Source organism: Rutidosis leptorrhynchoides, chromosome 3, assembly GCF_046630445.1.
Source record: "Rutidosis leptorrhynchoides isolate AG116_Rl617_1_P2 chromosome 3, CSIRO_AGI_Rlap_v1, whole genome shotgun sequence".
NCBI lineage: Eukaryota > Viridiplantae > Streptophyta > Magnoliopsida > Asterales > Asteraceae > Rutidosis > Rutidosis leptorrhynchoides.
Window position 1 is genome coordinate 618,782,281 of NC_092335.1, and position 72,089 is coordinate 618,854,369.

The window sequence follows — 72,089 nt, forward strand, 5'->3', positions numbered from 1 at the left end:
ATCAACAATTCTACTCGTATGCACTCATATTCGTACTCGTACAATACACAGCTTTTAGATGTATGTACTATTGGTATATACACTCCAATGATCAGCTCTTAGCAGCTCATGTGAGTCACCTAACACATGTGGGAACCATCATTTGGCAACTAGCATAAAATATCTCATAAAATTACAAAAATATGAGTAATCATTCATGACTTATTTACATGAAAAAAAAATTAAATATCCTTTATATCTAATCCATACACCAACGACCAAAAACACCTACAAACACTTTCATTCTTCAATTTTCTTCATCTAATTGATCTCTCTCAAGTTCTATCTTCAAGTTCTAAGTGTTCTTCATAAATTCCAAAAGTTCTAGTTTCATAAAATCAAGAATACTTCCAAGATTGCAAGTTTACTTCCAAGTTTTCTAAATCCATTCCAAGTAATCATCCAAGATTAAGAAACCTTTGTTACTTATAGTAGGTTATCTTTCTAATACAAGGTAATAATCATATTCAAACTTTAATTCAATTTCTATAACTATAACAATCTTATTTCGAGTGGAAATCTTACTTGAAATTGTTTTCGTGTCATGATTCTGCTTCAAGAACTTTCAAGCCATCCAAGGATCCTTTGAAGCTAGATCCATTTTTTTCATTTCCAGTAGGTTTATCCAAGGAACTTGAGGTAGTAATGATGTTTATAACATCATTTGATTCATACATAAAAAGCTGTCTTATTCAACGTTATAAACTTGTAATCACTAGAACATAGTTTAGTTAATTCTAAACTTGTTCACAAATAAAGTTAATCCTTCTAACTAGACTTTTAAAATCAACTAAACACATGTTCTATATCTATATGATATGCTAACTTAATGATTTAAAACCCGGAAACACGATAAACACCATAAAACTGGATATACGCCGTCGTAGTAAAACCGGGGGCTATTTTGGTTGGGATAATTAAAAGCTAAGAAGAACTTTGATTTAAAAGCTATACTTCTGGAAAAATGATTTTTCTTATGAACATGAAACTATATCCAAAAATCATGGTTAAACTCAAAGTGAAAGTATGTTTTTCAAAATGGTCATCAAGATGTCGTTCTTTCGACGAAAATGACTACCTCTTTCAAAAACGACTTGTAACTTATATTTCCGACTATAAACTTATATTTTTTCTATTTAGATTCATAAAGTTAAGTTCAATACGAAACCGTGGCCACTGGAATCACTCAAAACGGATTAGAAACGAAGAAATGGCGAGTAAAACAAGATTGATAAAAACTACTCATTTAACTTACGTGAAAGTTAGTAATAAATCTATTCCAACCATAACCTAATCAACTTATATTGTATATTATGTAATCTTGAGATACCATAGACACGTATACAATGTTTCGACCTATCATGTCGACCCATCTATATATATATATATATTGCGGAACAACCATAGACACTCTATATGTGAATGTTGGAGTTAGCTATACAGGGTTGAGGTTGATTCCAAAATATATATATAGTTTGAGTTGTGATCAATACTGTGATACGTATACACTGGGTCGTGGATTGATTCAAGATAATATTTATCGATTTATTTCTGTACATCTAACTGTGGACAACTAGTTGTAGGTTACTAACGAGGACAGCTGACTTAATAAACTTAAAACATCAAAATGTATTAAAAGTATTGTAAATATATTTTGAACATACTTTGATATATATGTATATATTGTTATAGGTTTGTGAATCAACCAGCGGCCAAGTATTACTTCCCGACGAAGTAAAAATCTGTGAAAGTGAGTTATAGTCCCACTTTTAAAATCTAATATTTTTGGGATGAGAATACATGCAGGTTTTATAAATGATTTACAAATTAGACACAAGTACGTGAAACTACATTCTATGGTTGAATTATCGAAATCGAATATACCCCTTTTTATTAAGTCTGGTAATCTAAGAATTAGGGAACAGACACCCTAATTGACGCGAATCCTAAAGATAGATCTATTGGGCCTAACAAACCCCATCCAAAGTACCGGATGCTTTAGTACTTCAAAATTTATATCATATCCGAAGGGTGTCCCGGAATGATGGGGATATTCTTATATATGCGTCTTGTTAATGTCGGTTGCCAGGTGTTCACCATATGAATGATTTTTATCTCTATGTAGGGGATGTGTATTGAAATATGAAATCTTGTGGTCTATTGTTACGATTTGATATATATAGGTTAAACCTATAACTCACCAACATTTTTGTTGACGTTTAAAGCATGTTTATTCTCAGGTGAATACTAAGAGCTTCCGCTGTTGCATACTAAAATAAGGACAAGATTTGGAGTCCATATTTGTATGATATTGTGTAAAAACTGCATTCAAGAAACTAATTTCGATGTAACATATTTGTATTGTAAACCATTATGTAATGGTCGTGTGTAAACAGGATATTTTAGATTATCATTATTTCATAATCTACGTAAAGCTTTTTAAACCTTTATTTATGAAATAAAGGTTATGGTTTGTTTTAAAATGAATGCAGTCTTTGAAAAACGTCTCATATAGAGGTCAAAACCTCGCAACGAAATCAATTAATATGGAACGTTTTTAATCAATAAGAACGGGACATTTCAGTTGGTATCCGAGCGTTGGTTTTAGAGAACCAGAAAATCTGCATTAGTGTGTCTTATCGAGTTTGTTAGGATGCATTAGTGAGTCTGGACTTCGACCGTGTTTTCTTTAAAAATGATTGCTTAACATTTTTGTTGGAAACTATATATTATTAACATGTATATATTATGTGATATATTAATCTCTTAACATGTTTGATATTGTGTGATAGATGTCTACCTCTAGCACAAATCCCATTGACTCACCTAATAATAACGAAGAGTCGAATATATATTGGACTGATTCACAAGTTCCCGAAGAGGAACCGGAAGAAGAATCAGAACCGGAAGAAGAATCAGAACCGGAAGAGGAGGAACCGGAGGAGGAAATAGAACCGGTGGGGAAAATAATAAAACGGTTAAGTAAAAGAAAATCCTCAACCAACCGACCAAGGTTAATTATGGTCAATGGTGTTTCCGCCAAGGAAGCAAAATATTGAGAGGATTACCAATTCTCCGATGAATCGGATTCTGACGAGAATTCCGATGATGTTATAGAAATTACCCCAACTGAATTTAAAAAGGCAAAAGAAAATAATAAGGGAAAGGGCATAAAAATAGAGAAATCTAATTCCAACCCCGATGAACTTTATATGTATCGTCAACCCCCGAAGTCCTTAAGTTGTAACAATGATCCGGGAACCTCTAAACCACCAGGTTTTTCTAAACCGTTATGGAAAACGACAGCTAGTATTAGGGGAACATCATATATCCCTAGAAACTTGGCAAAACGAACCAAAACCGAAGAAGAAAAAAGGAGCGAGTCGGAATAAGATAGTTGTATTCGTATGGTGTAATATATGTAATATAGTGTGCTTATGCTTTATGATATATGTAAAAATTGCTTGTATTAATAAGTATTTTTTTATGAATCTAACTCTTGTCTATTTTACAGTATAAAAACACAAAATGGGTAGACAACCCAATATTTTAAGAGACCTACCCGGAGACATGATTGATGAAATCTTGTCTAGAGTCGATCAGAATTCTTCAGCACAATTATTTACGGTGAAATCAGTTCGTAAGACATTCGAAGAACGTTCCAAGAATGCCTTGGTTTATAAGAGACTTTCGTTTGAAAGATGGGGGATATCACATTGAGAAACTCATAAGTTACGATGTGTTTACTTTAACGCATATATTGCGGGGAACCCAAGTGCTATTTTACGCAACGGGTTAAGAAATTATTTTGACTCGATGTATCCGAACATAGGACTTCATGATTTAGAAAAAGCAGCTAACATGCAACATAAAGAAGCATGTTATGCTTACGGGTTAGTAATGTTCGCTTCTCACCAAAGTGAGAATAAGAACATCGGGCTACAACTATTAAACAAAACATTTCCACAAGTAACGAACTCAGTAGTTGGGGTGAGAAACAAGGTTTTTAGATTGTTACGGGACTGTTAGACATTACGTAACCCTCGTCCCTTTGACGACGTTACAACATGCTGTCTTATCAACGGCCATAACGGTTATGTTCCACAAGACCAAGGATGGGAAGTAGTCCTAGTAAAACCAGAATGCATGACTTGTTTCTGGACGTATGAATTACATGTCTTTATTGCCTTTGCTGAACGACTTGTGTACTAGCTAGAATTATCTTCACAACTATCTTGTATCAAAGTTATTGTGTGCTATATTTCATGCTTTATGTAAAATAATCGGTATTGTAAGTTTGTAAAATATTGTATAAAAGTTTGAACGCGAAATATTATTATAATCAGTTTTTCATATAAAATTGTAGTAGTTGAATTGTATATTAGCTACTAAGTATGAACTTAACGGGTAGGTACTACCCGAATTTAAACTTATAAAACGCTAATATGAAGAAAAAGCTTTTATAAATGAGTTCATATTATGCTACGAAATACTATTAACTGTTCTTAATATTCTGTATGATTAACTTGTTCCATTTGACTATTTTGAAGGAAATGGCACCGACTACTCGACACACCGTGAATATGAATGAAGAGGAATTCCATACTTTTCTAGCTTCAAACATAGCTGCAGTACAGGCTGCGCTACATACCAACAATAACCTTGGATCTAGCAGTACAGGAAATCGTGTAGGATGCACCTACAAAGAATTCACTGCCTGCAAACCTTTGAAATTTGATGGAACTGAAGGACCGATCGGATTGAAACGGTGGACCGAGAAGGTCGAATCGGTGTTTGCCATAAGTAAGTGTACTGAAGAGGACAAAGTGAAGTATGCTACGCAGACCTTCACAGGTTCTGCGTTAACATGGTAGAATACCTATCTAGAACAAGTGGGACAAGATGATGCTTACGCACTACCGTGGTCAGCATTCAAGCACTTGATGAACGAGAAGTACCGTCCCAGAACCGAGGTCAATAAGCTCAAGATAGAACTTAGAGGGTTACGAACCCAAGGATTTGATATTACCACGTACGAAAGACGATTCACAGAATTATGCCTATTGTGTCCGGGAGCGTTCGAAGATGAGGAAGAGAAGATCGACGCGTTTGTGAAAGGATTACCGAAAAGAATCCAAGAAGATATAAGTTCACACGAGCCCGCCTCCATACAACAGGCATGTAGAATGGCTCACAAACTAGTGAACCAGATTGAAGAAAGAATTAAAGAACAGACTGCTGAATAGGCCAATGTGAAGCAAGCCAAAAGAAAGTGGGAGGAAAATGGTGATAAGAATCACCAATACAACAACAACAACAATTACAACAATAATCGCAACAATTATCCCAACAATCGCAACATCAATCGCAACTACAACAAATGGCCCAACAACAACAACAACAACAACAACAACAACAACAACAATAACAACAGCAACTACAACAATCATCCCAACAACAATAATAACCGCAACAACAACAACAACAATCAGAAGCAGCTATGCCAAAGGTGTGAAAAGTATCACTCGGGTTTCTGCACCAAATTTTACAACAAGTGTAAAAGAAATGGTCATAGCGCGGCAAAGTGTGAGGTCTACGGACCAGGGGTTAACAGAATGAAAGGAACAAATGGTGTCGGAATGAGTAATGGCGGAGCAAGTAGTGTCGGCGCAAGTTATGCCAATGTAGTTTGTTATAAATGTGGAAAACTGGGCCACATTATTAGAAATTTCCCGAACTAGGAGAACACGAATGGACAAGGCCGTGGAAGAGTTTTCAATATTAATGCGGTAGAGGCACAGGAAGACCCGGAGCTTGTTACGGGTACGTTTCTTATTGACAATAAATCTGCTTACGTTTTATTTGATTCGGGTGCGGATAGAAGCTATATGAGTAGAGATTTTTGTGCTAAATTAAGTTGTCCATTGATGCCGTTGGATAGTAAATTTTTACTCGAATTAGCAAACGGTAAATTAATTTCAGCAGATTATATATGCCGGAATCGAGAAATTAAATTGGGTAGCGAAATATTTAAGATTGATTTGATACCCGTAGAGTTAGGGAGTTTTGATATAATAGTTGGCATGGACTGGCTGAAGAAGGTGAAAGCAGAGATCGTATGTTATAAAAATGCAATTCGTATTGTACGAGAATAAGGAGAACCCTTAATGGTGTACGGAGAAAAGGGCAACACGAAGCTACATCTTATTAGTAATTTGAAGGCACAAAAGCTAATAAGAAAAGGTTGCTATGCTATTCTAGCACACGTCGAGAAAGTACAAACTGAAGAAAAGAGCATCAATGATGTTCCCGTCGCAAAAGAATTTCCCGATGTATTTTCGAAAGAATTACCGGGATTACCCCCACATCGATCCGTTGAATTTCAAATAGATCTTGTACCAGGAGCTGCACCAATAGCTCGTGCTCCTTACAGACTCGCACCCAGCTAGATGAAAGAACTGCAAAGCCAATTACAAGAACTTTTAGAGCTTGGTTTCATTCGACCAAGCACATCCCCGTGGGGAGCTCCTGTTTTGTTTGTCAAGAAGAAAGATGGTACATTCAGGTTGTGTATCGACTACCGAGAGTTGAACAAACTTACCATTAAGAACCGCTACCCACTACCGAGAATTGACGACTTATTTGATCAACTACAAGGCTCGTCTGTTTATTCAAAGATTGACTTACGTTACGGGTATCATCAAATGCGGGTGAAAGAAGATGATATTCCAAAGACTGCTTTCAGAACACGTTACGGTCATTACGAGTTTATGGTCATGCCGTTTGGTTTAACTAATGCACCAGCTGTGTTCATGGACCTTATGAACTGAGTGTGTGGACCATACCTTGACAAGTTTGTCATTGTTTTCATTGATGACATACTTATTTACTCAAAGAATGACCAAGAACACGGTGAACATTTGAGAAAGGTGTTAGAAGTATTGAGGAAGGAAGAATTGTATGCTAAATTTTCAAAGTGTGCATTTTGGTTGAAAGAAGTTCAATTCCTCGGTCACATAGTGAACAAAGAAGGTATTAAGGTGGATCCGGCAAAGATAGAAACTGTTGAAAAGTGGGAAACCCCGAAAACTCCGAAACACATACGCCAGTTTTTAGGACTAGCTGGTTACTACAGAAGGTTCATCCAAGACTTTTCCAGAATAGCAAAACCCTTAACTGCATTAACGCATAAAGGGAAGAAATTTGAATGGAAGGATGAACAAGAGAAAGCGTTTCAGTTATTGAAGAAAAAGCTAACTACGGCACCTATATTGTCATTGCCTTAAGGGAATGATGATTTTGTGATTTATTGTGACGCATCAAAGCAAGGTCTCGGTTGTGTATTAATGCAATGAACGAAGGTGATTGCTTATGCGTCTAGACAATTGAAGATTCACGAACAAAATTATACGACGCATGATTTGGAATTAGGCGCAGTTGTTTTTGCATTAAAGACTTGGAGGCACTACTTATATGGGGTCAAAAGTATTATATATACCGACCACAAAAGTCTTCAGTACATATTTAATCAGAAACAACTGAATATGAGGCAGCGTAGGTGGATTGAATTGTTGAATGATTACGACTTTGAGATTCGTTACCACCCGGGGAAGGCAAATGTGGTAGCCGACGCCTTGAGCAGGAAGGACAGAGAACCCATTCGAGTAAAATCTATGAATATAATGATTCACAATAACCTTACTACTCAAATAAAGGAGGCACAACAAGGAGTTTTAAAAGAGGGAAATTTAAAGGATGAAATACCCAAAGGATCGGAGAAGCATCTTAATATTCGGGAAGACGGAACCCGGTATAGGGCTGAAAGGATTTGGGTACCAAAATTTGGAGATATGAGAGAAATGGTACTTAGAGAAGCTCATAAAACCAGATACTCAATACATCCTGGAACGGGGAAGATGTACAAGGATCTCAAGAAACATTTTTGGTGGCCAGGTATGAAAGCCGATGTTGCTAAATACGTAGGAGAATGTTTGACGTGTTCTAAGGTCAAAGCTGAGCATCAGAAACCATCAGGTCTACTTCAACAACCTGAAATCCCGGAATGGAAATGGGAAAACATTACCATGGATTTCATCACTAAATTGCCAAGGACTGCAAGTGGTTTTGATACTATTTGGGTAATAGTTGATCGTCTCACCAAATCAGCACATTTCCTGCCAATAAGAGAAGATGACAAGATGGAGAAGTTAGCACGACTGTATTTGAAGGAAGTCGTCTCCAGACATGGAATACCAATCTCTATTATCTCTGATAGGGATGGCAGATTTATTTCAAGATTCTGGCAGACATTACAGCAAGCATTAGGAACTCGTCTAGACATGAGTACTGCCTATCATCCACAAACTGATGGGCAGAGTGAAAGGACGATCCAAATGCTTGAAGACATGCTACGAGCATGTGTTATTGATTTTGGAAATAGTTGGGATCGACATCTACCGTTAGCAGAATTTTCCTGCAACAACAGCTACCATTCAAGCATTGAGATGGCGCCGTTTGAAGCACTTTATGGTAGAAAGTGCAGGTCTCTGATTTGTTGGAGTGAAGTGGGGGATAGACAGATTACGGGTCCAGAGATAATACAAGAAACTACCGAGAAGATCATCCAAATTCAACAACGGTTGAAAACCGCCCAAAGTTGACAAAAGAGCTACACTGACATTAAAAGAAAAGATATAGAATTTGAAATTGGAGAGATGGTCATGCTTAAAGTTGCACCTTGGAAATGTGTTGTTCGATTTGGTAAACGAGGGAAATTAAATCAAAGGTATATTGGACCATTCAAGATTATTGATCGTGTCGGACCAGTAGCTTACCGACTTGAATTACCTCAACAACTCGCGGCTGTACATAACACTTTTCAAGTCTCGAATTTGAAGAAATGTTTTGCTAAAGAAGATCTCACTATTCCATTAGATGAAATCCAAATCAACGAAAAACTTCAATTCATCCAAGAACCCGTCGAAATAATGGATCGTGAGCTTAAAAGACTTAAGCAAAACAAGATACCAATTGTTAAGGTTCGATGGAATGCTCGTAGAGGACCCGAGTTCACCGGGGAACGAGAAGATCAGATGAAGAAGAAATACCCGCATTTATTTCCAGAAGATACGTCAACACCTCCAATTGCTTAAAATTTCGGGACGAAATTTATTTAACGGGTAGGTACTGTAGTGACCCGAACTTTTCCATGTTTATATATATATATATATATATATATATATATATATATATATATATATATATATATATATATATATATATTAAATGAAATTGTTATTTACATGATTAAGTGTTTCCAACATGTTAAGCAATCAAACTTGTTAAGACTTGATTAATTGAAATAGGTTTCATATAGACAATTGACCACCCAAGTTGACCGGTGATTCACGAACGTTAAAACTTGTAAAAACTATATGATGACATATATATGGATATATATATAGTTAACATGATATTATGATAAGTAAACATATCATTAAGTATATTAACAATGAACTACATATGTAAAAACAAGACTACTAACTTAATGATTTTGAAACGAGACATATATGTAACGATTATCGTTGTAACGACATTTAATGTATATATATCATATTAATAGATATTTATATATCATAATATCATGATAATATAATAATTTAAAATCTCATTTGATATTATAAACATTGGGTTAACAACACTTAACAAGATCGTTAACCTAAAGGTTTCAATACAACACTTACATGTAACGACTCAGTTAAAATGTATATACATGTAGTGTTTTAATATGTATTCATACACTTTTGAAAGACTTCAAGACACTTATCAAAATACTTCTACTTAACAAAAATGCTTACAATTACATCCTCGTTCAGTTTCATCAACAATTCTACTCGTATGCACCCGTATTCGTACTCGTACAATACACAGCTTTTAGATGTATGTACTATTAGTATATACACTCCAATGATCAGCTCTTAGCAGCCCATGTGAGTCACCTAACACATGTGGGAACCATCATTTGACAACTAGCATGAAATATCTCATAAAATTACAAAAATATGAGTAATCATTCATGACTTATTTACATGAAAATAAAATTACATATCCTTTATATCTAATCCATACACCAACGACCAAAAATACCTACAAACACTTTCATTCTTCAATTTTCTTCATCTAATTGATCTCTCTCAAGTTCTATCTTCAAGTTCTAAGTGTTCTTCATAAATTCTAAAAGTTCTAGTTTCATAAAATCAAGAATACTTCCAAGATTGCAAGTTTACTTCAAAGTTTTCTAAATCCATTCCAAGTAATCATCCAAGATCAAGAAACCTTTGTTACTTACAGTAGGTTATTTTTATAATACAAGGTAACAATCATATTCAAACTTTAATTCAATTTCTATAACTATAACAATCTTATTTCGAGTGGAAATCTTACTTGAAATTGTTTTCGTGTCATGATTCTGCTTCAAGAACTTTCAAGCCATCCAAGGATCCTTTGAAGCTAGATCCATTTTTATCATTTCCAGTAGGTTTATCCAAGGAACTTGAGGTAGTAATGATGTTCATAACATCATTCAATTCATACATAAAAAGCTGTCTTATTCAACGTTATAAACTTGTAATCACTAGAACATAGTTTAGTTAATTCTAAACTTGTTCGCAAATAAAGTTAATCATTCTAACTAGACTTTTAAAATCAACTAAACACATGTTCTATATCTATATGATATGCTAACTTAATGATTTAAAACCCGGAAACACGATAAACACCATAAAACTGGATATACGCCGTCGTAGTAAAACCGGGGGCTGTTTTGGTTGGGATAATTAAAAGCTAAGAAGAACTTTGATTTAAAAGCTATACTTCTGGAAAAATGATTTTTCTTATGAACATGAAACTATATCCAAAAATTATGGTTAAACTCAAAGTGAAAGTATGTTTTTCAAAATGGTCATCAAGATGTCGTTCTTTCGACGAAAATGACTACCTCTTCCAAAAACGACTTGTAACTTGTATTTCCGACTATAAACTTATATTTTTTATATTTAGATTCATAAAGTTAAGTTCAATACGAAACCGTGGCCACAGGAATCACTCAAAACGGATTAGAAAAGAAGAAATGGCGAGCAAAACAAGATTGATAAAAACTACTCATTTTACCTACGTGAAAGTTAGTAATAAATCTATTCCAACCATAACCTAATCAACTTATATTGTATATTATGTAATCTTGAGATACCATAGACACGTATACAATGTTTTGACCTATCATGTCGACCCATCTATATATATATTGCGGAACAACCATAGACACTCTATATGTGAATGTTGGAGTTAGCTATACAGGGTTGAGGTTGATTCCAAAATATATATATAGTTTGAGTTGTGATCAATACTGAGATACGTATACACTGGGTCGTGAATTGATTCAAGATAATATTTATCGATTTATTTCTGTACATCTAACTGTGGACAATAGTTGTAGGTTACTAACGAGGACAGCTGACTTAATAAACTTAAAATATCAAAATGTATTAAAAGTATTGTAAATATATTTTGAACATACTTTGATATATATGTATATATTGTTATAGGTTCGTGAATCAACCAGTGGCCAAGTATTACTTCCCGACGAAGTAAAAATCTGTGAAAGTGAGTTATAGTCCCACTTTTAAAATCTAATATTTTTGGGATGGGAATACATGCAGGTTTTATAAATGATTTACAAAATAGACACAAGTACGTGAAACTACATTCTATGGTTGAATTATCGAAATCGAATATGCCCCTTTTTATTAAGTCTGGTAATCTAAGAATTAGGGAACAGACACCCTAATTGACGCGAATCCTAAAGATAGATCTATTGGGCCTAACAAACCCCATCCAAAGTACCGGATGCTTTAGTACTTTGAAATTTATATCATATTCGAAGGGTGTCCCGGAATGATGGGGATATTCTTATATATGCATCTTGTTAATGTCGGTTACCAGGTGTTCACCATATGAATGATTTTTATCTCTATGTATGGGATGTGTATTGAAATATGAAATCTTGTGGTCTATTGTTACGATTTGATATATATAGGTTAAACCTATAACTCAACAACATTTTTGTTGACGTTTAAAGCATGTTTATTCTCAGGTGAATACTAAGAGCTTTCGCTGTTGCATACTAAAATAAGGACAAGATTTGGAGTCCATGTTTGTATGATATTGTGTAAAAACTGCATTCAAGAAACTGATTTCGATGTAACATATTTGTATTGTAAACCATTATGTAATGGTCGTGTGTAAACAGGATATTTTAGATTATCATTATTTGATAATCTACGTAAAGCTTTTTAAACCTTTATTTATGAAATAAAGGTTATGGTTTGTTTTAAAAATGAATGCAGTCTTTGAAAAACGTCTCATATAGAGGTCAAAACTTCGCAACGAAATCAATTAATATGGAACGTTTTTAATCAATAAGAACGAGACATTTCAACTGTCTTGAAAAGTGACCTAATTCTCCACAGTTGTAACAAGTAACAGTATTCATATCAAAACCCAGTTTTGTATCTTTGGTCAGACTGATCGGTTTTCCAGTTCGCTCTTCGTAATCTCTAGCTCGTCTCACAAGATTTGCCATACCCCACATAATATCCATCTTTTCTGCTTCATCTTTATCAAGTTGATGATAATCTTCTGTTGTTAAATGAATGTTACCCACACGACCATCAAGATAACTATCATAAGAATTAACAAGGCTTGACAGCAAAGCTATATCTTCACTAATCTTTTCTTTCCCAGCTTTTCTCAAGTTTTCAATCTTAAGTGCAGAAAGAACATCTGATGCAGTCAGTGTAGATGACTCTGTAGTATTGGAAGTAGGCTGTGATTGAGTATTGAGAGAACATGGTGAAACTTGTTGTGGATACGAAGGTTGTTGAAAAGGTGCACTGCTAACATTCAAACCATACATATTCTGATTGTTCGTAACAAAAGCTGTTTGAAATGGTGCATGAGCTGACTTAGGCGGTGTGTAACCATTTAGACAATACATTTTCGTGTCTTGAACTTGTTTAGACTTCTTAACTTTGTTTAACAACTCTAGTTCTTCTTCCTGAAGTCTTGCAATAAACGAGTTCACTGTAGCAGTAGCTAGTTCTCCACTGGTTTTCATAGTTAATACGAAACCATTCCATTCTAAAGGTAATGCTCCAGCTAGACATGTTACTTTGTCTTTTTTAGCAATGGTCATATCATGCTTGTGTAGTTCAGCTAGCAAATGACGATATCTTTCAACCAATTCTGTAATAGACTCTCCAACTTGCCAGTGAAAACGATCAAACTCAGCTTTCAATTCTAAACCTTTTCTAGTTCTGTAAGATGTATTTCCTTCGTTAAAAGTACGAAGTTCCCATATCTTGAATGAGTTATCATGACACATAAATTGATGGAAAATCGGACCATCAAGAGCACTTGTCAAGTTACACTACATCTTCTTTTCCAAGTTATACTCTTCACATTCTTCCGAAGGCATGTTATGTAACGTATACAATTCACTTGTAACAGGTGAACGTGGCCATTGAAATTCGGTTTCAATGTACTTCCAACGCTTCGTGTCCTGACCATCAGACCAAATCTTAAATCTCGACTTCCAAGTAGAATAGTTATCCATATTCATTAACCTCGGACATTTCGTACCACTTCCTGATTCACTCTCAGCAAGGAGTAATCGTTAAGTCATGTTCGTAATGCTCTGAACTAACGGTGCAGCCAACGCGTAATCGTTTGAATTAAACATTTTGAAAATTTTACCAAAGGTAAACCGTGCGGTTCAGGATATCAACCGTACGAGTGATAGTATCAACCGTACGTGTAACAACATCAAGCGTACGTGTCACTACTTAAGCGTACGTGTGATAAATCAAGCAAAAGAACCAAACACTAAGTCTCAGACATGCGAGTGATGATCACCCGTGTGATTACTCGTACGTGTCAGAGTCAACCGCTTGATCACTCGAGTGATCAGACTAGTCACTTAACCTCAAAAGGTTATGCTCACCCGTGCGTATGAGTTCACGAGTGACAGTCAACCGTCTGGTCAACCGTGCGTGTGATCAAAATTTTTGACCCACTCGTGTGAGTTGCTGTTCAGCTAAAATCACCCAAAAACCCTAGAAATTGATGCTAAACCTCAATTTCTTCATCCACAAGCTGGATTAGCACTAAACTAACATAAACACACTCTCTAATTACAATTACACACGTAAAAATGATTCCTTTTTGATCAAAATCACTTTTAACTCAAAAACCCAAAATAATAAACTCATTAATCACCAAAAATCACTAGATGATGTTGAAATCACAACCAATGCTCTGATACCAATGATGAAACATGACTAAGAACTTCGAAATCAACAGGTTTAATTCACACAAAGGCGGAATTAGTGAATCAAACCATAACTAGTGAATATTAGGAGCTTTTTAGGATTAAATTAGTCAAACCACAACAAGGATTGTGTGATTAGATTAATGCCTAGAGCTATTATTCACTACTGGAGTGATTTGGGTTGAGAGAGAATCGGATTAGGGTTACCAGATCTGAGTGATGTGTGTGTGTGAGAGGCTTAACCTAAAATGAAGAACATAACACATTATATACCTCTGCTGATGCATCAACCGCGCGTGCCAGCTATCACTCGTACGAGTGATCAGCCTTAGCCGTACGGGTGATCACTCACTCATGTATGTTTAGTCAGATTAGATTTATGACTCAGCTCAGCTCAACCGTGCGTATGAGCTTGTCACCCGTACGAGTGAGACTTCACTCGTACGTGTGACAGAGTCTAGAAATGTCAGCTTATCCTTTTCGTGTTCCTGCAGTACCTGTAACCACATATAAACATATATAGGATAATAACGAGCGATCACGGTGGCCCATAAACTGAAGTACTAATCACAAACGTAGGATAGATGTCTAGGGACTTACAGAAAATGCATCAACAGTTTAGAGTTTAAGTAGTATTAGAGTTTTGATTAATAAATGTTTATGTATATGTATATGTCGTGTATATATATATATATATATATATATATATATATATATATATATATATATATATATATATATATATATATATAGCCGTATCTGTATATGTTCATATATTTTTTTTATATGTATATGTATATGTGGTATATGCATATATATATTTTGTTACCATTTTAAACATTAACAAAATCTTGGTTAATCATTAGGGTTTCTAAGATCTAAACATTTTTTTAAAACCGTATGTATGTGTATGTATATGTATATTATATTTTTTTTTTACATGAACAAGTATGTATATGATCAAGAATGAATATGAATCAAAACAAGAATTGAATGAACAAGTTTAGGTTTATAGTCTTATACCTTGAAGATGGATGAAGATTAACAAAAAGAAAAGAAGAACACTTGAAGATGAAGATCCAAGCACTAGAAAACTCAAGAACACTTTGAAGATCACTTGAAGATTACCTGGAATCAAAAAGCAAATAACCAAAACTTCAAAAGATGGTGGTGGGGTTTCGGTTTTGTTGAAAATCGAATGGTGGTGGTGTGGTGGTGAGGGTGGCCGAAATCCACAAAGGAGAGGGAGAGGAGATTGTGATTTTGAGAGAGGATTATAAGAATATTTTGGTACAAGAAAAGCATTAGCCTAGGTCTCTATTTATAGGTGAGGTTAGAAGGATCTAGAATTAGGGTTTATTTAGGAGTGCTTAGGAAACAAGTTAGGGTTTAAGGAGGTGGTGATGGTGGCCGATTTTTAGAGGGGCAAAAAGGTTATTTCATCCTTTTTTTAAAAAAAATTCGGCTAGGGCAACAAGGATGGGTTTGGAACTTTTTCATTTTAGTCCTTGTACTTTTGCTTGGTTAAAATGGTTCCTTATAAGTTAAAGTTTAAATGTTTAAAGGCTACAAGTTTTAGAGTTTTACATTTTGTTCATGGAAGTTAATTAGCTTATTATTTTCATCTTTTATTAACTTGTCAATTATTGCACAAAGTTAATTAGTGTGTTTTATAACTTTTAAAGTTTGTCAGTTATGGATCAAAGTTATTTATTTCACTTAAATCATTTATTCGGGCCTTAATTAAGAGGAAGAAAATATAGATGGAAAAATGAGGGTCGTTATATCATATAGTCATTTATTAGAATTATCAAGAGCCTTATAACATTTTCGGTGTTGGTTCTTCCGGTTTGTTTGTGAGCAAGAATGTTTTGGGGTCCCTGATGAGGTTTGTGAGGTTGAGCATGATCGAAATATTGATTTTTTTTATGGTCTTGAGAGGAATGTGCGCTCCCTCCTTCCGTATCGAGTATTAGGATTGGTAGCTCTTCGACAAAGGGTGTCATCTTATGCGATTGAAAATCGGGCGAAGAAGAAACTTATTCGGTTGAAGGTTGATGCAGCAGTTAAGCCGGTCATAAAAACTCAAATAGGTAAAACAGTTGTTGGGTAAGTTGTGATCAATTTGTTAGTTTTTTAGTGTTGTTTGTCGTGGTTTATTTATATGGTTTGTTTACTGCTATCGAGCCTCGCAGTGTTCTTGATTTGTCTGTATATTTGTTCGTCTTTTCATCTATTGATGTAAAAACTTTGTTTTAATGTTATTGTTATTTAAGAAAATAAAAATAGAATTATAACTTTTCAATCTATCTTAAATTTTTTCCTTTTATGATTTCGCCCAAGAATTATATAGAGTACTACGTATTTTTTAATTTGAAATCAATATTATCATTAAACTCAAACAACAACAACAAAACACAATCTCGCATATGCGAAGTATAAGAGAGAGGTGAGATGTAGACAATCATTCATCTATCCTAGAATAAAGACAAGTTATTAAACACTCACAAAAGCAGAAAAATCCATTCATCTCAATATTCTATGAATAGATAGATTAGATTGATTCTATTCCAAAATACCTTCTATTATAAGTAGAAAATTTTTTTAAAAACCAAAATAAAAAGTAAAAGTGACACGTCATGAAAAACAAACTTTTACTCGATTTATGCTCTAAGCTCGTTAAACTCAAACTCCTCGTTAAAATCTTTTACTCGATTCTGGTCGAGTCCGTGAGTCGATCGTACAGCTAGCCGTATATATTGACGAAAAACAAACTTTAGTTAAAGTATTGGGTGGGTATAAAAAGGTGAGAGAGATCAGATCTTCAGTTTCTTTCTTTCTTTTACTTGTTCTTCAAACATTCAACAAAAACACAGTAACAAGATTGACCTAATAAATTACTGAATGACTGACAACAAGTGGGCGGTTGTGGTTTACATATGTTGTTGGTGTGCAATCAATTTTATAACAACAGCAGAATGTATATGGTTAGATTTACCTACATCAGGAACAAAGTGTGTTTCTGAAGATATTCATAACAACGTTGTTGTTCTTGCTGATTACTCTTTAATCAACAATAAACCAGACTCACATCTTCATCCCACTCCCACTATTTCTGTTAAGGTAATCCCACTTACTAACTCTTTACTCTTTATATTTATTTATTTATTTATTTATTTATTAATTAATTGATTTGGGTCTTTTGTTATTATTTTTATTGTTATTATTTGATGTAGTTGTAGTTTAACTGTTTAAGTAACTAGTTATATCCCAGATCTTGATTTTTGTTTTTAATTTTACTAATTACTTTTCATATCAGGATTAAGTATATTTACATCCCAGAGCTAAAGATAAGCTTAAAAGTTCAAGTTAACAACTGCCTTTAGAATAAGAACACGATAATGTTAAGGAAGAACAGACTTTGTTAAAGATAAGCATGTCTCTGGAAAATATAAGTGATGTTATAATATTCACCCACCAACATTTAATTTTTGAAAGAACAAAGACAGGTTAAGTAAGTTGTAAAATGATTGAGAATTTTAGTTTTGGTTATATCAGTAGGATCCGGATTGTTCAATTTGAAACCAGGGTGAACATGTCAAATGATGATACTACTCTACAAAAACTAAGTACATATTGACTTTGAATATCAAATGGGGGCATGTAGTGTTGCCAATTGAACAATGTTTGTAAATTAGTACCAAATTATCTCATTTTTCATGTTTGACAGCACTATATTTGATCGATGTTAATTTAAAATATAGGCTGTACCCAAGGGGTTGATTGCAAAACAAAGCAAGTTTCACATTTACAGAACATTGTAAAACCCGTCTTCTTTGTAGCTAGAGATTTTAACTTCACACGTTATTTATGTTTGTTCTAGGTTATGGAGTTCATTATGTTTTATGTTTGTGGTTCCTAAGCTCTAGTACATAATAGTCTATTAGTTTTTGTTAAATGAATACATCTTATGGAAGATTAGGTTATATTAGTTTATTGTTAAGCCTAAAAAAAACTATATTAAGTATGATTTTTATACATTTTCTCGTATTGATTTCTTGGAATTCTAGCTCTTTTTTCACACTGCAAAAGTTTTAGCTTCTTCCCAAAAACAGAGAATACTTTTTTGCTTCTCGGGAGCACAGAACGTCCCATTATCCCCAAAATGAAATGTTATGACAACATCAATATAAACCTAGTGTTACAATATAGTGTGTTTGAATTTGTAACAAGTGAAGTGTAAGTATGCTATATAGCAGTCTTTTAATAAGTACTAAAGAAGATATGGAGTATATAAAATTTGAAGTAGGATTTAATTTTGGTCATAAAGTGTAATCAATTTACATATAGATAGCCTTAGAGTTAAAGTGGACATATAGTAGGTTCATAATTAGTAGATTGAATCAAGATCTTATTTTTGTGTCGTATATGAAAGATGAAAACTTGAATTTGTTACATCCACGGAATTGGATTTAAAATTGAACAATCTTTTTTTTTTTAATAAAAATAAATCCAGATAGTGAAATAAAGTAAATGTTATACATTCAGGTGACCTCGCCATATGGAAACGTTCTCCATCACAAAGAGAACATGACTCATGGTCAATTTGCATTTACGAGTACGGAATCGGGTAATTACGAGGCATGTTTTTGGGTAGACGGGAATCATCCAGATACTGCGTTATCAGTTAGTCTCGATTGGCGAATTGGTATTGCTGCTAAAGATTGGGAGTCTGTTGCAAAGAAAGAAAAAATTGAGGTAAAATATTATCTGCTGCAATGTTTATTATACAGATACTTTGATTTGGAGGTCGCCAATTGGGTGGGTCGGTCAACGGGTCGGTTTAAGCAGGTTACTTTTTCGTTGCCGGTCAAAAGGTTGGATACCTTTGGGTTCATTGACAAACACTTATTTGTCCATTAATATTTTTTTATTTATTTAAATGATATGTTAAAGTGTTCGATTATATAGGTTGTGAATACTATATTATCTCAATCACAATCTGAATTTTGGGATAAATAGATTTCAAAGGTTTTATGCATTAAAAAAATTTTGGATGAAATTTTAAGCACACTTTTTTGTTATTTTACCAATTTAACCCGTTATAGTTTAAACAGAACACAACCCCAATAGACCATTTCATTAGTAAATGGATCGAAATTGCCACCTCCAGTTTTCTGTGTTTGTTTACCTGTAATTCTTTTTTTAGGGTGTTGAATTCGAATTGCGAAAACTTGAAGGTGCAGTTGAAGCCATCCATGAAAATTTGATCTTTTTGAAGAACAGGTACACATCTTTGTATTTCTTAAATAACTTATTATCTTATTTTCAAGTAATCATTTGGTTTATTCCAAAAAAAACTCATGTTTTCCTTTTGCATTTGATATAAAATATACTATAAATAAACTCATATAAGATCAAACTATAAACTTGTTGAAACGACAGAGAATCAGAGATGAGAGAAGTGAGTGAGAAGACAAATGCTCGGGTCGCGTGGTTTAGCATCGTGTCTCTTGGTGTTTGTATCGGTGCTGCTATTTTGCAGGTGTGGTACTTGCAACGTTTTTTCCGCAAGAAGAAACTTATTTAAAATAAAAACTATAAGTTGTATAATTACAGGCTAGAAAAAGGAAAGATTATAAGATGTGAAAGAAGACTTGTAGAAAATTATATAAACTGTATTTGTCATCATGTACTATATTAGCTTCATAAGTAATTCAACCAGGTTGCTTTTCAGTTACATTTATGTTTCTTTTGTTGATGGTTTCATTGCAATATTTTTAATCAGTTTTTTACATATTTTTTTTTTTTTTTTTTTTTTTTTTTTCCACATCAGGATTTGTAGTACCCATTTGGGTCCTATATTATCTCCGGTGAATAAAACGGGTTACAAAGGTCTTTTTGCTCAACCTTTGACTCTTATGTACTTAGCCCATGATATTTGCTTAATGGTTCAAACCTGAAACGTCGTATAAGGAAATTAAAACGTCTTACCGATAAGGCTGTAAAACACAACTTAAAAGAAACGAGTCAAATATCGCCCAAATGCCCGATATATTCATTCAATTATGATGTTATTCAACTATCCAAACAAAAGGAGATTGATAGCTAATAATTGTATAACTGAAAATGAGTATATTGTTTAAGTCAATTATGGACATAAACATAACAAAAAGTGAAATATACATATACAAAACTTGTAGTAGTAGACTTGTAATGTAACATATTTGTATTTGTAGATTGTAGATATATATAAAAACGGGATCAACGTTCTCCTCTTTGTTCTGGTGTCAAGCCTCCCTTACCACAGGCGGGGCAACTCTTTAACCCAAAACCTTGGCAATCATAACATCTGTATTTTATTCAATATATTAAATCATGTCATATTAATAATTACGGAGTAATAAATAAATACTTATAAATAAAATTTATTAAAAATAGAAGAATAAGCTAACTCACTTCCAACGCTCAAAGATATTTCCATTCTTCTTGTTTTTTCCAGTTCCCTATATCAAGAAAATACAGCACAAATATTTTTAAAGTGATGCCTAATTATTACAAAATTCATATTTCAGTTTAATTCAAGTACTATTAGCACTAACACTAACAGATGTAATAGTTATCATTTTAAACTTAGAGATTAATACATATTTTATTATAAAAAAAAAAGGAATCAATTAAAACCTTGCATCCTGCACAGTCAATGGCACCTTGGCCTCCACAGGTTTCACATTTCTTGAAAATCTGCATTAAAAAGTTATATTATAGAGTATTATTTTTAATGTTACTATTAAAATCTTTTGTGTGAGAGATAATTGTCCCTTAATACGAGTAGTTAATACACATGAAACACTCTGTTCCAAAGAATGCACATGAAACACTACTACAATTCATCTAATGCATATTTAACTACTAAATATCTGATTGTTAAGGTGTCATAGTTATCAGATGTTATAGATTTCTTTATTTTATTTTTTTTCACCCTTTTTGTTTTGTGAATCCCTGGAAAGGACCAACTTTGCTACACAATGTTTGTTGAGTACTGACCATGTCAACTTTGCTACACAATACCTTTTTAAAGAACCAGTAATTAAATTCGATCTAAAGGTGATGGACAACTTACAGAAGTAAGTGGAAAACCACTTGATTTTGAAGCACGAGTTGTTATAACACTTCCTCTTTGTAAAGAGATGGAAATGGAATTGGACCGGGGATACATTTGTGAGCAATGAAAAGGGAGGATATGAGAACCCATTTTTTTTATTCAATTTATTTTTTTGATAAAAAAGTTCAAGAAGATGTTGGTTTTTGAATGATCTTATGATATTGTGGGATCTACCATTGGCATTGAAAGTGGATAATGAACTCATGGCTCAAATCACACCCCTTCCACACCCATACAAATTTTTTTATTAATCGGATATATAACGTTCAAATTAAACATAGCAATGATATGTCCACTCATGTTTTTGACACATCTACCGTTTATCATGCATATTACTTAATGCACCATAAACGGTACGGTAGATGTATCAAATACATTAGTGTATATATCACTAGCCATATGAACATAAAAATATCCATGGATTTTACTAATTTTTTTTTGTATCGGCTTTTACTAGAGCACCAAAATAGAAAAATAGATTACCTAGCATTACACTTGCTCTCACTTGTGCATGTATATATAGCATAATATAACACAAAAAACAGAGACATCACAAAGAAAGAAAAAAAAAACGTATTTCGACTAGTTGATCATCTTCCAAGCTTAAAAAGTGGGAAGCATGTTAAATAACTGAAATTCAATATACAAATCATGAGATTATGTCATGCTTTTAACTCTACAGATAGGTCAGGAGTAATTTCTCACTTTGTTAACCTTGACTTCCCCAATCATCCACCTGGTCAAGTGGCTCGGATCAGTGCCTAAATTGCTAAACGTCTTTGGGACGATCCCAAGCTCAGACCCAATTAGTTTGTATTCCATCAGTGCAGCTTCCATATCTGTTTCTACGGTTGCATTATCCACGCACCCAACTGCTACTGAACGAACAACCTCCGCATAATGCTTCTCTTTATCGGCGTCGTTCTGGAAATGTTCCATTACGGGGTTCTGCTAGAGAATAATGTAAAGAGGTTTGATTAAAACTATGTTGGTCAACTGTACCCAATCAGACTCATTTCAACTTGTTACCTAACCACCTGACCCGGGCCGAAAGGTGAACTTTACCTGACAGAACTGAGCATAATGTCTATAAACCTCGCTGGTTTCATCTTGTTCAGCGAGCAATGTACCACCATACCATCCATTAGCTTCATCGATTGAAGTCATTTGAAGATATCTACAAATAGAAGCAGAGCATGTTAAGTTTAAAAAGCTCTATTATAATTTGAATGTGAGAGTAAAAATGGATCTGCTAACATTACATGCGATAGTGAATAAAATGACGGTAAATTTCTTACCAAGACAAATACTTTCTGTATTTGTAGTTCCAACATTCAAATTCGTTTAAAATTACATTTAACTTATCAAGATAATAATCTTTTAGAGACAAAAAATACAAAGAGAAGCCCCTAAATATAACATAGTAAGTATATAATTTCATTGTTACTTTGTTTCGAGCATACAAAATACACACACAGGGGTCTTTGTTTTGATTTCATAGAAGTGACCAGTATCAGCTATTTAGTTTGGGGTTTATGCGTAGACAAAATATATATAAGATGAAATCGATTTGGGACACATAAGTCATCAAACAATAAGAAACCGAAATATTGCAAAACTAATACCTTCGGAATACATCCTCTTCATTAGTGTCGCTAGCCGAAGAAATCCAATTGGGGTCACATAAATCATTGAATTTCTTCTCATCTTCTTGCCGTCTCAGGGCTAAATCATCTGATGGAACTTTAACGGTACTTTCTTGAACCTTTTTGTGACCAAAGAGCCAGTTCGGGCTTTTAAGTTGTATCTCACTGCAATCAGCAACTATGGTTCAGTAATATGAAATTCTAGAAGTGAAAACAAGAGTGGTTCTAGCAGAATTGCAAAAAGTGTAGATCGGCAAAAGACACCTAAACCCTGTTTTTCCTATGGAAACACACCTCCTATGGAAACACACCAAACCCACACCGTATAAGTCAGATGCCTATGAAATACCTCCACTGAATACTCCCTATGTGACAAGGAGACTAATCCTATTGCGGCGAAAGGTCAAACCCGCGCCCCACATTTGTAAGGAGCCCTGACTTCTAAGACAACGGGTACCCTTCACGCTTCCGAAGCGCATTGGTGGGTGATAAAGGGTTAAAGCATCTTTTGGTTGAACAAGTCCACTTTGGAATACAGAATAACCGGTGTTAGACTGAGTTGAACCAGAATCAATATCATGTCCTTTTTTGCCCCTTTGCTATGAATAACTAATGTAGAAATCACATCTAGAGAAACATAACGATGATAATCTAAATTTCAAAAAATAACTTAAGATATTCTATGCATACTTAAAGTGACTTTCAACCCATTTGACCCATTCACATTTTAGCTAAATACACGTTAAAGAAAAAATGCAACCCAATTCGGTATACTTAAATAGGTCAAAACTTCCAAGACTACAACGTGCCACGGCGGGTAGCAACACTAGCTGTATAGAGGAATTGACTTGGTAATGTAATTATCACTAGGATGTTAATAAGTTAATGGAAATTAAGGCAAGCTTGAAGAAGAAAAAGACTAACACTGCATCAGGGGCCATTCCGGAATTTCCAGGTTTGTGATCAGGTTCACCAGCAAGCCTTACATTCTTTATTGCACCACTAGTTCGGTCTATCAATTTGGAAAATGATGTCAATTTCATCTTTGAAAAGTCTTCTTTGCATGCAGGAATGGGTGTCAAAGAACGCCTTATGCCTACAGGTTCAGCATCACGTGGTGAACTGTAATTACAGCCTCATGGTTATTTTGTATGCATATAACTTGAGAGAATCTCACATATATAACCAACTTAAGTTCAAACACAGATGGGTTGGAAACAGCCAGGGAGTAATCCTGCTGGGCTGCGTACATCAGAGTATGGGGTCAGATTACTCGCCCTCCCGGGTAGCCCGAACAGGGAAAACCTTCTACCTTTTACCTTAAGTTCAAACACGGGACAAATTAATGAGATTACCTCCACTAAAACACCTGTACAAATCAATAACTTTTGACAGATAATGAGTGGTGCTCATCGTTCAAAGGTGTATTTGTTATTATAAAGGTATATCTATCTATTTCCATTTAGCCCCTAACTTCTATACTTCTAGTTACAGGACCCTTATTTCAATTTAAAATTGCCACCAACTTGATTTAATTTGGAGCAGTAACCTATAATAGGCGTGCAGTTAATACATATACAACAAGACTTTTATCTTAGATGTTACACTTGCAAGAAAAGATTTAGGGTGCGTTTGTTTGCCTCTTAATAGAATGGTTCAGCGCTGAACCATTCAGCATTCAGTACGTTTTTTTCTGAAATCTGAATGACATATGGTACAGAATGTTTCAGAATTCAGTGCTAAACCATTCAGAACTGAACAGTCTCTTAACCATTAAGCACTAAATTTTATGTGATAACCTTCTCAAATCATATCGAGAACACTTAAACAAGTATATTGGATTTTGTACTCATGTAACACGTTATTAAGGTAATTTACTCAAATCATATCGTTCATTCAAAATGATTATCAAACAACTTATTTCATTCAGAACAAACTTTATTGAGAGGCTTTGAATCATTCAAATTCTGAACCATTCAGCGCTAAATGATTCAAATTTATCAAACGCACCCTTAGACAGTGATTCCAGTTTTAAAAACCAATCACGGTTTTTGAAATCGGTTAATTCGAAACTTACCAGACTTCTGGAACGAGGTCATCTCCAATCCCAGATACGTGAAGATAATAATCAGAATCAAGTTCCCAAAGTGCTGGTTTTCCATCCTGAGGCTGGAAGTAGCCCAAAAATCTGGCAAACGGAATAAATAGATACACTAAGAACATGTTTGAACGTTAAAAAATACGAAAACATGTAAAACTTATCAATACCATAGTCACAGCTATCGTGAGATTGATGTGACGATAATTTAGGAAACTAGACTAAGATAAAACGTACAAATTAATCGCGTCTTGTTTTTCACCATCTGTATACGTATTGCTGTAATAGCGTCTGATCGATTTCATAAACTCTTTAGATTGTGTAGTAGCTTTCCACTTCCCCTGCCTCTCCGGAAATACCTGCAATTCATGATGAACAGAATTTTAAGTAAACACTTGTCTTGTAACAATTTCCATAAACAGTTCGACGGGTTATAATTAATAGCTAACTAGATCAAATTAAAATTTACCGAACAAGGATGATATCACATGGGTTGAAAGCCTCCCAAACTGTATTACGTTGCTTAGTGTAAACCTTTAAATTCACTAAATTACATACTCATAATTTAGACTTGGAAAAAGCTTATGATTGTGTCTGTGTCCCGCGTGAGCTGATTTGGAAGACGCTTAATGTTAGGGGTGTCCCAAGTAGATATATAAGATCTATTAGAGATATGTACGAGGGGGCGAAGACTCGTGTACGCACTACGGTAGGAAACACAGAGTTTTTCCCTGTTGAGGTAGGTCTACATCAAGGATCCGCCCTTAGCCCTTATCTTTTTGCTTTGATCCTAGACGAGTTGACTCATAGGATACAAGACAACATCCCATGGTGCCTGATTTTCGCCGACGATATTGTATTAGTTTCGGAGTCCCAGGATGAGCTTAACAGAAGGCTTGATCAATGGAGGATCGCCTTAGAATCAAATGGCCTACGGATTAGCAGACTTAAATCGGAGTACCTTAGATGTGATTTCAAGAAGAGTGAAGAGGAACACGACGATATAGTGGATATCCGAATTGGGGATCAGATTTTACCCCCGCAAGGGTCCTTTAGATATTTAGGCTCGATGCTTCACAATTCGGGAAGGATAGATGAGGACGTGACGCATCGTATACGTGTAGGATGGTTGAAGTGGAGGGCTGCGAAAGGAGTGTTGTGCGAGCTGAAAGGGAAATTCTTCAAGGTGGCAATCAGACCAGCCATGTTGTACGGATCAGAGTGTTGGCCAATGACGAAGGCCCAAGAGAGGAGAATGGAGGTGGCAGAAATGAGGATGCTTAGATGGACGTGTGGTAAGACCATGCTAGATATGATACCAAATGGAGTTTTTAGGGAGAAATTGGAAGTTGGGAACATCATCAACAAACTTAGGGAAGGACGACTTAGATGGTTTGGGCATGTCAGGAGGCGCCCAATTTTAGCCCCGGTTAGGAGAGTCGAGACCCTCGCCGTTGGCGGCGTAAGGAGAAGGGGTAGACCTAGACGTAGGATGGAGGATAGATTGAAGCTGGACATGAAAGAGCTTATACTGACGGAGGACATGACTTTTGATAGGAGCCTGTGGAGGAGTAGAATTAGGATAATTGAGTAAGTTGTTGTTTTTTTTTTTTTTTTCCAATGTTTTTATTACATTTATTGTACAACTACATACATAACTATAACTAGTTATTCTATAGTTACACTATATATACCCCTCCACATAGTATATATGCACCTGTATCTATTTATATGTATTTAGGCTATATGCATGTACCGTTGCATATGTGTATATCTATATATGTATCTATGTATCTAAGTAACATGTATTGGTGTATGTATGATTGTCTGTCTTGTTTCTGTACCTAGGTATACATATCTACGAATTTATCTATATGTATATATGTTTAAGCATGGGTTTTTATCCATGCTTATGTGTGGTGCGTGTATATATATATATATATATATATATATATATATATATATATATATATATATATATATATATATATGTATATATATATATATATATGTATATATATATGTATGTATGTATATATATATGTATGTATATATATATGTATGTATGTATATATATATGTATTTATTTTGTTTGTCTGTATGTCTACTTGATTTTAAATGGTTTTGTGCTCTATATGATTCATGCTATTTGCCCTACTGTTGTGCAATACTGCTATTTGTGTTCCCTTTTTGGTTACTGTGTTGGGTTGCATCTTGCTAGGCGCACATAACCCTTTCAGGTACGTATCTTTTGCCCTATCTATTTCGTTTTTATGAGCACTTCTGGCCGGAGGTCCTTTTTGGAAGCAATCTCTTTTGCTCTAGAGTAGAGGGAGGGACGACCTTATCTAGGCGCGGGTTCTATACTCGCGGGTGGAGTAGCGACTTCCTTCTAATCTAGGGTACGAGGAATGATTGTCTACACCCACCTCTCCCATACCCCACTTTTGTGGGATTGGGTATTGTTGTTGTTGTTGTTGTACATACTCATAATATTTTTTATAACATAGAATTTTTTGGGCTTCTAGCATACATTAAAATTTAACCAACTACAACCAACAACCTCTAGGCCATAAACACGTCAATCTTTCAATAGGAATGGCTTGATGTAACCAAAATCAAATATAAGGAAAAAAAACTAAATATTCAAAGGTAACCTTATCGGGTTACTCAGTCAATTTGATGACACGTCGGTAATTTGACCATGTTGACTTTTTTCTGGATTTTGAAATTGGTTAGATTTATTAATCCCCTTATATAGAATTCTAGCCTAATATAAAAACTTGGCCCAAGTTACGCAATACTGTCTTTTTATATCATATCAAACCACACACAGCCCATACTAAAATTAAAATTTTCAACCAATCCCAGTTTAACCCGTTTCCCAACCTGCCCAACCCACTCATTTCCTAACCTGCCCAACCCGCTGATTTCACTAGCTCTACAAACAAGTACACATACAGTGTTGTGAGCTGCAGATCCACCGTATTGTTGTGCAAGAGCATCACCCATGTGTTGGTACAAATCCATTAGAGCTGCAGCAATACTACTATCAGCGTCCACTTTGGGATCATCTGTTAATCCCAAGGCGTGGAGTTGGCGACCTAAGGCTGTTAAACCATATGCATATTGAGCAACATTTGTACGATCTAAGCAATCAATGCAGTTAGTTCTTAAAACTCCACTTTGGAACGTTGGATCTTTGTTGCTGTTATTGTATTTCTTAGTCGTCTGACTATGATTCAGATCTTTGTCTTCTTTCATCAAGTGATTTATAATATCAGTGTTACTTGTGGCCGTTGACAGATCCCCTGAAACCGTTATCAGATCTTTGAGAGATGTATCCCTGCAAATAGTTACAGAGGCTACAAGATTTAATACTAATCTTTGTGATGAAAAATGTATGTTAATTTAATTTCATACCCTGTTACCATGACCATCTATATCCATGTTAAATCCATCTATATCCATGTTAAATCTTTGAGAAATATATTTTAAATGCTATCTCTAGCATATAAAAAACAAAATAGCATAACAGTTACTAGTTAGTAGTTACACACATAAGGTATTACAATCTAGTAAGATAAACTTCAGTCACGCTCGTCATAATAGAAGTAAAGTGAAATGAAAAGACATGAGAAACAAAATCACAGGTAAACATGAAAAGCTGAAAGGCAGTAAACATCTTGCAAATTTTGTAACTTTTATCTGATGTTGCTCAAAAGTTTTGATGGCTTAGTCAGCAAAACTTAGATTGTTCATAATCATGTATGTTCTATGCATGTTTCCATTAAAACAAATAATATATATATATATATATATATGTGTGTGTGTGTGTGTGTGTGTGCGCGCATATATATATGTGTGCATATATATAGGGGCAGGATCAATGGGGAAGTAACCAATCGGGGGGAAGAAAAAAAAAAAAAAAATCGTGTTTTGAAAAAACTTTGTTCACGAACATTATAGATTGGATGAAAATATGAACATTTAGAAAAGACACTTCGTGATGAATGTGATTATTTTGGCGGGAAAACGATCGACAAAAATAACATTCAAGATAATATTGTTCGTGAAGAATGTTAACGTTTTTTTTCTTCATGTTTTGTGAAGTAAAATTTAGCCCAATTTAGAGTTTAGGGTTTAGGGTTTGGTGTTTTGGGTTTATTCCATAAACCCAAAACACCAAACCCTAAACCGTTCGTGTTAAAAACTCAATCTAAATCCTAAATCTAAACCCTAAATCTAAACCCTAAACCCTAAATTTCTAAACCCTAATATCTAAACCCTATAAACCCTAATATTTAAACCCTAATATTCAAACCCTAATATCTAAAACCTCAAAATACGCTCGAAAAACACGATAATTGTTATATATTACTTCTTCGAGCGTTTTCCCGCCAAAATAAAAACATTTATCACAAACTGTCTTTATTAAATGTTCATATTTTCATCCAATCTATAATATTCGTGAACAAAGTTTTTTCAAAAAACGAAAAAAAAAAAAAAAAATTACTTCCCCCCGCTTCCCCCCGAATGGTTACTTCCCTCTTGATCCTACCACTATATATATATATATATATATATATATATATATATATATATATATATATATATATATATGCGTGTGTGTGCGTGCCCGCGCGTGTGTATATATATACAAGGGAGGGGGGGATTAAGCACCTCTTTTGGGGATAAGAAGATAAAATTTTGAAGATTTAACATAAACATGTATCACAGATACAAATAGTTTTAATTTATGAGGAGCAATCAAAGACAGACTTACGAGAACCAAAAACCAAAGGATCGTATATTATAGAACATAATATACACATATATGACATACATACAGAGTAAGAATCATGTGGAACACAGATACATAGATTCAGATATCTCATACAAGTAAAGTTTCTAGATGTCCCCATGAATTGATAGACTGACAAAGAAATCAAAAAATATGATTTTGTTGACATTAATGCTTCAAAACGTTATTAAACGTTTCAATAGAGATATAATAGTTCAAACTACGCTAGAGCAATAAAAAGATAAGATGCACAAAAAGCATTTGTGTGAACCAACCCTTCTCTAACTAAAAATGACATCTTACTAAACCTGTTTTCACAGGTTATGCAACCCGCCTATATTGCCAACTCTAGAATAAAGTTTAAGTATCATACCTTGCAGTGCTTGTACGACTTAGCTGAACGAATTTTTTCTTAACAACAGCTGCCTTTCCACTATAATAAAACCCCGTCAAATCCAGTGTTTCACTAGCAACACCACCCAAAACTCCCAAGACGTTGGCAGACTTACTTTAGGAATTAGAGAAAGAAAAAACAAAAGTTAATGGCAGAAGACAATAATAACCACAAAGATTAGCATGGTGGTTGAAGCTTGAGAATCTCCACTGAGACCCAAGTTCAATCCTCATAGGCTACAACTTTGGGGCCTTGCTTTTATAAAATTAAAAATAATGACAGAAATCAAGTATTACTTTTAGTTTGACAAACGGAATACAACTACCTCTTTGCAAACTTGTGAAAATCCCAGTGGATAAAATGGATCAACTTTTCTTCTGGAAGTATCTGGTTTAAATACCCAACTGCATTCGCGAACTCACGTCGTAACATCATTTCTCGTGGCCTTTTCTCCACAGTCTGTAATAATAAATGTTAATCGATCTCTAAGCATTGCACTTTAGTATTGCTATGCTAATCGCTTATATATGAAAATCTCAGACCATTATATAAGCCGATCGATCTAGATTTTAGACTGTTATATCTTTATTCTTTTTTAGGCATAATGGGTTAAGCTGCGATGCTAGAGGGGGACAGATCAAATGGGCCGGGTAAGTCAAACGTTTGAAAGTAAACTAAAATTCAGATACATGAAAAACCTTCTATAGTCACTTTGTATATACTATTGTGATCATATAGTTTTACTACCATATATATAACACAATGATTATTTATAGAACTCGAGAAAAAGAAATATAGAAGTGTTTGCTAGTAAATGCAACCATGCTTATAAACAGGTACTGACTTTTGACCGATTACCAAGATATAGATACTGGTTTATAGTTTGAGGTGAGAAGGTCATATGAAACCCAAAACATATGTACATGTATATTTGATAAAACATTAACATGATATCAAAGTGCTAGATAGATAGAGAGACTACGTAAATTCTATATGACCATGATAAATGGTAAAAACAAACCTTGATGAGGTTAAGAACAATTATTGGATTGCCATATCTCTTTACCAGATCTTCAAAGTGAAGTTTGGTTGCTTCATAGGTGGGATCATATCTTTGCACTAGAACCGAAGGCAAACGATAATTAGAAACCTAATTAATCGGAATATTTATCGAGTAAAAAGTAATTGGTGATTCTTACATATAATATCAGGTTTTGGACTGAATCTAGAAGCTTCTTGTGACCAGAAAAGAGGAATTGAACCCCTCATTTGTACTACAGAACTCATTTTCCCTTTGCATGAGCCAGCATCTTCATCTAGAACAATTTGCTCTATTTCAACATCATTTGCAACCCTACCCCGATCATTTACTCCTCTTTTCAAGTAACTGTACCCATAAAAAGTGATACATAACCAGGTATATGTGGAAAACTCACATCCTCTATATTCTTTCAAATATCCAAGAATGTTCTTTTATCAAAACATTAAGATTCTTATTTAGATAACTTTTACAGTCTTTTTAAGAAAAAAAAGATACAATACAATTTTATTTAATCTTTATTCCAACTTTTTTGTCGTTTTGAATATCCATGCTAATTAAAATAGAGCAAGATAAAGATAATCATGTGATTATACAATCGTATTATGTGATTCAAGTGTTTAAGTTACTCGCAAAAGAGTACTTGATAATCACATGTGATGATTTAACTTATAAAATGTGATTATCCTAAGAAAATTATCAGTGTTGCAAAAGTCGTCCGTCTCGCCTGACTAGTAGTTTTGGTGACTAATCCATCCCATTTCGCCCACTTCTAAAAAGTTGGTCAACAACAAAAAGTCTGGTCAACATTGGTCAAAGTCAATCAAATTCGTTTGAGCTGGTCAAAGTCAATGTTGGTCGAAGTTAAGTTGAAATTTTAATATTTTTTAAATATTTATGTTTGATGAATTACTAAAAGTTAACGTCAGTCAAAATTAGATTTCGTGTTATATTTATGTTCTAACTATATATATGTGTTTAATATATTTATTACTATCAGCGTCCAACTAGTCCCGACTCGACCGACGTTCCATGGCCCCGATCGACACGTCTCCGTCTTGCTACTTTCCAACCGTGAAAAATTTTATAAATAGAAAAAATAAAGATTCGATTACAGCAATTAATTGGCTATTAATAGCCGATATACATTTTAAAATAACATGTATACATACATTTTATTTTATTATCATACATAATATTAAATATTAATAATAATATTTTTAGAACGGTATACATTCGCTTATCCTAAAACACCTATAATAAACACACATTATTTATACAATTTTGTCTCGGTTGAAACAAACCCACATACTCTAGGTGAAAGCTCCCCAAATGCTGTGAGGTCAAAGACTATATGGTACAATGTATCGTGTATATGTATATATAAGTATATAAGAACATATGAACAAGAAGCTCACTGAATTAACACCTATTTCCAACATCATGAAGAGCATACCGTGTCCCAGCAAAGTGACGGGATCGCTTGGATACGAGTGCCACACTAAAGTCTTTCCCAAAGACTGATAGTCGTACCTGCACTCACGAATAAAAAAAATAGTACATCCATATTTCCATATTTAGAATTTACACACAAAGGCATATACAAGCGAGAGAAAAACAAGCAACCTGCTTAAAACTTCCATGAACCATAGCAATTGTCCAGATAGTGTTACGGCATCTTGATCGAATTGGTTGTGTTAAAAAAGCATTCCACACAAATATGTCCTCATATGGCATCCCTTCATCGCCATTTGATAACACATTTTTCTGTAAACTTTGCATTATTGGATATGTGTAGCTATAGTAAAAATCTGTTGTCAAATCCACACTCGATAACAGCTTCTTATACCTACATCAACAACAACAACAAAATAAAATTATTGAGCATTTCGGGGGACGCTTAAGTGACCTGTAACACTATCAATTACCAATTCTAATAAAGCTATAATTATAGTATCACTGTAGCACAATAAAAAGCATTTCTAGTCACATTTAGGCCGAATGATATTTTCTAAAAAACAAAGATCAATACCTAAGCTCGGTTTTGGAGTGAGCAACATCAGTTTGAACCGAAGCGTGCGGAATCGTAAGCATTTGACTCTCTTCAATGCTGTAAATTGCATGTCCACATATACTCCCAATTTGCTTACGCTTAGTAACCAGTATCAAATAATAACACTCCAAAAACTTAATAACACCTGAAATCAACATAATACACATAAAATTACAACAAACTTAAATAAACCTAATGCAAGCAATTGTTTAATCATTTGAATACTAACCAGCGATGCCGTACACTTTGTTGACGAACGAACAACCGCCAGTAGCACGATTGCCTTCAGCAATACGTTGAAGTAAGCTTTTAACTTCTTGAGGTGGATATACAACAGGATCTTCGCTTATATTTAGATCGGATGTTTCCATACGATCAATTTTAAGTACTCGAAAGAATCGTTTTTTTCGATCACTGCCGATTAGATAATATCTAGCCCTAGTTTCATACAGTTTGAATTTCTCCAACGAGTATGAATTTATTCCGTCGTCATTTGTTGGTGTTGTTGGATGAATTTTCGTCGATTTCGCCATTTGCGCCCGATTGAAATCGATCGTCGATCAATTGATTGATGAAATGATGTGTTCTTTTGGTTCTCCCTGAATTAGTGAATTTCAGTTCTCCGATTACATATTTCTATTTTTGGTCCCTTGAATTTATACTTTGAACGATTTTGGTCCTTATATGTTTACAGTTGTACATTTCTGAACCGTTGTGTCGTGAAGTCTAATCATAACGAGCGGTTTTAAATTTTTGGTGACTTCCAATCTGAAAGAGTTGGGTTGCTTTTACCAAGTTGTAATGTCGACAAAGCTAACCATCAAAGTACGCGAACAAGTGTTTTTTAATTTTATTTTTCCAAACACTTTTAATAGGGCATTTATCAAAACGTAATAATCAAATAATCACTCTCAAACGCAAAACCAAACACCCTATAAGATTATTTGTTAAACTAGTAAAAGCTTGAGTTTCATGGGATGTTCCAAATTCGAATTTTGATTGTGTAAATCGGTCCTAGGTTTTCTGATGCTCTTGACGCGTTTTTACAAAATGTCATTTTAAACATATATAAGACACTTTTTAGTAGTTAGAACATAGTAAACATAAACGCTTCATTTCCGTGCTAATTATAATTCTATTTTTCTTTTTAGAACGACAGTTTTGGCATCACTCATAGGGGAATTAACCATCTTCGTGATCATATGTCACCCACTCACACGATAGAAGGAAACTCCTCACACGCCATCGAGCAATGCGTACCTGGTATGCTTTGGGTTAAACCGAGTGACTTACGGCATGCACCTTGTCACCACAATAGAACTCTGGAGAACCCCCTCCCCAAGGATTCGAACCTACACCGATTCTTTTACAAATACAGGCACGCAAACAAACATGAGCTTTTTACCACTCATTATAAGCAGGAGATTAAAAATTTAAAATATACTCTCTACAATATAAAAGATAATTTGTGAATTAAAATTTTATGTATCAACTAAAAAGATGTTTGTGTTCATTTATCATCAATTACTTTATCACATCCAACATTTACTAAAAAAAATTTCAATACTTATAATTATTCATTATTTCTTTTCATATTTTGATCACTTGATGGTTATGAACAAGGTAATACAATCAGTGGCGGATTCAGGAAATTTTTTCACCGGTGCGAAATTTTTTTCTAAAATGTAGAGATTTTTTTTTTTTCAAATTTGAGCAAAATTTAGAGATTTTTGGGCAAAATACGAAGGTTTTGGGGGAAAATATGGAAGTTTTGGGACAAAATTAGAAGTGTTTGGGGCAAAAAAATTTACACGGGGGCAAAATCGAAAAACCGAAAAAATGTACAATAAAAATTGCAAATCCACTGGGGGCGGGCGACTCACCCTGACCCTTCATAGGTCCGCCCCTGAATACAATTATTTTTAAGATAACTAAATCTTTTTAAATCAATGAATAGAAATTATATATATATATATATATATATATATATATATATATATATATATATATATATATATATATATATATATATATATATATATATATGGGCAGGTTCAAACGAGAACCACAAAAATGGCTAGAACTGCGAGAACTTTTTAATTTTATGATTTTTATGCATATACATGCAACAAATTACATCCAAATATTAATTAATGATCATATTATCAACAAACATATGTTCATTAACACAAATTACATGTTAAATTGTTAATTATATGAAACTGTTCACATGTTCAGAAATAAATATGTACATGTGAACGAGAAACTATATATTTGATTATATAGGTAAAATATAAGTTTTTTCAAACTATTTTATGTTTATTTTTACCCTCCATCAACATTTATGGGTAATTCAATCTTGTTACTTGCGAAAATCTTTATAAATCGTCAGTTCTCGCAGTTCTCGCCTTTTTTGTGGTTTTCGTTTGAACTTTTGACTATATATATATATATATATATATATATATATATATATATATATATATATATATATAAGTGATTTGGTTGACTTTATATTAACGTCGCTTGAAATAGGTTAAAATATGATTAAAGAAATAGGGACATTTTTGAAATATGAAAAACAAAAACAAAAATGTTGTATGAAGATCGTTTATGATTTATTATTTTTTTTCTTTTGAAAATTTACACACTAGCTCGTCGCCTCATCTATCTTATTTATGCACATGAATGATATTAGGAATATTGGTTTGAAATGGCCAATAAATGAAAAATATATATTTGGCTGACCACCGTGAATGGTTGGACTACTATTTTTTATGGTTGGAAATTTTAGCTTCTGGACAGGCGGTGGAAACTACCAAGTTCGAGTACGGTAGGGGTAGAGGGAATTTCCGGTGGAGCGGTGAAATGTGTAGAGATCGGAGAGAGCACCAACGGCGAAAGAACTCTGCTGGGCCGACACTGACACTGAGAGACGAAAGCTAGGGGAGCGAATGGGATTAGATACCCCATTAGTTCTAGCCGTAAACGATGGTTGCTAGGCGTTCTGCGTATCACCCCGTGCATTGCTGTAATTAACGCGTTAAGTATCCCGCAAGGGGAGTACGTTCGCAAGAATGAAGCTCAAAGGAATTGACGAGGGCATGCACAAGCTATGAAGCATGTGGTTTGATTCGATGCATAACTTAAACATAACGACAACTTTTATTACAAAAGGCTCGTGAAGTCGTGATTTGGTATGCATTGCGAAATATATAACAAGCCCATGAGACTTTGTTGCCCCCATACACTTAATGCCCTGGGCCACATCCCATGTGATCTATGGGCATGGCCGAGCCTAGTGTAGATACACTCAAATGCCCCTCCAAACTTTATAAAATATTTTTTATTACTAAACAAATCAAAATGAATAAACTAAGAAAACTAAAAATCAAACCAATAAACATCGCTACTTAAAGCTATAGACTTTACACTTATGGTCACTTTTTGAATTAACAAACTTAATAGTTTTTTTTTTTTTTTTTGAAATAAAATATACTCCTTATTTACTTATATCCAAACACTCTTGAAAAAGAGCACCTACTTGATGATGTAGGATTTTTAATCAGGTTTTGTATGTTGACTCGACGTGCAAGTTACCCTAAACCCTAATTTCCTATTTATAAAATATGAGGTAAGAACCTACATATCCTCCACCTCTTATACGGCTTTCCAACTTACACTTCTTTCATGGCGCACTATCGTTTACACGAACGGATCATCATTTACACGAGGGGAATACTCTAGTGAAGATTTTTACCTACGGTCTTGTAGGTTTTTTCCATGATGCTGATCGGTCACGTTGATTGGTCGGTGGACAAGCCACTAACCACCCGTTAGGGTTGGTTATTCATGGTAACTTGACTGTAGTGTTATTCGCAATGAACGATGTATTTCCCTAGAAAAATATATGTTTAAACAATTGGCTCTTTCATTGAGAGATGCAACATAATGTCACATACTCCTGCAGTCACACGTCCGGGTATTGAAGGTTTGCTTTTATATTGAACTATTAATTATTTATATGCGGTTCAAGTACATAATATATTTTGCACACGCTCGGTCGCGCCGCTATTCAAGAAATCCCTCGCGCTCCTTTGCGCAACTTTTTGCGCGCTCTTTAGCGCAGTTGTTTGCACGATTTTAGGCTCATCTGACCGCGGTTTACGTGGAGTTCTTTGTGCCGTTTCTCTTTGGTTTTACGCACAACTATTTGTGCAACATTATGTGAACTTGTTTTTCTGCAACATAATGAGGAGTTCAATATGATACTTGACAAAGTTATCGTACCTAACTCGTGAAGACTTAATGATGTAGGATTTTTTAATTAATGTTGGTACGTTGACTTGGCCCGCTAGTTACCCTAAACCGTAATTTCCCATCTATAAATATAGGGTAAAAACCTACCGTACATCTTCTCCCTCGAGGTCACCCACCCACTTCTTTCATGCATCACGATCGGTTACATAATCAGATCATCATATATACGAGAGGACTACTCTCGAATGAGGGTTTTTACCTAGTGTCTTGCAGGGTTCTCTCAATTCCCTTGCACGCGATCGGTCCCATTGATCGACCTACGAGGAAGCCTATAACCACCCTCTCGATATCTTCATCTCTGTTAGCGTTATTCCCTGTAACTGGACCGGAATGTTAATGTAGTTAATATTGAAACCTCCACTTCACTTGCAATCAAGGGTGTATTTTCCCTCGAAAAATATATGTTTGATCATTAACCGATATAGTATACAATGCAAGAGAAATTTTAACTTAAATACATCTTTTAAAAAAACTTACAAAATGATATCATATTATAGTTTAACCAATCATAATATATTTTGTCTATCTCATTATATATATATATATATATATATATATATATATATATATATATATATATATATATATATATATAATGAGATAGACAAAATATATTATGATTGGTTAAACTATATATATATATATATATATATATATATATATATATATATATATATATATATATATTTTATGTAATAACATTTTCATCACACCCTTCTTCATATTAACACAGTGTCACATCAACATCACATCACCATTTTTTTCTCATTTCCTTTCTATCACTAACCAATCACATATCACTCTCAACCATCACACCCTTCATCAACCATTAAACATTAATTAGTTATATCATGGTACATATTTAAGAGAAATTTGTACAGATAAATAAAGACATATGGTATGTGATGATATATGCTTCAATTTCACAAAATGAATGGATAAAAGGAATTGGCAAAAGATTAACAACATACTCCCCATGGGTGTTTGAGATTTTCATAGGATTGGCATATGGAAGACACTCCCGTTGGGAGCGCTCTAAGAGAAAAAAAAATATATCTCGTTTCATATTCACACACTGCCACATTAGCGTCACACAACAATTTCCTTTTTATTTTCTTCTCATCACTAAGCCATCATAATTCACTCCCAACCATCACACTTTTTCACAACCACTAAGATTTTTTTAATTTAATCATGGTACAACTCTAAAAGCGAAATGTACAAATGTTTAAAACAATTACTTTAGTGGTGAATTATGCTTCATTTTCACAAAATGGTTGACTAAAAAGTATTGGCTAAAAAAATGATAATAAACTCCTAAATGATGCCAATATATTGGCAATAGATTGACATGTACATTGGCTAAGACCACTGTTAACTAGTTTCAAACTGCTTCCGGTAACCACGTGTCACCATCTAACGCCACCTGACGCCATTAACACAGTGTCAGGGCTGACGCGTTGGGGGCGTCAGTCACGAAATCGACAAAAAAAACGAACGCATCAGGGAGACGTGGCTTCTTTTGATTGGTTGAGATTTTTGACCTTCCTTGCTAAATTGTTTATACTTGATTTGAGATTTTTTTTTTTTTTTTTTTTTTTTTTTTTGTCTTAATGGAGGCTGCAAGATATTGAAGATGAGAAGAGGAAGATGATGGAGGCTAGGTTACTTAAAATGCACGTATACTTAATTATTTATTTTTGTGTTGAAAACAACTTATTGGGCCATATTTTTTTTGTTTTATTTAACACATTTTTTATATTTATATTTTATAATTAAATGGTATGATTTATAGATATATATATATATATATATATATATATATATATATATATATATATATATATATATATATATATATATATATATATATATATATATATATATATATGTTATAATTAAATGACGAATAGTTTTTTTTAATTTCTGAATGAATTTTTTTTCAATGTTATGCAGTTTTTTTTATCTAATTTTTTCAAAGTTATATGTATTTTATTTTATTTTATGAATATTAAATTATTAGTGTTTATTAAATTAAATAATGTATTAAATTTAAATAGTAAAATGTTAAAATATAAAATATGTGAATCTTACTCGAATTTGACACAAACGTTTGACATTTCGGGTTAATGAGGTCAAACTGTGACCTTGCCACATCACATTTAGATTACACTTTTTGATCAAAAAATGCCCAATCTGCCTATGACGTCTCCTAAGCAATGCCACACCATTTCTCACCATGCAAATACTGTATCAAGTCATCATCGCCCGTGAATACATATATAACATCTGTACGCATAATAAACCAAAATTATTATTTATCTCACTTTCATCACACCCAAACCCCTTCACACCCAAACCCCACAATCCACTATCTATATGAATATAATTTATTAATAACAGTTAAATTAATTCCGTTACCGACTCACCGGTCAATAATTTAGTCAAACATGTCAACGATGTCGTATTGGTGTTACCGATGCACACATTTCATCACAGTTGAAAATGAAACCACCGTCGTCTGTCCTACTGCGACGAAGGTTTCATTGAAGCCGTTGGTTCAACCCTGCCGGCGAACCGTCGCAGATTTCTAGCCAACGCGATGTACGTTTTAACGACCCGTCAAAGTACACTTAACGACCATCGTTATCTTGGTCCCACAGCTTGATCATAACTCTAAATAAATTTAATAAATAACCTTGCATTCTTTATTTAAAGATGATTTCCTATAAAGGAAACCTACCAAAATATGTAAGTTTAGAAAAACCATACATAAATACTTGACCAAAAGTTGACCAAAACAAAGTCAACAAACACCCACAATTTAATGTATCAAAATAGAATGCAAGTTAATGTTTAACAAAAGCTGCCATCATAAATATGCAGACTCTCTAAGCACAGCGGAAGCAATCAATCATGAACCTGAGAATAAAACATGCGAGTAAACTGTCAACAAAAATGTTGAGTGAATTATAGGTTTAATATTGCAAACAATATTTAATTTAAACCATAAAAATTTATGTTTGAAAACAAAAAGACCCATTTTGGACCACAAAATTATATGCTCGAAAACATATAAAAATATTATTCCATTAACCCGTGAGCCACCTGGTAATAACTTAACAACTCCATACCCGTAACAAAACCAATATAAAAATATACACTGAACAGGTGTATCTTCCAAAATACGAAGTACTAATACATTCCGTCTGTAAATGCTAGCGCGACTAGCACGAAATGGGGCTGTCGGGCCCGATAGATCTATCCATAGGATTCGTGTTCACCGGTAGAAACCAGTGATTAAAATTACCAGATTAGGGAATATTTTCGTTCGACTCACAATGAATAATTTAAACCAAATTCCACTTGCGTCCAATATGTAAAATAAATTGCATGTATTCTCATCCCAAAAGATTTAAAATATAAAAATGGGACTATAACTCACCTTAACGTAAACTAAGTAATAACACAGAAACGTGAACCGCAAGAAGTAAAGTGATCAAGAATGATCACAATAAAGCAGGTTGATATAAATAACTAACTTAGGTCAAGTCTTAATATGATAGATGTAGTACTTGTTGCAAGTAAACATAGAACAACACTCAGTATGCTTCGGTTTGATCAAGACATCGTAATAACACGTACTTTCTATTTTTAGAAAGTTTCTATTTTTGGAAAGTTACTATTTTTGGAAAGTTTCTATATTTAGAAAGTTTCCATATTTAGAAAGTTTCTATTTTTAGAAAGTTTTTAACTTAGGAAAGTTTCCTTAATTAGAAAGTCAACAAAAGTCAACTGAAAGTCAAAGTCAACTGAAAGTCAACTCAAAAGTCAACCTTGGTCAAACATAGTCAACATTAAGATTTAAAGTATAAGTTATAGTAATAATAAAAGTAATAATGTTATTTAAAGTCATATATGTATAATCATGTCATGTCATAAGTTTAATTAAATTAAATTGAATTAATAAAGTTAACATAAGTTTAAATGATATAATTAATATAACATAAGTATTTAATTAATTAATTAAATATTTATCATAACATAAGTGTTATTAATTAATAATAAATTTTTAATCATATCATAAGTATTATTAATTAATAATGAATTATTAATCATATCATAAGTATTTAATTATAATTATTAAATCATAAGTATTTAATAACTAAATTATAATTAAATAATAACTAAGCCTTATAATAATTAAATAATTATTTAATCTTTATTATAAGTCTTATAATAATAATCTCATAACATAAGTTTAATACTTATCATAAGTATTTTTCATTAATAATAAAAGTATTATTAATCATAAGTTTAATTAAAAGTCTAATTAAATCATAAAGTAATTAATAAACGATATAATAAATATATATATCATAAGTCTTAAATTAAATTAATTACTTTTATATCATAAGTAATTTAATAATAATGAAAATCATTATTTATATCATAAGTTAAATTTTATAACCAAAAGTTTAATTAAAACGTTCGTCGTGTCATATCTTGAGCCTCGGGTGTCGGTTTTCGACGAATTTTATATATATCTTCATCTAACCAAACCACCAGACACATTAGTGTACTCAAGAACACCCTAAATTCAGTTTACAAGTCGTGATGAATAGCCATGAACCAACTTAAAGCTTTAATCCGTTCAAAAACATGTTTTAGTCATACCGGGTGATCCGTGGCTCGGATTTCGATGACCCGAACATGAAAGTTCATCCAATCATCAATCCTAACACACTAGTATACCCTAGAGGCTCCAAAAATGGTCACAAAGTCGGACCAAAACTGAATACATTCGTTTTTATATTTTGATCTCATGAAAACACCAAATTAATCATAACTTAAGATCCGGGACTCGAAATAACATGAATTCGGAGTCTAAAATCAATGTCTTGATGATAGGAACACATCTAAACACTTTATTTTATCAAAAAAAATTAGCTAAATGTACAGAAATGATCAAATAGTCCGCTGTCCAAATTTTATCAAACCGAAAACATACACAATCGAGCATTTCTACGCATACAATTATCAATACAATAATACACAAGTGCTATACTATCATAATAACATCAAAATCAGTAATATCAAATAAAAATCAAAAAGCTAGGGTTAGGGTTTATACCCTAATCAAGAAACGAATTGTATGAGCGTGTAGAGAATGATGCGGTGAATCCGATGATGTTAAAAGCCCTTTGAAATGCTTGCTTGATTGAAGAAGATGGTGATGATGATGGTGAGAGGTGGCGACGGCCAAAAAAAGAAAAAGAGGAAGAGAGAAAATGCTAGAGACAAAATAGGTTTTGTGAAAATGAAATGATATGACAAAAATGAAAATGAGGGAACAAGTGAGCTAAACACCCCCCCTCCCTTGGGGTGTTCGGCCAAAAATGGAATGGGCTGGGCCCCTTAGTGTCCCACTTTGATATTTGATAATTTACCTTTAGCCTGAACGCCCGATCGAAGCCCGAAACGCGAAAACGCTTCTACGCGATTAAATATTCGGAGAGATAACGTATACGCGACAAATAAAATATATAAACACTATATATAATCATATGACATCAAAATATCATATTTAAAATAATTTGGATTTAAAAATCCCAAAAGTCTGACCGTTGATTTGAAAACCGAAAAGATTCGCCGGATAGAAATTCACGACACGTAGAAACGTACAACTAAAATATGAATACAAATATTCACTTAACACATAATAATTAATATATTATTACAAAAATAATAATATAGATCATAGAAATGACGTGGCACGAATAAAAATTAACGGGCGTTAAATAATAAACGGTAAAAGATAACGGAAAAAGTAGGGTCGTGATAGTACCTTCCCGTTACGAAAATTTCGTCCCGAAATTTAAACAGGTGCAGGGGTTGACTCGACATCTAAGAACAAATGCGGGTACTTCTGCCTCATCTGATCTTCACGTTCCCAAGTGAACTCGGGTCCGCATCTGGCATTCCATCTAACTCGGACGATAGGAATTCTACTCTGCTTGAGTGTCTTAACCTCTTGATCCATAATTTCAACAGGTTCTTCAATAAAATGGAGTTGTTTATCAACATGAAGTTCATCAAGAGGAATGGTTTCATTGGCCTCGGCCAAACACTTCTTCAAATTCGATACATGAAAAACGTCATGAACAGCGCTAAGCTCTTGTGGTAATTTCAAAACGATAAGCCACGGTTTCTGATGTTCAGCTTTAACATTAGCACAGGTCAAACGCTTAGCCACATAAGTATCCACATCAGCTTTCAAGTTAGGCCGCCAGTATAGCTCCTTAAGATTATGATACATCTTTCCTGAACCAGGATGAATATAGTACCTAGACTTATGAGCTTCATCTAAAACAAGTTGTCGCAAATCACCAAATTTCGGAACCCAAAGATGTCCCGCAAAATACCGAGTACCATAGGTTCGTACCTCAACTGTTTACTCAAGCCTCTGACCTTCCCGTTATGAAATTCTCCTCCTTCATGGCTTCTTGTTGTGCCTCAAGAATCTGCCTAGTGAGGTTAGTTCGAATTGTCATATTTAAGGCTCTAAATCTACGAGGTTTAACTCTCTCTTTTCGACTCAAAGCATCAGCCACGACATTGGCTTTTTCCCGGAATGGCTAAAGGAGTTCACAATCATAATCGTTCAACAATTCAACCCATCTTGGCTACCTCATATTCCACTGTCATTGATCAAAGATATGTTGAAGACTTTTGTGATCAGTATACACTGTACATTTGACCCCATATAAGTAATGTCTCCAATTCTTGAGTGCGGACACAACATCTCCCATTTCTAAATCATGGGTTGTATAATTCTGTTCATGAATCTTCAACTGACGTGACGCGTAAGCAATGACTTTCTTTCGCTGCATCAAAACACAACCAAAACCTTGATACGAAGCATCACAATGGATAACAAATCATCATTACCCTCATGAAGTGATAATATCGGTGCAGAAGTTAACTTCTTCTTCAGAGTTTGGAAAGCAGACTCTTGTTTGCTCTTCCACTCGTACTTCTTCCCCTTATGCGTTAAAGCAGTCAGAGGTTTCGCTACTCGTGAAAAATCTTGAATGAACCTTCTATAATAGCCTGCCAAACCTAGGAACTGACGAATCTGAGTAGAAGTCTTCGGAGCTTCCCACTTCTCAATTGCCTCAATCTTGGCAGGATCAACATGAATTTCCTGTTTACTAACAACGTGCCCAAGGAATTGAACTTCTTTCAACCAGAACGCATACTTAGAAAAAAAATCAACATACAGCTCGTCTTTTCTTAATAAATCAAGCACTAATCTTCGTGCTCTTGATCACTCTTGGAATAGATAAGGATATCATTGATGAAAACGATAACGAATTTATCCATATATGGGCTACACAGACGGTTCATGAGGTCTATGAACACAGCAGGTGCGTTAGTCAATCTAAACGTCATAACAAGATATTCGTAGTGACCATAACGGGTACGGAAAGCGGTTTTCGGAATATCAGTTTCTTTAAAGCGCAATTGGTGATAACCGGAATGAAGATCGTTCTTGGAATAAACGGATGAACCTTGAAGCTGATCGAACAGATCATCAATTCTCGGAAGAGGGTAACGATTTTTAACAGTAAACTTTTTCAACTCGCGATAATCAATACACAAACGAAACGAACCATCTTTCTTCTTAACAAACAAAACAGGAGCTCCCCAAGGGGACGAACTAGGACGAATGAGATATAGTTGCAACCAACGAAGGAAGAAATATAAAGAGTAGCCATATCAGTGGTATAGACGTTTAAGGTAATTCCTTCAAAGGGGATAACGAAGATCATGGACTTCAAAGTAAATTTTCATTACATTTCCGAAAGGGAGACCTACAAAAGGTATGATCTTTCAACGAGAGTGAACTACCTTGCACAATGAGCGAGGCAATCTAGCATTCATCCTTATTCTTCAATTTATATGCGGATGGAAAGAAACGTGAATCGTGGACTATAAAGAATAGTCGACTCCAGGTGAGATGAATCTCCAAAAATGATTCCGTGCGCCTCAAAGTATTGAATCATAGGATTGATGTTTACGAGGGAGTTGCGATTAGCCGTGAAATTGAGAGTAGAAACTTCTCAAAAGGTCGAGTGTAATATATATCCAAGATACCAACTATAACAACAGTTGGGGTAGAAACCCACCCAGTGCCTTTTCTACAATAGGGCGACCACCGAGTGTACCTATAAAAGTTGATTTATCGGTCCGCGTTTCGGCCATGTCCAACCATAAGAGGGAAAATTTTATGAGCGCTAAGACTTTCCAACAAATTTTATAAAACCACCATCCAAATTGGCGTAAGAGTTTTTATCAATAGACTTAATGGTAAGTTTTATCCTTAAATACAGGACAAGAAGAACTGTGACCCAAACACATGGTAGAGTATTTGCGAAAATTTTAATATAATCAATCAATGAAGTTTTGAAAAAAAAATCTAAACGTTTGATGTGACAACATAAACGGAATGAAATTCTTAGTAATTTTAGAAGTATGTACAACGTGTACCACTTTATATAAAACAATTTGACTCGGTTAAACAACTCAATAAATGAGTGGTTTTAAAATAATTTTAAAGGTATAATTTAGTATGTACTAACCAAAATAAGTTAAGGTAAATTTATTTATTTGATTTTATACGTACATATGTGATTTTATAAATTGCATACATGACAGAAAATCTTACTACTTCTATTTGTCCATAAATCTCATGAGGACCGCCCAATTAAACAAATGTGTAAGAATTCTGATGATAAGCAGGGTATTCGTATTTCAGAGGTTACGAGTTGAAGTAAGATCATAGAAGGTCGAGTGGAGGACTTGAATCGTCGTGCGACATTTGACCCACAAATGTTACGAGGTCATAAAAACTAACGAGTTAAATATTGTTTTGACTATTATCAGGACGTAAGTCCTTGGGCCAAAACTGTTCTCGAGCGAAACTGTTGCTAACAAGCGAGGTATGACGGATAGAGCATGAGATAAGTAGTTTGGTTAAAACGAGCTTCTCGTATATCAACAAATAAGATAATGAGTATTTTCCTTACCCATGTAATACATCGGAATTTTCTGAATGAGTGGTGTAAAAATTTTCTTTGACTCGCTTTCTATTCCCCATGTCACAATATTGGAATTTCTATATGAATTAACGTAATATAATCACGTTGGCCTGACGTCATTATATTATACTAATTCATAGTTCCATTTCAATAGTACTACATGATGTCAGGACACGCGATCAACCTCGAATTTTCACACAATTTCTCTAAAATGATTTCTTAAACAATGTGCTAAGGATAGCACAAGAGACAAAACATCAACAATAATGAATAAGAGTAACGATGACATAGAAATGTCTTTGAAGTATCAAGAATCTTTAAAAGTCAAGAATGACGTTTTCCGGTTCGACAACCAAAGCACAAAGGCACAATGGCACAAATGCACGCAATATAACAGGAATGTTATATACCTAAACATAATAGCTGACATCGAAATGTCGAGCATTTAGAAGTCAAGAATAACATCTCGTGTAATATAACTCAAACGTTATATACATAACCATAATAGATGACATAGAAATGTCGAGAATTCCAGAAGTCAAGAATGACATCCCTCGATTTCACTAACCGAGGTGTTCTTATAAAAGATAAACTCTCAAGTGTCAGAGGATACGTTTAAATCATAATGGGAGTTCCTCCCGGATTCAGGACATAAGAAGGAGATGTACGTATATGAAAAACAATATACATACCAATACGATACAAATAATCACATATAATAATACATTATAGGCCGGGCTGTAGACTTGACTCACTAATGCACCCTATGGACACGGGTAACGACGTTAATGCAACCTAATTCCCTACAATCAACGCTCTGATACCAAATTTAACGACCCGTCAAAGTACACTTGAGGACCATCGTTATCTTGGTCCCACAGCTTGATCATAACTCTAAATGAATTTAATAAATAACCTTGCATTCTTTATTTAAAGATGATTTCCTATAAAGGAAACCTACAAAAATATATAAGTTTAGAAAAACTATACATAAATACTTGACCAAAAGTTGACCAAAACAAAGTCAACAAACACCCACAATTTAATGTATCAAAATAGAATGCAAGTTAATGTTTAACAAAAGCTGCCATCATAAATATGCAGATTCTCTAAGCACAGCGGAAGCAATCAATCATGAACCTGAGAATAAAACATGCGAGTAAACCGTCAACAAAAATGTTGAGTGAATTATAGGTTTAATATTGCAAACAATATTTAATTTAAACCATAAAAATTTATGTTTGAAAATATAAAGACCCATTTTGGACCACAAAATTATATGCTCGAAAACATATAAAAATATTATTCCATTAACCCGTGAACCACCTGGTAATAACTTAACAACTCCATACCCTTAACAAAACCAATATAAAAATATACACTGAACATGTGTATCTTCCAAAATACGAAGTACTAATACATTCCGTCTATAAATGCTAGCGCGACTAGCACGAAATGGGGCTGTCAGGCCCGATAGATCTATCCATAGGATTCGTGTTCACCGGTAGAAACCAGCGATTAAAATTACCAGATTAGGGAATATTTTCGTTCGACTCACAATGAATAGTTTAAACCAAATTCCACTTGCATCCAATATGTAAAATAAATTGTATGTATTCTCATCCCAAAAGATTTAAAATAGAAAAATGGGACTATAACTCACCTTAACGTAAACGAAGTAATAACACAGAAACGTGAACCGCAAGAAGTAAAGTGATCAAGAATGATCACAACGTCGACCTATAAATAAAGCAGGTCGATATAAATAACTAACTTAGGTCAAGTCTTAGTATGATAGATGTAGTACTTGTTGCAAGTAAACAAAGAACAATACTCAGTATGCTTCAGTTTGATCAAGACAGCGTAATAACACGTACTTTCTATTTTTGGAAAGTTTCTATTTTTGGAAAGTTACTATTTTTGGAAAGTTTCTATATTTAGAAAGTTTCCATATTTAGAAAGTTTCTATTTTTAGAAAGTTTTTAACTTAGGAAAGTTTTCTTAATTAGAAAGTCAACAAAAGTCAACTGAAAGTCAACTCAAAAGTCAACCTTGGTCAAACATAGTCAACATTAAGATTTAAAGTATAAGTTATAGTAATAATAAAAGTAATAATGTTATTTAAAGTCATATATGTATAATCATGTCATGTCATAAGTTTAATTAAATTAAATTGAATTAATAAAGTTAACATAAGTTTAAATGATATAATTAATATAACATAAGTATTTAATTAATTAATTAAATATTTACCATAACATAAGTGTTATTAATTAATAATAAATTTTTAATCATATCATAAGTATTATTAATTAATAATGAATTATTAATCATATCATAAGTATTTAATTATAATTATTAAATCATAAGTATTTAATAACTAAATTATAATTAAATAATAACTAAGCCTTATAATAATTAAATAATTATTTAATCTTTATTATAAGTCTTATAATGATAATCTCATAACATAAGTTTAATACTTATCATAAGTATTTTTCATTAATAATAAAAGTATTATTAATCATAAGTTTAATTAAAAGTCTAATTGAATCATAAAGTAATTAATAAACGATATAATAAATATATATATCATAAGTCTTAAATTAAATTAATTACTTTTATATCATAAGTAATTTAATAATAATAAAAATCATTATTTATATCATAAGTTAAATTTTATAACCAAAAGTTTAATTAAAACGTTCGCCGTGTCATATCTTGAGCCTCGGGTGTCGGTTTTCGATGAATTTTATATATATCTTCATCTAACCAAATCACCCGACACATTAGTGTACTCAAGAACACCCTAAATTCAGTTCACAAGTCGTGATGAACAGCCATGAACCAACTTAAAGCTTTAATCCGTTCAAAAACATGTTTTAGTCATACAGGGTGATCCGTGGCTCGAATTTAGATGACCCAAACATGAAAGTTCATCAAATCATCAATCCTAACACACTAGTATACCCTAGAGGCTCCAAAAATGGTCACAAAGTCGGACCAAAACTGAATACATTCGTTTTTATATTTTGATCTCATGAAAACACCAAATTAATCATAACTTAAGATCCGGGACTCGAAATAACATGAATTCGGAGTCTAAAATCAATGTCTTGATGAGAGGAACACATCTAAACACTTTATTTTATCAAAAACATCAGATAAATGTATAGAAATAATCAAATAGTCTGCTGTCCAAATTTTATCAAACCGAAAACATACACAATCGAGCATTTCTACGCATACAATCATCAATACAACAATACACAAGTGCTATACTATCATAATAACATCAAAATCAGTAATATTAAATAAAAATCAAAAATCTAGGGTTAGGGTTTATACCCTAATCAAGTAACGAATGGTATGAGCGTGTAGAGAATGATGCGGTGAATCCGATGATGTTAAAAGCCCTTTGAAATGCTTGCTTGATTGAAGAAGATGGTGATAATGATGGTGAGAGGTGGCGACGACCAAAAAAAGAAAAAGAGGAAGAGACAAAATGCTAGAGACAAAATAGGTTTTGTGAAAATGAAATGATATGACAAAAATGAAAATGAGGGAACAAGTGAGCTAAACACCCCCCTACCTTGGGGTGTTCGGCCAAAAATGGAATGGGCTGGGCCCCTTAGTGTCCCACTTTGATATTTGATAATTTACCTTTAGCCTGAACGCCCGATCGAAGCCCAAAACACGAAAACGCTTCTACGCGATTAAATATTCGGAGAGATAACGTATATGCGAAAAATAAAATATATAAACACTATATATAATCATATGACATCAAAATATCATATTTAAAATAATTTAGATTTAAAAATCCCAAAAGTCTGACCGTTGGTTTGAAAACCGAAAAGATTCGCCGGATAGAAATCCACGACACGTAGAAACGTACAACTAAAATATGAATACAAATATTTACTTAACACATAATAATTAATATATTATTACAAAAATAATAATATAGATCATAGAAATGACGTGGCACGAATAACAATTAACGGGCGTTAAATAATAAACGGTAAAAAATAACGGAAAAAGTACGGTCGTGAAATACGTGCTCAGGAACAACACCCGGTCAGATCTGAGAGTTCGCCGTCGTAATCGACGTCATAATGGGGAACAGTCACCGTTCAATCCGGTCATAGTTCTTCGAGGTGTTTCAGACGGTAGGGACGATGATTCCGGAACCAGAGATAGAGGTTTTGAACTGTATTACGATGACAGAGCTGGTTCCGGCTTACAGCCTTTACCAGAGATGATGTCGGAGTTTCTAATGGGATCAGGATTCGATCGATTACTTGAACAGCTATCTCAAATCGATATAACCAGATTAAATTATTCTAAACAACTGCCGGTGTCGAAATCCGCCGTTGAATCGTTATCAACAGTTGAGGTAAGTAATCTATACCTCAACAAAGAATCGCACTGTGTAATTTGTATTGAATCATTTGATTTAGGTGTTGAAGTACTTGAAATGCCTTGTAAACATATATACCCTTCTGATTGTATTGTTCCGTGGCTAAGTATTCGAAACTTGTGTACTGTTTGCCGTTATGAACTTCCTTCAGATTCGGTTGTAACAGAATCAAATTCCATTACAACAGAATCGAGTAATGAAGACATAGGATTAACGATTTGGTGATTACCTGGTGGTGGATTTGCAGTTGTTAGGTTTAATGGTGGGAGAATAAATGGTGGTGGTGAGAGATAGAGTTGTCGGTTGTGTATACGGCAGAAGGGGAAGGTGGATTAAGACCTAGTTCGGGTATGCCTAGGAGGATAATTTGGGAGTTGGGAAGGTATAGGACGAATCGAGAGAGTGGAATTGGGAGAGTGTTTCGGAATATTTTTTCGGTGTTTAGGAGAAGTAGGTCGAATTCGAGTATGAATGGTGGTTCGATGAATAGAAATAGGAGTTTCTCAAGTTCAATTTTTGGTAGAATGACATTAAGGAGAAATAGTACTTTGATTTTGGATGAACAAAATGGTATATCAAGATTGTAATGTGCAAGGCTTCATATGGTAATTGTAGAGCCAAACTTGGTAAATTATAATGTGGTTCAAGTTCCTAAACTTGCTTGTATTGTAATTTGTAAATATATTTGATTATTTGATTTGATTTAAAAAGGAAAGATTAAGTTACTTACAGTATAGTAGTGTTTCTGATATCTATTGGTGTGTTCTTTTGTGCAGTTGGTTCATTATTGATTTCAAATTGGGATCAATTTATCTTAAATTTATGTGTATTAGGTCAATTTGGTGTGTTATCATCCTGTTGTGTTTTTTATTCGAGTGGAAGCTTTCATTGAAGATGATTTGGCACGAAATCATGGTTAAAGAATGAGGCATGATATAAAAGTAAGATGGAATGGATTGTGCATAATTCCTGCTTGAAGATAATGGAGCAATGTATGATCAAACTGCTTTACTTCACTGAATAAATTTAATAACTTATAATTATTATATTTGTGACCATATAAAGTAAAGTTTATTGTGGATAAAGTATCTAATAGATACACCTAAGGATATATTGCAAGTTTAAAAGAAAAACTGATGAAAAGGATTGGTTGCTTGGTCCATTCAAACAAGAAAAGGTTGCAACATACCAGATAACTTGTTAAATTAAGGCAAGACATCAGATTTCTATGGATGTTGCACCCTAATCTAAAGTTCATACCTAACAAATATAAAGTAGCTTAAAACTAGTTGGACCATAGATAATTTATGTGATTCCTGCCCGAGTTTGGCATTTTAGTTAGAGAGTAGCAAATGAATGAAAGAAACCAAATATGAAATTTTTATCGCTTTTCTTTTACATCCTTTTATTTTTTACTTCATTTTTATTTTCGAAGAGAAGTTTATTACAATAAACTAGCAAGAAGCTAGTGAAAAAATAAAGAATTACAAAGGATTTTTTCTTTTAACAGCAGTTCGAGATCACATAACCACCCACGCGTTTATCTCCTTATATAACCCAACCCAACTGCTGCCTAGGAGAAAACCCAGCCCAATCTGAGGGCATGAGAGGTAAAACCCCCTCCCCCACTGCTCCGCAACGCAATGTGCGCAAGGCACCCTTGGGTGAAATTCAAGGGTTAAGGGGAAACTTTGTGTGCAATGCTGCACCTCACGGGAGTATAACTCCTGACCTCTCGCTAAGAGAGGCAGGACACTAACACATGAGCTACAACACAAGGTTAAAGAATTACAAAGGATTATAAAGCCAAAAGTTTCAAGAAGGAGCGAATTTGCTCCTACTTTTTAACCAAGAAAACAAAAAAAGTCTAACTAGATCAAATAACTCCTCCTTACGAATACTATTAGATGAAAATAGAAAATCGTTTGTGAGCATCCATAACCACTAAAGAGTAGCCGAAACTATGCATAAGCTTCTGATGTACGAAGCTGCATGAATAGACGTCGAGTGAATCCAAGTGAACAAATCATCCACGGTAGAAAAATTCAGCCATTGAGGATCCATTACTAAACCGATTCCAAAGAGCACATGCTAGATCACAAGCAAGAAATGTGTGATCCTTTGTTTCTAAACTTGAGAGACAGATTGGCAAACGATCGTGTCAATCTCCATACCGCAAGTGGATATATAAAACCTAGAAGGTAACGTATCCAAGTGAAGCCTTCACATGAACACATTCACCTTAATGGGAATATGCTTAAACCACCAAGTGGTTTGAGCTCGTGATGGTAAAAGATATTTATCAAGGTAAAAACGTGTGTCTTTAACCAAGAAACAACCTTCATCGTCTAAAATTCAAATCCATTTATCCACTTCGTCAATCGGTGAGATGAAATTGATCTCAGCAAGTAACAAATCAAAATGGGATGTGCCTAAAAGGGGTGTGCGACTAGGCCCAATTCGGGCCGAAAATCCGATCAAAAACCGAACAGTCTTGATTCGTTTCGAGCCTAAATAATCGATTGTATCTTGATTCTAAAGTATCGGGTTCAATCTATAAATCTTTCCAAAACCTCGTAATGTGACCATCACCTACCTTATGCTTGAGAATAGGCGAATTCAATGTGTTAGACTTGGAAAGAACGATAGTTAGAAACAATAGTGTGCCACAAACATATTGTTTTACAACCGCGATTATCGAGACCAAGTTTTTCACCATGAATTGCCTTAAAAAGTTGGACTAAATCCCACGGAATTTACAACTCGCCACATCCATTTGAGAAGCAGGGAAGTGTTGAAAGCACTCAAACTACTTTATCATAAGAAGCAAAGATTGAATTCCAGTTTAACCAATGAATTTTTTTTCGAGTTACCATTTGAGCCCCAAAGAAAGACGTCCGAAGACTCAATGGTTCTGAGGACTGAAACCGATGTCCAGAAAGAGAATAATAATACGAACCAACACTACTCAAGATGGATTTAATTAAAGTTGGTCTACCATGAATCGATAAAATTTTAGCCGATGAAGAAGATAACCAACACTACCTAAGATGGCAACCCTATTAACCTAATAGGATGGAAATCCTTGAACTGAACTGGATTTGCAACTTTCGGTACTAATGTACTGACGGGCGAGTTTGATCCGTGAGTAAGGGTACCTGAAATCATTGACAAAAGAGAAAGTGTCATCCTAATATTAATGTTGGTAGTGCTTAAAGAAGAAAAAGGAAAACCTTCCGGTCCAGGTGCTTTGTCACTACCACAGTCTCAAACTGCACTTTTTAATTCTTCCATTGTGATGTTTCACACTAACCAATTGCTTTCTGATACAAGTAACACACAAGGGTTAGCGAATGGTGTAAACTCCACTTGATCGATAACAACTTGAAACTTCGATTTGAAAAAATTCAAAAAATCATCTTTGACTAATGGAGGTGAATCAATCCAAATACAATCCACAAGAACTCCACAGATTGAGTTTTCCTTCTTTTATTGATAAGCCCATGAAAATATCCTTAATTCTCGTCGCCATCTTTGATCCATTGACATCTAGACTTTTGTAATGAGTCAAGATTATGGTAAGCGAGGATATCATCACTTTCTTTCAAAAGAGATAATCTAGACTCCCTATCCACCTGCAAAGCTACACTAACATCTAATTTACAGTCGATCTCAGCAATAAGCTCAAACACAATATCAAACGAGACTGCTCATCCATGCGTGTTTGAGCCACCCAAGATTTCACATGATTCTTAATATAATTGAGTTGTGTGTGCATTTTGAGGTGACCACGTTTAGCTAACCCGGAGCAATAGTGTCATCAATGTTACAATGAAGTAACCAAGATTTAAAAAACTTGAAGAGTATCTGTCCGTAATCAGCCTTCTTAAGGTGGAAGAGAATCGGAGAATGATTCGACTATTTACGATCAAGAACCATTACTTTTGCATCCAGAACAAGATTAAGGCCATTAGAAGATAAGATAAACCGATTTAATTTGCTAAACTTTAAGCCCGCCTTATTCGTATAAGTGAAGCTTTTGCCAGCAAGAGGCAAATCCAATAAATTAACCGTCAATGAACTCGTTAAAATTCCTTGCTTCATCGACAGAGAACGGGGAACCATCTCATTCAAAGGAGAATATGGCAGCATTAAAATACCAAAGAACAAGAAAACACACGTGTGGGAGTTCACGAAATCAGTAAGGGAGTTCTACAGGTCCGCTTTTGTCGATGGTTGTTGCGGCCCATAAACGTTAATCATGAACAAATGCTCATCGAGAAAAGACCACTTTCCATGCACAATGACATACGACTGGTGACAGCAGATGCGATCCTTTTGGAAGAAACGAGAATCGCATAGTGAAACAATGAAATAAAGCTTATTGTGTAAGTTTTTACCTTTTAAATAATAAAAAAAACAACAACAAAAAAACATATCGAGTAATAACAGTTAAAATTGCAATGCATATGAAATCATCACAATTAAATCATGTTGAAACAACCCGAAGTTCATTCTCCGAGCAATTCTGTTTAACCGGTAGATTCCTTCTAACTTACTTCTTTTATGATTTTATTAGAAATCAAATAAAGACAATACAATTTATGTAGAAAATAAGAAATATAAATGATTTTGTCTTTGTACTGATTGAATCAATTACTATTTATTACTATAATTGAATCAATTCCGCATTGGTTTCGAATTCGATGACAAATTCATAAAAAGCTAGTTCATTTATTTCAAAAAGAATTCATTTATTATTCTTTTTCCTATATACATTTCATATAATATATGTGAATATAATATTATATGTGAATATGATACTGGCTTCTTACTTCTCTGTGTAACTTTATTTATTTAAATGACATTCATGGTGAAGCAGGGACAGAAAAGAAATGTTATTGTGGAATCTATTAATGAAATACGAGGGCTCGTTCCTTTTTTTCCCTTGTGCCCTTGAAAGTAAAATAGATCATACATCATTGACCAATGACCAATGTAAGACAATCAACTCCATTTGTTAGGATAGCTTCCATCGCGTCTCTGCACATACTATGTGTAATGCTTGACTCATTTACGAACATAAAAAGGTCATTCCTTTTGGGGCTGTAGTCGGCGGTATTTTATGACATTTGAGAGTATGTGTAACGACCCAACCCGTATTTAAACCGGCCTGTAATATTTTTTTTTTCTTTAATACATTAATATTTAGGTCCCAATTATGTTTCCAAACATCTTTAATACAAATGATAAGTTCAATGAACTTCTAAAACATTTAATACATAGTTTAAATATCCGAACGGGCAACACGACCCGACTATTTTAATTTTCAACAAAACCGAGCATGGTGATTGGGAATACGCTACCCAATCCTAATAAGTCCAAAAGCACGTCTTCTAAGCAAACTACGCAAGTCCACTAGTTCCCACGCTTACCCGAGCCACCGCCTCCATGCAAATCTATAAAAATATAAACAACGAGAGGGTAAGCTAACGCTTAGTGAGTGAGAATATACTACATGCATATATATGCATAAAATGGACACGCCACACACTAATAAACAAATAGCACATACCGGAGCATCCAAGCATAAAGGCAGGCTAATATAAGCATACCGTACAATTGCTATACAACAAGCTAACAAAGTAAGTTCACCAACAACGATAAGAACAATGCCATCAAGCTACACCCGGAGGGCTAGCTACATCACAACAATACGACGATATATATAACAATGAAGCGTAAAACGCCCAAGGTTAACCCCTTAACCCAATACCAAAAGAAGATTGGCCGAACTACACGAGCTTTAGTAAATCCGCATCCACACGAGACTACTATCTTCAATACCACAACAACATCGAGGTTGGCCGAACTACACGAGCCTTAGTGAATCCGCAACCACACGAGATCACTACCTCAATAAGATGACCGAACAACATGCGTCATCGTGAATCCGTATCCATACGTGATTCACTTCACAAATCAAAAACCACGGTCGCGGGATTATAAAATCCACCACATCGGGGTTATCCAATTCACAACTCAAAATCAACCATTCGCCATTGGGGTTATATAATCCACATCACAAGCACATGTGATAACGTACACACACAGTGTGAACCTCGCCAAAGGTGGTCAGCCAAAACGCATAACCGTGCCAATTGGACCTATACACAAGTCCATCAAATCCACCTATATGTGAAGTGAGCTCTATAACCGAGAACCACTTCACCCGACCCGCACCCATCCTACACATACATATGCACATAGGATATTAATACTCACCTTAAACGCCTCGATGAAGTGCAATCCAATCCCGTAACTCGCCAATGGAACGTACATATTCCATTTATCACATAAACAAACAACACAATTAGGGTGGATCACAAACCAACCCATTTCGACAACTAGTGTAAATTCGACCCAATTGCACTTCCAAGTTCAAACCGCACCCATACTAACCAATAATCACTAACACAAGTGAAAATGGTCCTAATACGCCAGTTAAACCCAATCATAAGTGTTAAACACCAATCTTGCCCAAATTGACACCTAAACCCTAATTTTGACCCATTTCAAAATTAGTCAACCCAAATGCACCCAAAATGGTTCCAACACCTCAATAATCACTAAATACTAGTGATTACACCCATTTGCAAGTCTTACAAGCTTACACTTGCTCACCAAACCCAAAACCCGCCAACATCAATAATAAACCCGAATCTTAGTGTTAATCTTCAATTAACAACTAATGGGGTTTCATTTATGAACATACAATCAAAAGTCCCAAATTTAGATGATGAACACGAAAATGAATTTCGGAGTTAGAGCTTACCGCTAGTATCACCTTGTAGCTAAGAACGAGGAGAACGAACTTGTCTCTTACGCTTTCGATCAAAACCCGCTTCTTCCTTTCCAAAAATCCCTTTGAATCAATTGGGGTTTGAAGTTTGAGAGGATAAATGAGAAAGAAAAGGAAAAAGAAATGAAATGAGTGGATGGGATTTAAGATCCCAATCTGGCACACATGAAAAAAGACCAAAATGCCCTCAATATCCTTTTAAAATTACAAAATCTGGTACCAGCCCGCCAGGAACGCCGCGCCGCGACCCACTTTCCTCGCGCCACGAGATTACACGTGATATGGTGTCTGTTTGTCGAGCCTCCTGAAACTGAAACCAGTGTATTGTCGCGCCGCGACTTCTAGCATGGTCTGACTCATTTTCGCGTACTTGAACTTCAACACACAAACACGTCTCAAATCCTTCATATACAAGTCGTACCTACACGATACACCTATAATCATATACGGGAAAAACGGGGTGTTACAGTATGATAAGTAAGAATATCATACGATTTCTTAAGAATGTGTCAAATTAGCTTCAAATGGCATTATCAAGTTATATATTTAGTAGATAGTATAGATAGATTGTTTTAAGACATACACTCAGGAATGATTAAACATAACAATGCAAGTTTGCCGTAGTGGTCACCGAGTTGCTGTGATGACCCGAAAATTTCGACTAAATTTAAACTTAATCTTTGTATGATTAACATTTCCGACACGATAAGCAAAGTCTGTAAAACCGAATCTCAAAATTTTTGAATTACTTTTATATATTTAAATACCCTTCGGTTGTTTACGACGATTCGCGAACAATTATATGTAAATAGATACATATATACTATAACATGAAAAGGTAACAATGTATTAATTGTTTGATACCGTACATTAAACTTATTGGTTTAAATATCTATTTGAATGTATATGATAAGTTGAAATATTTATTATTAAAATTTATTTATAAATAACTTCCAATGTGTATTTAAAAACTGATTTATGTATATTAAAAAGATATATACATATATATAATAAACGATAGTAACATTCGTTTATTGATTCAATTGATATTTAGATAAGTTAACTAAAGCGTTTAAGATGAACCAGATAAACACTAATTTGTTACAGTGTTTTCAAATTGCTACAGTACCCAAAATGCTACAGTGTTTTCAAAAATCACTATTTGCTACAGTGAAATTGACTTGCTACAGTGAATTGCTACAGTAAAAATTGACTTTGCTACAGTAACTTTGCTACAGTGGTATATTTTATGGATGATTTAAGACTATATTTTGACAAAGGTACGATTCACGAAACGTAAAGTACAAGTTTTCTCAGCGTACGAAAGGGCGTTCGAAAAACCGGAACCGGGACATAAGTCGAGTGACAACGTACGACTTATCGGAACAAAAATTACAAGTCAACTATGCACGTGAATTTAATATAATAGATAATTAATTAATTTAAATTATATATATTATATTTATATTTTATTATGTCGACAAATGTTAGGACAAAAACAATGTGAGCTGTCCCTGGTCCTCATGCGAGTCGCATGGCCAGAAGGCCATTTCCATGCGAGTCGCATGACTCCAGATTTCAGGCCAAGTGCTATAAATTCTCGAGTTTTGGCCAGATAAATCACACACACACATATATTATTTTTACTCCGTATTTATTTATTTTATTATTATTATTATTATTATTATTATTATTATTATTATTATTATTAATAATAAGATTATTATTAATCTTATTATTTTTATTATTAGTGTTATTATTTTTGCGATACAAAAATAATAATGTACATAAAATATTACGACGGAGTGCTGTCCAAGTAATTTTTCAAAACGAGTTTCCGAGAAAGCTAGAGCTAAGGAAAATATGGGTTATTGCCAAGGAGGTTATGGGTAATATTCGGGGGTATTTTTGTGAATCAAACCTCGTGCTTATTATATCCAATGCGTCTACGTGCTTTCCTGCAATATTGTATATCAATATAAAACAGTGAGTTCATTTGATCCCTTTTTACATATATTTTTGGGATGAGAATACATGCGCAGTTTTATAAACTGTTTTACTAAATGGATACAAATACTAAAACTGATTTTGTGTGAGTTTCATATGATCCCTTTTACTCAATATATTTTTGGGCTCAGAATACATGCAAATGCTTTATTAACCGATATACAATATTTATATGCGTGAGTTTCATTTGCTCCCTTTTTAATTGCTTTTAAAATCTATATTTTTGGGCTGAGAATACATGCACTTTATTTTAAACGCAATGGATACAAGTACATACTAAATTCTACACCGAGTTTGAACCGAAAATCCCTTAGCTTTGGTAACTAGTAACTGCCAGTTATAAGAACTGGTGGGCGCGAGTAGTAGTATATGGATCCATAGGGCTTGATATCCCCGTCCGAGCTAGAGCACTAGCCTTTTAACGGACGTATGCTATTTGAAAAGCGTACACGTTGGTTTGCGTGTATTATTAAGATGATTATACAAAGGGTACAAATTATATATACGTTAAAGTTTAGTTACCAGGGTGCTCAATTTCGTAGAATATTTTGATAAACGTTTCTGGATGAAACAACTGAAATCTTGTGATCCACTTTTATATAATCTATTGATAAACGTTTCTGGATGAAACAACTGAAATCTTGTGATCCACCTTTATATACAGATTATACGAAACATTAAAACTATGAACTCACCAACCTTTGTGTTGACACTTGTTAGCATGTTTATTCTCAGGTTCCCTAGAAGTCTTCCGCTGTTTGCTTACATGATATACAAGCTATGTGCATGGAGTCTTGCATGCTTTATTCAAGAAAACGTTGCATTCACAAAACCATCATCATGTATCTATTTTGACTGCATTGTCAACGGAAGTATTATTATTGTAAACTATTATTTACGGTGATTGTCTATATGTAGAAATCATCAGATGTCGAAAACCTTGGAATTAAATATTCATTTATGGTATGCCTTTTCAAAAGAATGCAATGTTTACAAAACGTATCATATAGAGGTCAAATACCTCGCAATGAAATCAATGAATGACGTGTTCGTCCATATGGATTTGGAGCGATCGTCACAGTTGCCCAACAAAGCACACCACTCGGGTTTAATTCCCGGCTGAGCTAAAATGTTCAAAAAGGGAGTGGACTATAGGGCGCGCATAATGCGCAATTCATCCGGTGTCATGTCTCGCGCTCGGAGGCTTGATTACCTGATGTTTTACCTTCTGTGGGGAGCTAATGTGCTCGTTCATAGGATAGTTTACTCGCTTAAAAAAAATGATTATACGTCACACAATATTTCTTAATCATCACAAATTCACAATCACATGATTATGCGACAATTACCTGATAAGTTTATTTTAATTGCGAATTGTAAAAATTTCACACTCATATGATTTTTCAATAATTACTTGATAATTTTATTTTAAATACGAAATTACCATATTAACTATTAGACAAAAAATACGAATAGTACTAGGGGTATTTTCGTCATTTCGCCTTTTGTTTACTAACTTTTACTTTGCCAAAAAAACCCCACACTTTGTTCAAACATTAAAACCGGCCCCCCAAACAGGGGATAAAATGCCAAATCAACATTTTCATAAAAAAATCTTACATAAATTCCTCCCAAATATTCAAAAGGTCATATCTTCTCGCTCGCAACGAGTTAATTTTTCCGACATCATCGTTAAACTCGAAATAATTTTACGAACACAACGTCACTAACTATACGCAAAACGAATTCTTTTTAAAAAACGCTAAATATTTGGTGTACTTTTCATACACGTTGATTTTGCGTTAAATTTTTAAAAGTCGACAATTTCATAACGAAACACGGAGATGCACATATATTGTTAATTTAAAATAACATTTAAATCTTTCACGGTTATACCTTTTAGTTCGACTCGAGTTGCGCTTCAACGACATCATCGCTAACCACGATATAATTTTACAAACTAAAAGCAATAAAATACATTGAAAACCGAACCCCGGCGCGAATCGAGGATTCGAAAACTAGTTGTCACAAATGCACAACTATATGATTTTTCAACGATTACTCGATAATTTTATTTTAAGTACGAATTGTAAACATTTCACAATCTATATGATTTTTCAACAATTACTTGATAATTTTATTTTATATACGTAATTATTCGATATTCAATGACTAATTAATCTTTCGCACCTATGGAACAATCTTTTACCAACTCACAAGACAAATATAGATTCTTGCACGCAAAGGTCTTTGAAACTTTTTTGTGGGCCATGTGCCTCTTCCATGTGATAGAAAGCATTTTTCTCATGTACTAGTGACCTAAAAAACTTCATACCAACTTATCATGTACATGCATATTCATGTTAAAATACGCTTCTAACGTTTTTGCTAAAGTAGAGTCCCAGTAAAGAAATAGGTGTAGTGACCCGAACTTTTCCATGTTTATATATATTAATTGAGATTGATATTTACATGATTAAATGTTTCCAACATGTTAATCAATCAAACTTGTTAAGACTTGATTAATTGAAATATGTTTCATATAGACAATTGACCACCCAAGTTGATCGGTGATTCACGAACGTTAAAACTTGTAAAAACTATATGATGACATATATATGGATATATATATATATAGTTAACATGATACTATGATAAGAAAACATATCATAAAGTATATTAACAATGAACTACATATGTAAAAACAAGACTACTAACTTAATGATTTTTAAACGAGACATATATGTAACGATTATCGTTGTAAAGACATTTAATGTATATATATCATATTAAGAGATATTCATACATGATAATATCATGATAATATAATAATTTAAAATCTCATTTGATATTATAAACATTGGGTTAACAACATTTAACAAGATCGTTAACCTAAAGGTTTCAAAACAACACTTACATGTAACGACTAACGATGACTTAACGACTCAGTTAAAATGTATATACATGTAGTGTTTTAATATGTATTTATACACTTTTGAAAGACTTCAATACACTTATCAAAATACTTCTACTTAACAAAAATGCTTACAATTACATCTTCGTTCAGTTTCATCAACAATTCTACTCGTATGCACCCGTATTCGTACTCGTACAATACACAGCTTTTAGATGTATGTACTATTGGTATATACACTCCAATGATCAGCTCTTAGCAGCCCATGTGAGTCACCTAACACATGTGGGAACCATCATTTGGCAACTAGCATGAAATATCTCATAAAATTACAAAAATATGAGTAATCATTCATGACTTATTTACATGAAAACAAAATTACATATCCTTTATATCTAATCCATACACCAACGACCAAAAACACCTACAAACACTTTCATTCTTCAATTTTCTTCATCTAAGTGATCTCTCTCAAGTTCTATCTTCAAGTTCTAAGTGTTCTTCATAAATTCCAAAAGTTCTAGTTTCATAAAATCAAGAATACTTTCAAGTTTGCTAGCTCACTTCCAATCTTGTAAGGTGATCATCCAATCTCAAGAAATCTTTGTTTCTTACAGTAGGTTATCATTCTAATACAAGGTAATAATCATATTCAAACTTTGGTTCAATTTCTATAACTATAACAATCTTATTTCAAGTGATGATCTTACTTGAACTTGTTTTCGTGTCATGATTCTGCTTCAAGAACATCGAGCCATCCAAGGATTCATTGAAGCTAGATCCATTTTTCTCTTTTCCAGTAGGTTTATCCAAGGAAATTAAGGTAGTAATGATGTTCATAACATCATTCGATTCATACATATAAAGCTATCTTATTCGAAGGTTTAAACTTGTAATCACTAGAACATAGTTTAGTTAATTCTAAACTTGTTCGCAAACAAAAGTTAATCCTTCTAACTTGACTTTTAAAATCAACTAAACACATGTTCTATATCTATATGATATTCTAACTTAATGATTTAAAACCTGGAAACACGAAAAACACCGTAAAACCGGATTTACGCCGTCGTAGTAACACCGCGGGCTGTTTTGGGTTAGTTAATTAAAAACTATGATAAACTTTGATTTAAAAGTTGTTATTCTGAGAAAATGATTTTTATTATGAACATGAAACTATATCCAAAAATTATGGTTAAACTCAGAGTGGAAGTATGTTTTCTAAAATGGTCATCTAGACGTCGTTCTTTCGACTGAAATGACTACCTTTACAAAAACGACTTGTAACTTATTTTTCCGGCTATAAACCTATACTTTTTTTGTTTATATTCATAAAATATAGTTCAATATGAAATCATAGCAATTTGATTCACTCAAAACGGATTTAAAATGAAGAAGTTATGGGTAAAACAAGATTGGATAATTTTTCTCATTTTAGCTACGTGAAAATTGGTAACAAATCTATTCCAACCATAACTTAATCAACTTGTATTGTATATTATGTAATCTTGAGATACCATAGACACGTATACAATGTTTCGACCTATCATGTCGACACATCTATATATATTTCGGAACAACCATAGACACTCTATATGTGAATGTTGGAGTTAGCTATACAGGGTTGAGGTTGATTCCAAAATATATATAGTTTGAGTTGTGATCAATACTGAGATACGTATACACTGGGTCGTGGATTGATTCAAGATAATATTTATCGATTTATTTCTGTACATCTAACTGTGGACAACTAGTTATAGGTTACTAACGAGGACAGCTGACTTAATAAACTTAAAACATCAAAATATATTAAAAGTGTTGTAAATATATTTTGAACATACTTTAATATATATGTATATATTGTTATAGGTTCGTGAATCAACAGTGGCCAAGTCTTACTTCCCGACGAAGTAAAAATCTGTGAAAGTGAGTTATAGTCCCACTTTTAAAATCTAATATTTTTGGGATGAGAATACATGCAGGTTTTATAAATGATTTACAAAATAGACACAAGTACGTGAAACTACATTCTATGGTTGAATTATCGAAATCGAATATGCCCCTTTTTATTAAGTCTGGTAATCTAAGAATTAGGGAACAGACACCCTAATTGACGCGAATCCTAAAGATAGATCTATTGGGCCTAACAAACCCCATCCAAAGTACCGGATGCTTTAGTACTTCGAAATTTATATCATATCCGAAGGGTGTCCCGGAATGATGGGGATATTCTTATATATGCATCTTGTTATTGTCGGTTACCAGGTGTTCACCATATGAATGATTTTTATCTCTATGTATGGGATGTGTATTGAAATATGAAATCTTGTGGTCTATTGTTACGATTTGATATATATAGGTTAAACCTATAACTCACCAACATTTTTGTTGACGTTTAAAGCATGTTTATTCTCAGGTGAATATTAAGAGCTTCCGCTGTTGCATACTAAAATAAGGACAAGATTTGGAGTCCATGTTTGTATGATATTGTGTAAAAACTGCATTCAAGAAACTGATTTCGATGTAACATATTTGTATTGTAAACCATTATGTAATGGTCGTGTGTAAACAGGATATTTTAGATTATCATTATTTGATAATCTACGTAAAGCTTTTTAAACCTTTATTTATGAAATAAAGGTTATGGTTTGTTTTAAAAATGAATGCAGTCTTTGAAAAACGTCTCATATAGAGGTCAAAACCTCGCAACGAAATCAATTAATATGGAACGTTTTTAATCAATAAGAACGGGACATTTCAGTTGGTATCCGAGCGTTGGTCTTAGAGAACCAGAAAATTTGCATTAGTGTGTCTTATCGAGTTTGTTAGGATGCATTAGTGAGTCTGGACTTCGACCGTGTTTTCTTTAAAAATGATTGCTTAACATTTTTGTTGGAAACTATATATTTTTAACATATGAATATTATGTGATATATTAATCTCTTAACGTGTTTGATATTATGTGATAGATGTCTACCTCTAGAACAAGTCCCATTGACTCACCTAATAATAATGAAGAGTCAAATGTAAATTGGAATGATTTGTGGACTGATTCACAAGTTCCCGAAGAGGAACCGGAAGAAGAGTCGGAACCGGAAGAAGAATCGGAACCGGAAGAAGAATCGGAACCGGATGAAGAAATAGAACCGGTGGGGGAAATAATAAAACGGTTAAGTAAAAGAAAATCCTCAACCAACCAACCAAAGTTAATTATGGTCAATGGTGTTTCCGCCAAGGAAGCAAAATATTGGGAGGATTACCAATTCTCCGATGAATCGGATTCCGACGAGAATTCCGATGATGTTATAGAAATTACCCCAACTGAATTTAAAAAGGCTAAAGAAAATAATAAGGGAAAGGGCATAAAAATAGAGAAATCTAATTCCAACCCCGATGAACTTTATATGTATCGTCAACCCCCGAAGTCCTTAAGTTGTAACAATGACCCGGGAACCTCTAAACCACCAGGTTTTTCTAAACCAATGTGGACAACGACGGCTCGTATTAGGGGAACATCATATATCCCTAGAAACTTGGCAAAACGAACCAAAACCGAAGAAGAAGAAACGAGCGAGTCGGAATAAGATAGTTGTATTCGTGTGGTGTAATATATGTAATATAGTGTTCTTATGCTTTATGATATATGTAAAAATTGCTTGTATTAATAAGTATTTTTTTATGAAACTAACTCTTGTCTATTTTACAGTTTAAAAACACAAAATGGATAGACAACCCAATATTTTAAGAGACCTACCCGGAGACATGATTGATGAAATCTTGTCTAGAGTCGGCCAGAATTCTTCGGCACAACTATTTAAGGCGAGATCAGTTTGTAAGACATTCGAAGAACGTTCCAAGAATGTCTTGGTTTATAAGAGACTTTCGTTTAAAAGATGGGGGATATCACATTGGGAAACCCATAAGTTACGATGTGTTTACTTTGACGCATATATTGCGGGGAACCCAAATGCTATTTTACGCAACGGGTTAAGAAATTATTTTGACTCAATATATCCGAATATTGGACTTCGTGATTTAGAAAAAGCGGCTAACATGCAACATAAAGAAGCATGTTATGCTTACGGATTAGTAATGTTCGCTTCTCACCAAAGTGAGAACAAGAACATCGGGCTACAACTATTAAACAAAACGTTTCCACAAGTGACGGAGTCGGTAATTGGGGTAAGAAATGAGGTTTTTAGATTATTACGGGACTGTTGGACATTACGTAACCCTCGTCCCTTTGATGACGTTACAACACGCTGTCTTATCAACGGCCATAACGGTTATGTTGCACAAGACCAAGGATGGGAAGTAGTCCTAGTAAAACCAGAATGCATGACTTGTTTCTGGACGTATGAATTACGTGTCTTTATTGCCTTTGCCGAACGACTTGTGTACTAGCTAGAATTGTCTTCACAACTATCTTGTATCAAAGTTATTGTGTGCTATATTTCATGCTTTATGTAAAATAAGCGGTATTGTAAGTTTGTAAAATATTGTATAAAAGTTTGAACGCGAAATATTATTACAATCAGTTTTTCATATAGAATTGTAGTAGTTGAATTGTATATTAGCTACTAAGTATGAACTTAACGGGTAGGTACTACCCGAATTTAAACTTATAAAACGCTAATATGAAGAAAAAGCTTTTATAAATGAGTTCATATTATGCTACGAAATACTATTAACTACTCTTAATATTCTGTATGATTAACTTGTTCCATTTAACTATTTTGAAGGAAATGGCACCGACTACTCGACACACCGTGAATATGAATGAAGAGGAATTCCGTACTTTTCTAGCTACAAACATAGCCGCAGTACAAGCTGCGCTACATACCAATAATAACCTTGGATCTAGCAGTACAGGAAATCATGTAGGATGCACCTACAAAGAATTCACTGCCTGCAAACCTTTGGAATTTGATGGAACCGAAGGACCGATCGGATTGATACGGTGGACCGAGAAGGTTGAATCGGTGTTTGCCATAAGTAAGTGTACTGAAGAGGACAAAGTGAAGTACGCTACGCATACCTTCACAGGTTCTGCATTAACATGGTGGAATACCTATCTAGAGCAAGTGGGACAAGATGATGCGTACGCACTACCGTGGTCAGCATTCAAGCACTTGATGAACGAGAAGTACCGTCCCAGAACCGAGGTCAATAAGCTCAAGACAGAACTTAGAGGGTTACGAACCCAAGGATTTGATATTACCACGTACGAAAGACGATTCACAGAATTGTGCCTATTGTGTCCGGGAGCATTCGAAGATGAGGAAGAGAAGATCGACGGGTTTGTGAAAGGATTACCGGAAAGAATCCAAGAAGATATAAGTTCACACGAGCCCGCCTCCATACAACAGGCATGTAGAATGGCTCACAAACTAGTGAACCAGATTGAAGAAAGAATTAAAGAACAGACTGCTGAAGAGGCCAATGTGAAGCAAGTCAAAAGAAAGTGGGAGGAAAACGGTGATAAGAATCACCAATACAACAACAACAGCAATTACAACAATAATCGCAACAATTATCCCAACAATCGCAACATCAATCGCAACTACAACAAACGGCCCAACAACAACAACAACAACAACAACAACAACAGCAACTACAACAATCATCCCAACAACAATAATAACCGCAACAACAACAACAATCAGAAGCAGCTATGCCAAAGGTGTGAAAAGAATCACTCGGGGTTCTGCACCAAATTTTGCAACAAGTGTAAAAGAAATGGTCATAGCGCGGCGAAGTGTGAGGTCTACGGACCAGGGGTTAATAGAACGAAAGGAACAAATGGTGTCGGAATGAGTAATGGCGGAGCAAGTAGTGTCGGAGCAAGTTATGCCAATGTAGTTTGTTATAAATGTGGAAAACCAGGCCACATTATTAGAAATTGCCCGAACCAGGAGAACACGAATGGACAAGGCCGTGGAAGAGTTTTCAATATTAATGCGGTAGAGGCACAGGAAGACCCGGAGCTTGTTATGGGTACGTTTCTTATTGACAATAAATCTGCTTACGTTTTATTTGATTCGGGTGCGGATAGAAGCTATATTAGTAGAGATTTTTGTGCTAAATTAAGTTGTCCATTGACGCCTTTGGATAGTAAATTTTTACTCGAATTAGCAAATGGTAAATTAATTTCAGCAGATAATATATGTCGGAATCGAGAAATTAAACTGGTTAGCGAAACATTTAAGATTGATTTGATACCAGTAGAGTTAGGGAGTTTTGATGTGATAATCGGTATGGACTGGTTGAAAGAAGTGAAAGCGGAGATCGTTTGTTACAAAAATGCAATTCGCATTATACGAGAAAAAGGAAAACCCTTAATGGTGTACGGAGAAAAGGGCAACACGAAGCTACATCTTATTAGTAATTTGAAGGCACAAAAACTAATAAGAAAAGGTTGCTATGCTGTTCTAGCACACGTCGAGAAAGTACAAACTGAAGAAAAGAGCATCAATGATGTTCCCATTGCAAAAGAATTTACCGATGTATTTCCGAAAGAATTACCGGGATTACCCCCACATCGATCCGTTGAATTTCAAATAGATCTTGTACCAGGAGCTGCACCAATAGCTCGTGCTCCTTACAGACTCGCACCCAGCGAGATGAAAGAACTGCAAAGCCAATTACAAGAACTTTTAGAGCGTGGTTTCATTCGACCAAGCACATCACCGTGGGGAGCTCCTGTTTTGTTTGTCAAGAAGAAAGATGGTACATTCAGGTTGTGTATCGACTACCGAGAGTTGAACAAACTTACCATCAAGAACCGCTACCCACTACCAAGAATCGACGACTTATTTGATCAACTACAAGGCTCGTCTGTTTATTCAAAGATTGACTTACGTTCCGGGTATCATCAAATGCGGGTGAAAGAAGATGATATTCCAAAGACTGCTTTCAGAACACGTTACGGTCATTACGAGTTTATGGTCATGCCATTTGGTTTAACTAATGCACCAGCTGTGTTCATGGACCTTATGAACCGAGTGTGTGGACCATACCTTGACAAGTTTGTCATTGTTTTCATTGATGACATACTTATTTACTCAAAGAATGACCAAGAACACGGTGAACATTTGAGAAAGGTGTTAGAAGTATTGAGGAAGGAAGAATTGTACGCTAAGTTTTCAAAGTGTGCATTTTGGTTGGAAGAAGTTCAATTCCTCGGTCACATAGTGAACAAAGAAGGTATTAAGGTGGATCCGGCAAAGATAGAAACTGTTGAAAAGTGGGAAACCCCGAAAACTCCGAAACACATACGCCAGTTTTTAGGACTAGCTGGTTACTACAGAAGGTTCATCCAAGACTTTTCCAGAATAGCAAAACCCTTGACTGCATTAACGCATAAAGGGAAGAAATTTGAATGGAATGATGAACAAGAGAAAGCGTTTCAGTTATTGAAGAAAAAGCTAACTACGGCACCTATATTGTCATTGCCTGAAGGGAATGATGATTTTGTGATTTATTGTGATGCATCAAAGCAAGGTCTCGGTTGTGTATTAATGCAACGAACGAAGGTGATTGCTTATGCGTCTAGACAATTGAAGATTCACGAACAAAATTATACGACGCATGATTTGGAATTAGGCGCGGTTGTTTTTGCATTAAAGACTTGGAGGCACTACTTATATGGGGTCAAAAGTATTATATATACCGACCACAAAAGTCTTCAACACATATTTAATCAGAAACAACTGAATATGAGGCAGCGTAGGTGGATTGAATTATTGAATGATTACGACTTTGAGATTCGTTACCACCCGGGGAAGGCAAATGTGGTAGCCGATGCCTTGAGCAGGAAGGACAGAGAACCCATTCGAGTAAAATCTATGAATATAATGATTCATAATAACATTACTACTCAAATAAAGGAGGCGCAACAAGGAGTTTTAAAAGAGGGAAATTTAAAGGATGAAATACCCAAAGGATCGGAGAAGCATCTTAATATTCGGGAAGACGGAACCCGGTATAGGGCTGAAAGGATTTGGGTACCAAAATTTGGAGATATGAGAGAAATGGTACTTAGAGAAGCTCATAAAACCAGATACTCAATACATCCTGGAACTGGGAAGATGTACAAGGATCTCAAGAAACATTTTTGGTGGCCGGGTATGAAAGCCGATGTTGCTAAATACGTAGGAGAATGTTTGACGTGTTCTAAGGTCAAAGCTGAGCATCAGAAACCATCAGGTCTACTTCAACAACCCGAAATCCCGGAATGGAAATGGGAAAACATTACCATGGATTTCATCACTAAATTGCCAAGGACTGCAAGTGGTTTTGATACTATTTGGGTAATAGTTGATCGTCTCACCAAATCAGCACACTTCCTACCAATAAGAGAAGATGACAAGATGGAGAAGTTAGCACGACTGTATTTGAAGGAAGTCGTCTCCAGACATGGAATACCAATCTCTATTATCTCTGACAGGGATGGCAGATTTATTTCAAGATTCTGGCAGACATTACAGCAAGCATTAGGAACTCGTCTAGACATGAGTACTGCCTATCATCCACAAACTGATGGGCAGAGCGAAAGGACGATACAAACGCTTGAAGACATGCTACGAGCATGTGTTATTGATTTCGGAAACAGTTGGGATCGACATCTACCGTTAGCAGAATTTTCCTACAACAACAGCTACCATTCAAGCATTGAGATGGCGCCGTTTGAAGCACTTTATGGTAGAAAGTGCAGGTCTCCGATTTGTTGGAGTGAAGTGGGGGATAGACAGATTACGGGTCCGGAGATTATACAAGAAACTACCGAGAAGATCATCCAAATTCAACAACGGTTGAAAACCGCCCAAAGTCGACAAA

The 72,089-nt window shown here is 34.3% G+C and overlaps 3 protein-coding genes and 1 pseudogene across 3 annotated transcripts; 2 read left to right on the top strand and 2 right to left on the bottom strand.

Moving 5' to 3' along the window:
- Nucleotides 1-17,199: 17,199 nt before the first annotated feature.
- LOC139898936 (transmembrane emp24 domain-containing protein p24delta3-like) lies at nt 17,200-20,159 on the top strand. The gene is made up of 4 exons (XM_071881740.1): nt 17,200-17,548; nt 18,974-19,183; nt 19,635-19,711; nt 19,871-20,159. The coding sequence occupies exons 1-4, from the start codon at nt 17,330-17,332 to the stop codon at nt 20,013-20,015; spliced, it is 651 nt and encodes a 216-aa protein (XP_071737841.1). The 5' UTR covers nt 17,200-17,329; the 3' UTR covers nt 20,016-20,159.
- Nucleotides 20,160-20,526: 367 nt separating this feature from the next.
- On the bottom strand, nt 20,527-21,789 carry LOC139898937 (uncharacterized). Its single transcript, XM_071881741.1, has 4 exons — nt 21,549-21,789; nt 21,110-21,169; nt 20,885-20,931; nt 20,527-20,777 (listed from the first exon to the last, which is right to left on the bottom strand). Exons 1-4 carry the CDS (start codon nt 21,678-21,680, stop codon nt 20,690-20,692), a joined length of 327 nt encoding a protein of 108 aa, XP_071737842.1. The 5' UTR covers nt 21,681-21,789; the 3' UTR covers nt 20,527-20,689.
- A 333-nt stretch (nt 21,790-22,122) lies between these two features.
- Nucleotides 22,123-34,184, bottom strand: LOC139898938 (phosphatidylinositol-3-phosphatase SAC1). The gene is made up of 15 exons (XM_071881742.1): nt 33,854-34,184; nt 33,604-33,769; nt 33,198-33,420; nt 33,028-33,104; nt 31,732-31,919; nt 31,554-31,651; nt 30,858-30,991; nt 30,512-30,646; nt 28,296-28,680; nt 25,572-25,693; nt 25,314-25,424; nt 24,161-24,358; nt 23,216-23,401; nt 22,656-22,767; nt 22,123-22,538 (listed from the first exon to the last, which is right to left on the bottom strand). Exons 1-15 carry the CDS (start codon nt 34,155-34,157, stop codon nt 22,278-22,280), a joined length of 2,700 nt encoding a protein of 899 aa, XP_071737843.1. The 5' UTR covers nt 34,158-34,184; the 3' UTR covers nt 22,123-22,277.
- Nucleotides 34,185-40,394: 6,210 nt separating this feature from the next.
- Nucleotides 40,395-52,058, top strand: LOC139898939 (E3 ubiquitin-protein ligase RDUF2-like; annotated as a pseudogene).
- The last annotated feature ends 20,031 nt before the right edge of the window (nt 52,059-72,089 follow it).

Excerpts from the sequence above, each read along its gene's own strand:
- LOC139898936 (XM_071881740.1), top strand. The coding sequence starts at position 17,330 with ATGACTGACAACAAGTGGGCGGTTGTGGTTTACATATGTTGTTGGTGT. Across the intron at positions 17,549-18,973 it reads CTCCCACTATTTCTGTTAAG|GTGACCTCGCCATATGGAAA; the intron begins GTAATCCCACTT and ends TTATACATTCAG. Across the intron at positions 19,184-19,634 it reads CAAAGAAAGAAAAAATTGAG|GGTGTTGAATTCGAATTGCG; the intron begins GTAAAATATTAT and ends TTCTTTTTTTAG.
- LOC139898937 (XM_071881741.1), bottom strand. The coding sequence starts at position 21,680 with ATGGGTTCTCATATCCTCCCTTTTCATTGCTCACAAATGTATCCCCGG. Across the intron at positions 21,170-21,548 it reads GTGGTTTTCCACTTACTTCT|ATTTTCAAGAAATGTGAAAC; the intron begins GTAAGTTGTCCA and ends TTTTTAATGCAG. Across the intron at positions 20,778-20,884 it reads AATATCTTTGAGCGTTGGAA|ATGTTATGATTGCCAAGGTT; the intron begins GTGAGTTAGCTT and ends AATAAAATACAG.
- LOC139898938 (XM_071881742.1), bottom strand. The coding sequence starts at position 34,157 with ATGGCGAAATCGACGAAAATTCATCCAACAACACCAACAAATGACGAC. Across the intron at positions 33,421-33,603 it reads CACTCCAAAACCGAGCTTAG|GTATAAGAAGCTGTTATCGA; the intron begins GTATTGATCTTT and ends TTGTTGATGTAG. Across the intron at positions 30,992-31,553 it reads TTGTTCTTAACCTCATCAAG|ACTGTGGAGAAAAGGCCACG; the intron begins GTTTGTTTTTAC and ends TTATTATTACAG.